General features: G+C 36.4%; 2 protein-coding genes, 1 non-coding gene and 1 pseudogene across 4 annotated transcripts; all 4 read right to left on the bottom strand.

Annotated features, from left to right (window-relative positions):
* Positions 1–10,972: 10,972 nt before the first annotated feature.
* LOC121248523 lies at positions 10,973–12,882 on the bottom strand. The gene has a single exon (XM_041147007.1). It carries the CDS (start codon positions 12,617–12,619, stop codon positions 11,255–11,257), a length of 1,365 nt encoding a protein of 454 aa, XP_041002941.1. The 5' UTR covers positions 12,620–12,882; the 3' UTR covers positions 10,973–11,254.
* A 3,543-nt stretch (positions 12,883–16,425) lies between these two features.
* On the bottom strand, positions 16,426–16,510 carry TRNAM-CAU. Its single transcript is given in 2 exon segments — positions 16,426–16,461; positions 16,473–16,510. It is a non-coding gene; the product is annotated as a tRNA-Met (tRNA).
* A 309-nt stretch (positions 16,511–16,819) lies between these two features.
* LOC121248521 (uncharacterized MFS-type transporter YwfA-like) lies at positions 16,820–21,844 on the bottom strand. Of its 2 annotated transcripts, none has more exons than XM_041147004.1 (3): positions 21,409–21,844; positions 19,163–19,911; positions 16,820–17,774 (listed from the first exon to the last, which is right to left on the bottom strand). In XM_041147004.1, the coding sequence occupies exons 1-3, from the start codon at positions 21,694–21,696 to the stop codon at positions 17,249–17,251; spliced, it is 1,563 nt and encodes a 520-aa protein (XP_041002938.1). In that variant the 5' UTR covers positions 21,697–21,844; the 3' UTR covers positions 16,820–17,248. The 2 variants fall into 2 exon arrangements, with proteins under 2 accessions (XP_041002938.1, XP_041002939.1); XM_041147005.1 differs by having other exon boundaries at positions 17,614–17,760.
* Positions 21,845–33,426: 11,582 nt separating this feature from the next.
* LOC121248522 lies at positions 33,427–36,783 on the bottom strand (annotated as a pseudogene).
* Between the last annotated feature and the right edge of the window lie 24,165 nt (positions 36,784–60,948).

Raw genomic sequence — 60,948 nt, 5'->3', positions numbered from 1 at the left:
TCTCTGAATTTATACATTCCAGAGTCTTTATCAGGTATCTTATAGTAGAATATTTGATACTCAAGTGTCTTCTCTTATGATTAAAGTATTTATTATTAAAAACACTTATCACTGCCTAATTTTCACAAAGAACATAAATAGCTGACATTGACTTTTTAACTAATGAAACTTCTGACAATAAATTTTTTAGCCACTCTACCTCATATCTGGTAGTATCCATGGCTATAAATTTAGACTCCATAGTAGACCGTGAATCGCAGTTTGCTTGGAAGATCTCTAAGCCATAGTTGTTCCATGACTCGTTTTCTTACAGTCTACTATGTCAGTTATCCAACTAGTATCACTATATGCTTCTAATACGACGAGATACCTATAATAATGGATACCATATGTCATGGTTCTCTCAAATATCTAAGAATTATATCCAATGCCTTCCAATGAGAATCATCAGTCCTACTAGTAAATCTGTTAAGTCTACTCACAGCATATGAAATATCAGGTCTAGTAAAATTAGTAATGCACAACAATGCGCCAAAAATCTGACAATATCTCAGTTCTAACACAGGATTTTCAAAATTCTTACTTAAATGTAAACAAATGATCAAGATGAGAACTAACAGGTTTTCTCAAATCTGTCAAACTTTTTAAGAATTTTTTCATTATAATGAGATTTATTTATGCTAATACTATCACGACGTATCATTACCTTAATACCAAGAATTACTTGCGCTTCTCCCATGTCTTTCATATCAAAATTCTTAGAAATTTTTTAACATTAAGAATAATTTCTATATTGGTACCAAAGATAAGAATATCATCAACATAAAGACATAACATTACTTACATATGCACCATCAACTACTTTAGTATATAAACACTTATCACATTCATTTATCTTAAAATCATAAAATAAAGTTATTCATCAGTTTTTTGTTGCCATTGTTTAGAGGCTTGTTTAAAAACGTAGAGAGATTTAATAAGTCTATAAACTTTTCTTTCTTGTCTTAAAATACTAAAATCTCTTGTTAATCCATGTATATCCACCCTTATAGATCACCATGAAGAAAGACGGTATTTATGTCTATTTGGTGCAGCTTAAGTTTATATATTCTAACTAGAGCAATTAGAACATGAATTGTGGTTATTCCATTAACAGAATAATACGTATTAAAATAATCGATACCATCTCTTTGTTAAAACACTCTACAATCAGCCTAGTTTTAAATTTATCAATATTACCATCATATCTCAATTTCTTTTTAAAGATCTATTTACATCCAATGGAGTTGCATCAAGGAGGAGGATCACATAAGTTCCAGGTGCCATTAGTTTTAAGAGATTCCATACCATTATTTACAACTTCTTTCCAAAAAGAAGAATCAATAGAAAACATGACATTCTTGAAAGTCAAAGGGTCCTCATCTACAAAATAAGTATAAAAATCATGTCTAAAATCTTTTCCCTTTCTCACTCGTTTTCCTCTTCCAAGTTCATTTGCTAATCCATATGAACTCTCAGGTTAGATAAAATTATAGGTTGATTACTGTTGGAAGGGAAATTAAAAGTAGATATTTCTACTTTAGTTTTGAAAGGAATAGATCTACATTACATTAGACTTCCGATTTGATAATTAAAAACCTATATGCAAGACTATGTTTAGCATACCCAATGAATAATGCATCTATTGTGTTGGAACTTAATTTTATTTTCATAACTTTGGAAAAATTAACCTTGCCAAGACAACCACAAACTCTAAGGAAATTAATGTTGAGAATTCTATCATTCAAGAATTCATACGGTGTCTTGTCAGATCATATGAATAGTACTCTATTCAAGATAAAATAAGATACAAGTATTGCTTCCTCCCATCATTGCTCGGGTAAGCTGAAACTAGAGAGTATGCATTTAATCATCTACCAAGATTCTATTTTTTAATTTCAGTAACACCATTAGATTGAGGATAATATGGAGGGATTTCCTTGTGTATAATATCATTCTCCTCACAATATTGAACCAATTGATTAGAGGAGTATTCAACTATTCTATAAGACCTGATAATCTTAATATTTCTCTCTAGACTCTAGTTGATTTTCGACTTCAGTTTTATAGATAAAAACTTATTAATAGACTTTTTTGTTTTCAAGAAGTAAACATAACACTTGGATTGGTCATCTATAAAAGTAATTAAGTTATTGATTACCACATTTCGAAACACCATTTAAATAGCAACCATTAGTATAAATTTGTTCAAGTAGTGGCAAATTTCTTTCAACAGGTTTAAAGGGTTTTCTAGGTTGTTTTGACTGAACACATATTAAACATTTTTCATCTAAATCAACAAGAACTTTAGGAATAATTTATAAATCTATCAGTTTTTGACATTATGATAATTAACATGATCTAATCTAGTATGTCATCCTAAAGAGGGACAAGTAGAAAATGAAAATCTATTCTTAGAATCATATTTGTCTACTATAATGTTTCGAACATTTATGACAAACAAACAATCACTCACATATCTTTTTCCCTCAAATGACGTATATTTAGTTACAATAACTTCCTTGGATTGAAATAACAACATCTAGTCTACCCCACTCAATAAAAATCTACCAATCGTCGCTTCTAGCACATAAAACACTTCTTCTAGAGGAAGGGTGCTTCCAGACGTTAGTTTGAGTTCAACTTTTTCTACTCCAAGTATTTGTGCAGATGTGGAATTACCCATCTTCACTTTCATGCCGCTTGTATTCTGATATGTTGAAAAAATATTGTGGTTAGAAGTGACATGTACGTTGGCTCATATGTCTACTTTTCAATCATAAGTACTACAAGCCAAATAAATTAGGAAACTTATGGTTATATACCATTCATTAGTTCCGACGAAGTCGGTCCTGAAAAGCACCATATAAGCCTGTGGGTTAAGCAATCTTGGGTTGTTCGTTGCCTTGGTTTTTCCTCTTCTTGTAGCGACAGTTTTTAGCCAAGTGACCTAATTTGTGACAACTAAAATAAATGAGTCTTTTATCATCTTTGTTGATATATGACTTTGGTTCTAAATTATGCCTATAACTAGTTTTACTCTTGTTGAATTTGGGTCTGTGGTGTAATGGATTTCCATGCATTCTTTGTCCTTTTACAATATTGGCCTTTGATTAGAACATAGAAATCGAAGGTGGGATATAATCATTTTTCAAGTGTTGATCTTGGATCTTAATGACAGAGATTAAGGTTTTCATGTTCATGTATTCAGTCTTATCTTTAAGAGATATGCCAAAATCTTTCCATAAAAGAGTCGAATTGTTTATTGTACAAGCAACTTGGAGATGCTTGATAATACATAACTCGTTGGCTCAATTCATGGTAAATAACTCATGGGTTTGCTGTACCACGAATTTGGAATCATCAATTTTAAAACCAAGAAATTGGCTTGTGATGTACTTATCCATTCCGGCATATTGTACACAATATTTTTTATCAAGAGCATTCTAGATCTCTTTGGCATATTTAAGGTGTAGGTAAAGATTAAAAAGTGCATAACTTAAATTATTTAAAATCATATATCTACACAAATTATCATTTTCTATGTAGGTTTGGAATTCAACAGTACGTGCATATTCATGTTAATGATCAGAACGATGATTATTTTCAATAACAAAATATAATCTAAACATTATAAGAAATATTTTCATCTTTTTGAACCAATGCTTAAAATTGACTTCTCCAACTTTCTCGGGTGTAATAGGTATAACACCCAAACCCAACACCAACACCAACACCAAACCCTGGCCCAAGCCAGTGAACTATTAATTTATTGAGGTTAATATTTTTATGGGAAGCCCATTTGGATTTTAACGAATAATTTTGAATAGGCTATAGACTCCAAAAAATTTAGTTCGGCTCTTAAATAGACTAATTGTTTATTTAGAGCCCAAATCATGGACCAAATCCAAGACCCATGAAAATGCCAAGCCCATTTATTCGGCATCCAAACCTGTGTATAAAACCATACATGAACATTGCTCATCGTTTTTGCCACCATTACAAATTTAGGGTTTTCAGTTGATTCATAATAGTCCCACATCGCACGTCCTCCCACGAGTAGACCATGTTGTATTGTACTTAATGGAGTAGAGTCGGATTTGGGCTTTCAGATTTAGGCCATTTAAAAAAAAAAAAAAAATCTTTTGTGGGTTTTCAAATCTTAATTTTTCCAAAAAATTAAAAACTAAAACTAAATCAATCACTGTTAATTTACTTCTATACTAATATCTAACTTATTTTTATATTAGACTTATACTATAGTATCTAATTACATGTTATCATACTATAGTATTACATATTATTTTTAGTGTCTAATTACATGTTATTATATTATAGTATTACATGTTATTATATTATACTTGTGTCTAACTTATTTCTACACTAAACTTATTTATAGTGTCTAATTACATGTTACTATACTTTAGTAAATTAGTATTATTTGTTATTAACTTATTATACTAGACTTAATAGTTATTTTTATACTAGTGTCTAATTTATATCTATACAAGACTTATACTATAGTGTTTAATTACATGTTATTATACTAACAAATTAGTATATATGTTATTAACATATTAGACTAGACTTTTTTAAATACTAGTGTCTAACTTATTTCTATACACTATTGTGCATGGTAGTAATATTATACTGTTTACATCTACTAAACTATTATTAGTCTACTTATATTATAGTATAAGTATATTGTTTTGTAATAATTAGCTCATACTAGTATATTATTGAATTTAAATATATAAGTTCTGGTTATATAACTATATAACTATATAACTATACTATTATATATGATTTATATATATAGATAAATACATATTTTTATAATATATGTACAATATCGGAGTCAGATTCAGAGTCGGTGTCGGAGTCGAAGTCGGAGCATAAAGCTGGAGTTGGATTGGATCGGAGTCGATCCAGCAACACCTTTGACTCTGACTTCGAGCCGGAGTAGAGTCGAAGAAGAGGAGGATTCGGAATTCTTTTTTTGAATTTTTTATCAGGCCTACTTGTGATCAGAAAATTAGTATTATGTATATGAAATCGGGATCAAGTGACATGGTTGCTATTACTGAATTTAAGAACAATGCAAAGTTGTAGTTCCGCAAGCTTGGTCGTGTGAGTTAAGAAGGGATGATGGTACTCCTGTCAAAGGGGAAGCTGCCAAAATCTAACGAAGTTGATTTGCCGGAGCTACAGATTCAGCTCCTTACTAGTATGAGTTTGTAAGCCTGGATGAACTTCCTGATATTACAGTGAAAAGTAGAACTATGAGTGACAGTGAAAGTGAGTCTAGTGCACCCATTCCTATTGTTCCCCAGTCAGATCCAAATTCGTCTATACCTACAGTTGTTATTCATAGGTCGTCCAAGACTACAAGACTTCCATAACAGTTTTCACCCACCTTGAATTATATTCTATTGGCTAGTGGCAGTGAGCCGCAGAATTATAATGAAACCTTGAGAGATGAGAATTTGAGCAAATAGGAGTTATCAATGAAAGATGAGATAGACTATTAGTTAAGGAATCGAACTTCAAAGCTGACTAAACTTCCAAAAGAGAAGAAGGTTTTGCATAATAAGTGATTATATCAGTTAAAGATTGAGCATGATAGTAGCAAAAGATATAAAGTTAGACTTGTTATGAAAGGGTTTCGATAGAAGAAATGCATTGACTACTTTGAGGTTTTCTATCCAATTGTACAAATCACAATAATCAAGTTAGTACTGGGAATGATGGCTTCAGAAAATCTATATCTTGAACATTTAGATGTGAAAACAACATTTTTCCACTGTGGTTTTGAAGAATACATCTACATGCATTAGTCAGAGGGGTTCATAGTACAAGGAAAAGAGAATCTGGTTTACAAACTGAAGAAAAACTTGTGTGGCCTGAAACAAGCTCAAAGGTAGTGGTACAAAAAGTTTAGCAACTTCATGTGCAGTTCAGAGTACACCAGATGTCAGGCAGACCACTGTTATTATGTTAGGTATTTGGTAACTCCTATATCATTATATTGTTGTAGGTGGATGATATGTTTATTGCAGGTTTCAGTATTGAGGAGATAAACAATCTGAAGAAACGATTGTCAAAAAAGTTTGCAATGAAGGATTTGGGAGCTGCAAGGCCAACTTTCAAAAGCAGAGTAAGTTAAGAGAGTCATCACCTGATTCAATATGGACAAATCCAAACCAATGGGCACACCTTTGGGAAGTCATTTTAGACTTAACATGGATCAGTCACCGAAACCAGAGGAGGAGCATAATTTTATGAGTAAGGTACCCTATGTTGCAACTATTGATTCTCTAATGTATGCTACCGTCTATACAAGACCATATATTACCCATGTAGTAAGAGCTGTGAGTAGGTACATGAGTAATCCAGGAAAGCAACATTGAGAGGTAGTAAAGAGAATTATGAGGTACTTGAGGGATTTTTCAGATACTTGTCTTTGTTTTGTTGGAGCAAGTATGAGACTACAGCATTATATTAATGCTAATTTAGCTAGTGATACTGATAGTCGGTAGGGGTGTAACCGATCCGGTTTGATCCAATTTTAGACATTTTGAAGAACCAAACCGGTATATATCGATTTTAGAAATTTAAGAATCAATATTGGATCGATTAACTATCAAAATTGAAACTTTCGATTTTGGTCCCGTTTTTCTGGTTTTATGGATAAACAAAATCATATTCCAAAACTTTTTTTGCAAGAGATTGACCCATATCCCGCATTTTACAATTTTTGGCTGAAAGTTATAAAATTAGAATTTATATGTTAATATCAAAATTCAAATGTTATATTAAAAATATAAGATTAATTTATGTTAAATTATAAATCAAATGTTATATTAAAAGTTTTAAAATTAATTTTATGTTATATCAAATGTTATATTAATTTTATATTATAAGATTAATAGACATGAATAATAAAATTAAAATTTCATGTTATACTACTAGTGCATGGGACATCTTGAGAGTTCGGACTTCAAGAATACAATGGACAAATTGGCTTTGGCATAATACCTTACCTCATAATATTTCTGTCATTATTTGGAAAGCTTTTAATTTCTCATTAAGTGTTGATGACAAGTTGATTAAGGTGGAAAGTCCTATAGTTTCCAAGTGTGACCGTTGTGTGATTGGTTGCTATGGGGATCAAAATCATGTATTGGCTAGGGGGATTTTTCTCGAGAAATATGGAAAAAAACTGCTATGCTTGTCGGTATGCCATATTTTCCTCGGCAAAGTTGGCATGATACTATTGCTATGTGGTTCAGAAAGGCTTCTAGACGTTCCCAATTTGGACAAGTTTTGGGTTTAATGCCTATTATCATCATTTGAAGGTTATGGCTAAGAAGATGTAAATGCCGCATGGAGGGTCTTCAAGGATCTCTAAGTTCAGTTTGGTGAGATATTCTGTTTTGGATAGGGAGAGTAGGAGAAAAAATGAAAGTCGGTACCTCTCTATCTCATGATGAATAGATGATTTTGCAAAGTCTTCATATTCCAATAAAAAGACCTAAAATGAAATCTATGTGCGTTGTTAAATGGATTCGACCTCTGGGAGGTCGAGTGAACCTTAATGTGGATGGAAGTTCCTTAGGGAATCTGGGCCGTACAGGAGCTAGAGAGGTTATTAGAGATGATAAAGGAAATTTGATTAGAGGTTTTTCAAAACACTTAGGCCTGGGATCGAATAATTATGCTGAGGGGATGAGACTCCTTTTTGGTTTGTGACTTGTGAAGAATTTGGGTTTTATTCATGTTGACATTGAATTAGATTCTATTATTATTGTTTAGTGGGTTCAAAAATCACATTGTGAACTTTGGTACTTTGAAGATTTCTGTGATGAAGTTTTTGGTATTCTTGAAGGTTTGAATTACTCTATTTTCCACGTCTTTAGACAAGATAATGCTCCAGCTAATTTTTTGGCAAGGATAAGTGCTGAAGGTACTAGTGCGATATGAGATAATTTTTCTCATCTTCCTCATTTATTGAAATGAATGTTGAAGACAGATAAGTTGGGTCTTCCGTATGTAGATTTTGCTAAGTTGTTTCTTTGTTATATTGTTAAGCTTTATTTTTTTTGTAACACGGTATTCCTCTGGCTCAAATGAAGGTTTCTTAATAAAGATTGGAGGTTCCGCCCTCCTTCATTAAAAAAAAAAAAGCATATAATATATATAATATAATGTAAATAATTATATAAATAATATTTTTTATATAATATAAAAAATTAAAATTAAAAATATATATAGCGGTCTGATTCGGTTCAAACCAAACTTTTAAAATATGAAAACCGGTTACGAACCAAACTGAACACACCGGTTCAATACGGTTCAATCAGGTTTACCGATTTTTTACACGCCTCATAGTCGGAAAAATACCATAGGTTTTGTATACACTTTGAATGAAACTGTTGTGTCTTGGGGTTCAAGCTTGTGAAAGACTATTCCTCTGTCTACCACAAAAGTTGAGTATGTTGTTGTATCTGAAGCCTCAAAAGAGATGATTTAGTTATAGAGTTTCTTGAAGGAGTTGGGTAAGAAGAATGAGAAGGGTACTCTCTACAGTAATAGTTGGAGTGCCATATTACTTGTTAAGAAACCAATATCTCATTTCAGGACCAAACATATTAAGACAAGATATCTTTTTTTCATTCTCTTCTTAATGATGGCTATTGATAGATATGTGGAAGCAAGAACCCTAAAATATGTTGACTAAGGGTATAGATAAACTCAAGAGAAATAAAAGATGACTAATAGAAAATAAATGCAAGGAAAATATACTAAGGGATGTTTGGAAACAATTTTCATATCATTACATCTTATTTTATCGAGTTTTGCTATGTACAAGCAAGTTTGCGTACCAATTTGCGTACTAATGTTGTTACCTTCATATTCTAAATTTAAATTAGCATTGTTTTCAATAACATCTACTTTCTGACCAATCATATTGAATGAGTGCGCGTATTAGTGCACATAATTGCTTACAATTAGATTTTTCCTATTTTATCCCATCTCATCCTATCACATTTCTTTCTCAAATATCATTCAAATACAAACACTTTCAAACTGATCATCAACTTTTCCAAACTCTTATACAAAATATAATAAACAATTCAATTTTTTCAAATCTCAAAACAAAAAATATTAAAAAATTATATTCTAAAAGTATTTTAATCAATTTTAAACTTTCATATAATCTCATTTTATCTATCTGTGTAACCAAACGATGTCTCAAACTTAATCTCACTATTATTCACATTTATTACTATTCACAAAATTCGTATCTCATTTCATTCTCCATACATTCCCTAAGTGTAAAAACCAAAATGTTTATTCTTGATCTAAAAATAATATTTTTCATTATAAAATAAAATGATGAGTTTTAATAAATATTTTTAAGAGAACTAAATCCATCAAAGTAGATAGAGTTTTTAACATAAATAAAATATGAATCTTAGTAAATATTTAAGAGAGATAAAATCATTTAAATAAAATGAATTTGTAAAACTATATTATTTTTGGGTTCCAAAATTGAAGAGACTTGAAAATTAGGATTTGTTCAATAACATTAAGGTACGCTTGGATAATGAGGTGATTTCAGAAGATCTATGAATAATAATAAAAAAATAATGAAAAAATATTAAATAATAGTGAATAGTAGTGAAAAATAGATAAAAAGTAATGATAAAATATTGAGTAGTGGTAGAGTGATCTCCGATCCTAAACACAACCTTAATATACTCCATTCAAATTTTTTTTTGAGTTTTAAATATTCAAATAATTTTAAAATATTCGACTCGATTTAAGAATTATCTGTTAAATTAAAAATAAAAATTTAAAATTGAAGAATTTTAGAGGAGTCTCGTGATCAATCTTAAGAGGAAAATGAGCGGTGGGTTGTACCCACTTCTCAAAATGTGGAAGAATTTTCATGTATGATTTGAGCAAATCAATGGTTCGTTAACATTCCAATTTCCAGCTGCGACGGCCGTATACATCTTTTGCAAGGGACACTCGTGTTATTGTCCCTAACGGCCAACGCCTACAAGACGACGCACCCTTAATTAAAAACGACCCAAAAATAGCAGTAGAAACACATGTTCCTAAGTTCCCAACAGCCAACGCCTACAAGACGACGCATCCATAATTAAAACGACCCAAAAATAGCAGTAGAACCACAGACCCAATAGAAGAACAAGGCCTGGAGGTGGAATCGCTGATTTTCAAGATAATATTTTAATAAAAAATTCATCTCATCATTCTTACATTATATATCACACGTAACTTTTTATTTTTTATTTTTATTAAATATATAATATATGAATGATAAGTAGAAAAATTTAATTAGTTTAAAAAATTAAAATTAAATAAAAATTTAAAAATCTTAAAAAAATAAAAATAATAAAAAAAAATATAGTACATAGTAGGTAAAGATGTGATTAACAAATCTCTATTTTAAATATTAAGAAAGACGTGGAAGAGTTGGCGACGTAAGTACATGTCGCGTAGTCCTCACCTACTGTCGGTTGAATGCTCCAAATTTACAATCATAACCTCGGAAACACATCGTACATATTACACTCTCGCCCGCAAATCATGCTCCGATTACAACACAAGTCAGATCAGAACACCCAATTAGTTGGGATCATATTTTTAACTGAGTGCCAGACAAGTCGTACATATGCACGAAGAAAGTATAAACGTAGACAAATTTTATATAAAAGTAAATTTATATAATGACAAGATTTGTTATATTTATTTTATAATAATAATTAATTTATTTATATTAAGTTACGTCAGTTTATAAATTTATTTTTATATAATATAATTATATAAAATATTTATTTCTATAATCCCTTTTTATAGATATGTATATAGAAAAATGAAATATCCTCTTTGAAGGAGTGGCTCCTAGTTAATTGGCAGCTTGATTTAATATTATTGAGGCAATAATAATAATAATAATAATACTCAGAAAGTACATATAAACAAGTAGTTATCTTTGGGTACCTTCTCCAAGATATAACATGACCATGGTTGCTTGGCCCCATTAGTCTTATTAGTTGTGGTACTACTGGAGTTTCCCGTGGAAATTAAGGGAAACAATTCAAAATCTAAAAACTATAAATAAAAATTATTAATACATTGACTCATAGAATGGAAAATCAAATATAGAGGAGGAAGACTCGATCTAGCTCTTCTTTCCCTCCTCACCACCTTCCTCCATGTATGATTTCTTTCTTCTATCGGCATTAGCAAACAGACAAGTGACCAGGAAACACGTGGCGTATATCCCGTGAATCTTCCAGTTGGTCTGGGGCGGTTGGTGCAGCACCATTCTGTGAAACACAGCCATGTAGTAATGCAACCCAACTGCTAAGCCCACTAACGTCTGGGCCAGGCCCATTAACCTCGAGCCCAGCCCACACTCAGTCGAGAAGACGAGGATCAGGTACATCAAGAGCAACAACAGATAGAGCACGTATCCGAGCGTTTGCAGCACTTGTAGACAAATGTACGTGGAATGCGAAGTAGCGTAGAAGAACCTCAGTGGCTCGAGCCCCGTGACCAGGGAGGAGAGGCAAAGAATGGTGAAGTAGATGGAGAGGTATACTTGGACGAAGATCAAGAGCTTTTGGAGAGAGAAATAAGCTTTAATCCTATTGAAAACGAGAGAGACTAAGACCAAAGGGACGAATATGAAAGCACAAGAAACCAAGGCGGCAATGGAGGGTGCATATTTGTTGCCGACAAGGGGTTTGAACCCCTTCGTGATTTCTTTGTTGGCTTTCGTGAGGTAAAGTTTGGAGGTGGTTGAGAATTTCTCAAGGTCCGGAATCAAAGTCTGCTGGAACTTGGTGGGTAAATCTGTTAAATCTGTGAATCCCGAAACCAGATCATCTTGATCATCTTCGTTATCAATCCAGCTGGGTTGTGTTTGTTTCTTTGTCTTTTGTTGGTCGGCTTTTTTATCTGCTTTCTGGTCCTTGTTTGGTTTTTCAGATTCATGCTCATTGAGGTTCTTCTCTTGATAGGTTTGGATGTCTTTGGTGGAGGTGAGTTTGGTTGTTTTGTCCTTGGGTATGCTTATTTTGAGTAGATCAGAGGATTTCTTCATGGAAGATGGAGTGGGTAATTTGGTAGAGTTTGTGGCTTTCGATGTGGAATTTAGCTTTTTGATCTTGGAGGTGGAATTGTGCTTCTTGAGCTCTATCTCAGAGAGAACAATGGATGCTGCTTTAGTAGAATTTGTACTTTTGGTAAGCTTGGTTTGGGTTTTGCTGGACAAGCCGAGTTTGTCGAGTTTGGTTTGGTTTTTCGAGGACAGGCCAGGCTTTATGAGCTTGGTCTGGTTCTTGGTGGATAGACTGGTGGTTTTCTTTTTCGGCTGGTCATCTTCTTCTTCTTCTATTTCCAACATTCTTCTTCTACCAAGCAACCTTTTGCTCTGGAGCTGAGATTCTGAGCAGGCACAAAAGAGAACAGAAGTAAAGAGGAACAACACAAGATAAAGCAGAAGTACCTTTCTGAGACTGAGATAAGGAAGGCGAGCCATTTCTGAAATCGAGGTATATTGCCTTGAAGTTAAATAAGGGGGATTCAAAGATCAGACAGACTTTGGATTTGATCCAGAGTTATACAGGAGAGAGAGAGAGAGAGAGAGAGCAGGAGAGAGATAACAAGAGGAGTGGGTCTGTAACTGGTGCATTTATAGAAGACAAAAGAACTTAAAGCAATGAGGTAGGAGAAGAATTGAATGCGAAAATACTAGAACTGCTGAAAGAATGAGGGATGAGTCGCATGCATGGTGCAAGTAGGCACTGTAAAATTCCCTTATACCTACGCGCTTTTACCGGCCCGGCCCGCTGTTGCTGCTGTTTCTGTCGAATCGATGTGTTAATCTGTGTTTAGTATTAAATACTTCACGTTCAAACAGTGGCTTCGGAGGTAATAAATTACAGTCAAATTATTCCATCGAAAACAAAAAAGGTCGCATTCTATCGTTATTGGGGTAGGCATGAAACCATTTGAAGTTTTGCAAATTATCTTCTTTTCCTCGTGGTATTACAAATTCAAAATGTAGGAAAAAGTTGGGTCGATATGGAAAAAATTAATTTGACTCTTTGAGGTTAAGGCCGTTTTATTTTGATAGAAAGCTCATCTTTTTTCATCTCATATCATCATTACAATTTTTAGACATTTACACATAAAATATAATAAATAATTCTACTTTTTTAAATTTTAAAATAATAATAATATTAAAAATAATATTTTATTCAGTTCATCTCATCTCATTATCCAAACCAGCCATAATATTATTATATAATATAGACGTGGGATTGGTAGGCAGGGTTACAATTCATTTTATTGTTTGATACCTTATTTATGACTTGACTTAGAATTTTAATTGCAATTGGCATGCTTAATTAATCAAATTATGATCTTTTGGCTACACATCACCTACTACCTATTAATTTTTGGGATCACATTCTGCAATTAGCCAATCAATTCATGGACGTTTGCATGACCCGTGAATCAAACAGAGAACGATATTCTAAATCTAAAAACATGGTGGAATATTCTATCAACCAACGTTTGGTAAATTCGACAACAACAACAACAAAAAAACAAGTTGTGTACCCTTTGGAAAAGGAAGATGAAAAAAAAGCAACAAAAAGAAAAGAAAAGGGTACACTAGGATAACAAAACAGCCACTAGCTAATAGATTGAAGGAATTTACCCTTAACTTTTGTATAAAATCACTTGTATATATGCTTGTATTCACAAAAGATCATGAATGGCTTCAATCATAGATTACAACAATATTAATGTGATGTCTTCCCATAGTTTACAATGTAATGAGTTCAATAAGCTGGTTTATCATCAACTGCATTAGTTTTAATCAAATTATACCAAATATTCTCTAAACAAAGAAAGCTCAAAGTCATAGGGTCGTAGACTTATCTCTAAAGCATGGAACCGAAGACTTTGAGAAATGTCTGCGTACTCAAAGAACCAAGCAAAGCAAAGAAATGCACTAATAAATTAGAAAAGGAGTGGAAACCAGCAGTTTAGGCCATCGCATTGCAATTTAAAATGTCATTTGACTTAAATCCATGTCACAATATATATATTAATATGATCGATCATACCCTTATTTCCAAGCCAAGACCTCAATAAATACGTACAAACTAATTAAGGGGGTATGTGCCGTTTGACTCGATCGGTTTCTGACTCACCGGTCGTCTTAAATATTCCAAGCCATCGATCAGCTTCATGATCGTGATCTGGCAAACATGACATGCTGTGAGCCTGTGCGGGAGACCTAGAGTTGAAATACTTGACTTTTGGTGCATCCACAACTTGCTCAATTTATGAAATTTTGCTATGAAAAAATAATTAATATAACAGCACTACAACTCTGTTTGCATGGTAGACCCCAACCCTAGTACATGCTGCCCACGTTGCAGAAGACTTGGGGACCCACCAGGTGTGGGGGATCCAAGGCTGTAGGGCCCTCCATAACATTGTGTCAACAATCCACGTCATGGTTTCTGGCTTGATCTGCTGGAAGAGTTACATCCACCGCCACAATATTCTTACTGTGGAGCACGCCGGTTTGGAAATTTATGCCCGGCCAAGGCTTGTTAGAATCTGAATTCTTTGTAAGTATGCAGACAAATACTCTCTATATATAATTGCCTTTTGGTTTGTCTGACTCTTAACTCATAGATCATCTTGTAATTCCGAGCCAGCCGGTAAAAAGGTTCCCCCACTGCAATCATTAAGATTTAAGAGACTTTTGGATTTTAACCAAACCAATGTTTTGTCGATTGTGTTCCCATTGGATGTGATTTTGATCTGTTCCGAGTACCGAGCGTAGACCAACAATGTGGTAGGACTAGTACTATTGCCCACCATCTTGGGTTGTGTAATTATTATATAAGGTTGAGAAGATACCATTATAATTCAAAGTGTCAATCATGAGCCTAATAATACACTATACAATATTGTCGTTGTTGTATCCAAAAAACGGTGATTGAATGATATCTTTCTCAACTTGTTAGTGCATTCCATATATATATGATTCAGTGGGTGAAAAGTAGGCTAGAAATTAAGAGGTATCTCTTGAAAGGTGAGTAGTATACTATACATGTGACTTCACACCCTAGATGGCAAATTACAAAGCATTAATGAATCACTAAGAGATTAGACTACTTTTGGTTGTAAGACTTAGCTGAGCCCAGTCTAATTTTAAACTGAGTCTAACATTTAAACACTTAACTCTCAAATTACTAAACTCATTTTAAATTAAAACCTCCTTATATGTGGGACGCACAACTTTTTTCAACTTAACACATCTTTTTTAAATTCTCATAAAATGTACTAAACTCATCTTAACATCCAAACACACTTTAAACTTAGTTTAAATGGGCCCCACATAACTCTTACTATTTAACTCAATATCCAAATGCAACCTATGACTTTATTGATTGTTAATACCACTGATCTACAGTCGATGAATGAAAAGGATATGAAACAACTTAATTTGAATACCAACTTTTATATATTAGGATTGGGACAATTGATATTCTGTCTCCCACTATAGTGTTAAGATCTTGATTTTTTTAGACTAAATATGGGTTAAGGAAATAGAGTCACCTCATATTTGTCATTAACGGCATAAATCAGTCATTATCTATGTCATCAGCCCAAGAAATCCATCTTTTCTCATTGCGCTTCCACTCCCAATTAACTCTATCCCAATTCAAAACCACTACTTCATATATATCAGGCCTTGCAAACTGAAGTGCGTGAAGATTTTTTGCTTTGTAGCTAGGGCACCTGTCGGGGAAGCACAAGAAGCGATATGTAAAACCATCAATCTAATTTGGGCACTTCTAGCCAGCTACAAGTACTATGAGATGCTTGTTATAAACAACACACTGAAAGTCAAACCTAAATAAGAGATATAAAAATGGTCTTGAACATTTTTAGGGGGCATTGAGGCTATATAAATATTTGCATATATTGAATAATGCATCATCGGTCAATTAGAATAATATAGAACAAATCAAAGGCCGCGTCTCTATCCCTCACATGTCAAGTTGTGTAAGAATGTATTAAGCAACAATTTTAATATTATTCTTTAAAATCCATATAAGAACAACTATATATCTCGTATTTTAAGCAAAAATAAGTCACGAATGAATTGAGCAGACACAGCAGCACCCGACTAGATTCCAAAGCGTGGGAATTACCACACAAATGAGGAAAGTTCCTGGCACAACTTGCTGTCTCTTTAGACACAGCTGGCATTTTAATTTTTTTTTTTTTTGTTGAACAAAAGAGGAAAAAAGATGGGGTGAGAGAGGCTCGAACTCTCGACCTCAGGATCACTCAGAAGCTATGAGACCTACGCGCTAGCCAACTGCGCCACCACCCCATCGGTGCTTTAAAGCCTGTCCTATGACAACTTCACCACTATTCTCGAGAAACATAATGGCAATCCTTTTCACAACTCAAAGTTCCATATTTGAACCCTTCTTTGTTAACTTATTGTTTTTGGGAAATGGCTGGATGGTTTTTTGTGGAATAGCATGCGGAGAAAGGGTACTTGAACGCAATAGAACAAGTGTATATATGGAGCTAGCTTTTCAACTACACACGAGAGAATTTGAATGGGATTTCATTTAATTCTATATTGCCTCCGACTCGTTCAAAATTACTATTAAAAAGCTGAGATCGCACCAAGTTAGAAGAGTAAAAACTTCACATCTTATGTCACAAGAGTAAAAACGACTACAATCTGCGCCAGACCTTGCGATTCAAAATGTGTTCTGAATCTGTATAAAGATAATTTCCTCGTCATTAACTACAATGACATGGATGAGTATTACAAAACAAAAAAAAAAAAAGAAGAAGAAGAAGACGACGACTACAGTATAGTCATGAGATTGAGATCATAAAGTTAAACCAATGATATATTTGCCACTGTACTTACTGTTTCTTAAATACCCAGTGATCTCCCAAATTAACCCACGAGTGACTATGACATGCAAATGTCTCTTGCTTGTGAACTTGAACGGATCTCCATCAACTGAGAACCTGAGAACCGTAATGGACGTAGTGTATTGGTGAAGCTTCTTCATCATTTGAATCAGCTTCTGATTGAACTGATTTATTATTCTCCCATTTTTGAGAATGTTAGTTGATGTGAAAGCAAATACTTCTCATCATTATCATCCAAATCAAGACCTTCATCTCCTCTGAAATCTGTGTTGATGTCACTTCTTTCCTTGTTCAGCTCTTTTGTTTCTGAAACATGAATTTCAGAGTACTCTTCTCTTGAAGGGGGATTTTCTTCCTCTACTTGTTGCATTTCCGACTCTATTAACTCCTGCATTCTTGCCCGTTCCCTGTCTCTTGGGTATGTGCAATAAAGGAAGGAGTAGATGAAGCAACATATCGCCATTGGTACACCAATTGCTGTATAGAGTGCTTTGGCAAGTGACATGGCATTCTCTCTATCTGTTTCTATCTCTACAGCATCTGATAATCCTTTTGGAGCTGGTTTATAACCATAAACGTGCTGAGCCAAAATCCCAACTATGGGGGGAGCAAATGAAGCTAATATGGTCTCAAAAGATCGATCCAAAGCATAGATGCTCGTTCGAGACTTCTCAGGTACTATTTCTGCAAATATGGGACTGTTGCACCGTTTACATATCAAAGCAAACTAGAAAACTAGAGGCATACATATTGTAATTTACTCGGTTACATTTTTAATTTCACAAGTCTGGCCTGGCATCATCAACACGACATTGAGGATTTTGGTATAGCAGCAGCACCCATGTGTGCAAAGGAATCACTATTTGAGTCTTCCCTAGGAAGTGTTAAGTTTAGCCTGATTCCACCCATAACTTGGGGAAACTTTGGCCATGGAAAGAAGTGCAATGAAGAGTATGTTTTACCTCTTCACATCATGCCTATTACAAGTTTTCATCTATATAGGAGTGTCATTTTTGGTGAAAAGATGTCATGTGTAGGGAAAAGAAGTAGAAAAATCTAGTTGAGGAATAGATTGGTTGCTTATTTTATGACTAATATGCACTCAATTCCCCCCCCCCCCCCCCCCCCCCCCCCAAAAAAAAAGGCCTGCACATGTGCAAATGAGTTCGTTGAAACATGTATATAGATGCATAACTTAGAAATGTAGCAAATAGAGTCAACTAGAACTCTCCAGTTTAATTACTACTAACACAACCAATAGACTAAGGCTCCTGTGCTAAACTGCCCTACAGTATCTCTCGAGCTCTAACATGCTACCTACGGCATGTGTGCTTAAGAGTCTCAAAGTGGAAACCCCATTCAGGTCTACCTTTGGCTGCCTCCTTAGGTTAGATGGTTCTGCATATCATTCTTTGAATCCTTTTGTAAAGCTACCTTGCCTACAATGATCTATTAATTTTTCAGACAGCACAAATACTTCACAATCAAATATTGTGCAAATTACAGGTATGGCAGTGAACAGTCTGCCAATGAACCAAAAGAGTTGAGAAAATTTGCTAATGGTAATTCAGAGAAAAAATTCTTTTCTCAACAAATCATCTCAAATCCCCAAGTGTTCATAAGAGCAAGACTGACATATGCTGCTCCAGACTGATTACATTGTACTTTTGACAAAAAGGGTCATTTTAGATATAACCTGTCACTCAGTGTCTCCAAGACGCAGCAGTACAGCAGCCAGCTCCACAACAAATCCGATAGAGCAACTGATTCCACTTTTCAATTCAATTGTACCATAGTAATGTTCAACCATCTATCTTAGGGGACACTAATCTTAAATCATTCGATGTATTAATTTTAAAAATTTCCTAGGATGGCTATATGAATTCTAGATGCATGCAATGCATATTTCATGTGCATTATTGTGCTTGTGACAATAGATTAAGCAATGGGTTTTGTTGCTCCTCCAATTACTACCATCCCTTTCAAAAAAAAAATTACTACCACCCAATCCTAAAAAAAAAAATGTAAATACCTTGTTAGTTATTGAACATGAGGAAAGAGGATCTAATGGGTCTAGAATACGTACTTGTTAGTTGCAGGAGCATTCCAGGATATGCTCAATCCCATAATGAACAAGACCAGCCCGTGCATGAATGCTGTGGATGGACCATCAGGCAATGCCAGCAGCAATATGGCCGCCAAAGGAATGGCAGAACCTGAGCTTATCTGTGAAAGGATTATTCTCCCTGAATTGGGAAAGCGTTTTGCAAGCAAGTCTCCCATTTTCCCTCCAAACAGACCTCCAAGTGAACCGGCAATTATAAAGAGCGTCCAAAGGAATGCTGTTGTTTTATGGGAGAAGCCTGTAAGCTCTAACCACATAGTGGCAAAAGACAAGGCTGACCAGGGGAATGATCCAGAGACACCTTGAGCCACAATTATCTGGAAAGATGGGATTTTCATCACAGACTTTGCTTCTTTAATTAGGTCTTTAATTTCTGACCAAAAAGGCTTACGTTGAGTTCGATCTTGAGCTCTATTAGTGTCAGAAAAGTTTGGGTCCTTGGCAAAAAGGTGGACCAAAATTCCTACTACGACACTTATTAGTCCAACCAGATGGAAAGAAATTCTCCAACCAGGGATGCCCATGAATGATGTCGATGCTAACAATACAGAACACAACCCACCAATTATGGAGCCAAAGTTTCCTGTTAATTGTAGCCATCCAAAAGCAGTACCACGGTTGCTATCCTCAGTTGAGTCAGCAACAAGGGACTGAATAGCAGGCGTCACTATGGCAAGTCCAATCCCATTTAAACCTCTTGAAACTGCCACCTATATGACCAAAACAGACAACTAATGTTAAGTTATTTATCTAGCATGTCAATGATGACAGAGGTTCTTCTGTCAGCATTTTCTTTTCAGGAACTGCAAATGCTTCAAACAGAATAAACAGGAAGACTTTATTACCCGCCATCCAGGTTATAAGTTCAAGCTCCTTCATCACATACTGAAATTCTTTCATTAGGCTTGATATTTGAAGTTTCTTACATTCATATGTAATTCATGATAAAATGTTACTTCATTAATAAGATACGAGCACATATGGCACTTGATATGTGTAATTCTCATATATCATAATGTTTCGTTCTTGTTTCCTAATTTCTAACTGTTCTTTCAGGAATATGTCATATAGTTTAGCCCTTTTGGTGTGTGTGTGTGTCTAAAACTATATATATCCTTATAGGATTAAGTAAAATTCAGCATCAAAACATCACAACATTTGACATGCAGCAATGTAATTCGAGACTTAAACCAGCTAAATGGTTTCATCTCAAAAATCTTGAAAGGCATTGGGACAACTCTCATTCAGTTCATTCATTGTTAATGGTACTTTTTTTCCTCAGGGAAACGTAAAATCAGAGGAGAAACTGTTATGAGTGAGCAAATTCAGATAATTTCTTTGCTTTGATGATAAAAAACTATAGCTCTGAAAATAACAATACTCTTTGCTGAACATGTAATGCTATATTTTAGGAAATAACATAAATGCTTTTGTCTTCACGTCACCATTTGGGAGATTTTGCTGGAGATAACTTTACACTAAAGCTCTTGCACTAAAATGCTAAGAAAACAGACAAATTCTCTCTCTCTCTCTCTCTCTCTCTCTCTCTCTCTCTCTCTGCCTTCTGTAAGCTTTCGTCCATAAAAAGTATTAAATGATCAACTTTTGGTTTGGGATGTTAGTTGGGGTATCCCACCCCTGCTATTGTACCTTTTCATTTACATTAATCTAATTTTCCTATACAAAAACAATAATTCATCGTGTTATCAAAAGAGATGATGTCAAACAGGTAGTGTTTTTAAGTTTGAATCAGACTCTACTCTACCTTCGACGTAAAAATAAAGAACTCAGTTGTAAAAAATTCTTGAGCTAAAATTGATAAGAGATTACACAGATTGAGAATTAGCCCAATTTAGAAAACTCTTATTTAAAGTAAAATGTATAAGTTCTCTTCTCAGAATGTAAAATGTATTGCACATCGTAGGAATCATTCAAAGTCTAAAAACTAACTACCCGATCTTACCATTAAACCAAGCCCATTTCATGGGAGGCTATAGATCCGGCCACAGTAACATGAACACAATCCGATATATATAACCAAAACCTAACCCAATAAAATCATCTGGACTATGTTCATATATACATATATATATATACGCGATCTGTTTTCTACGTCAACCATATCCACCATATTACAACACCACATTTTACACACACATACTCACAAATATATACACCAAAAAATTTTCAAAGAGAGAGAGGGAGACCTGGAAGAAGGTGGAGGAGATGGCAACGAGAAAGGTGGCGGCGGCCCAGAGAAAAGCGCCGAGAGCAATGACGTGGGCACGGTTGTAATGCATACCAAGGTAAGCGGCGAGTGGGTAACAAGAGCACTGAACTATGGATCGAAACAGAGTGAGGGAACCCAGCCCAGTAGGGTCGGTGTGAAGAGCGGCCCCGACCTCCTTGTACACCCCGGGCAGCAGTGACTCGTCGGCCCTCTCCATAATACTCGCCAGATTCACCAGCACCAGCGTCAGAGACTCGGATTTCATTTTCCAACCCTCTTCCTCAGTTTTCGAGCACAAGAGTCCCTGTTTCTGACCGTGAAACAGAGCTGTTTACCAATTAGACTCTCTTCCTCCGTTTTAGGGAGAGAGAGAGTTGGTTACAGTTGACTCTTGACTTGAACGGAGAGGGTGGCGTGTAGTGTAATAAAGAAGGTAATTTTCTGCGTATCATTTTTTTTTTAAAAAAAAAATAGTTACCATATTTATATGGAATTAATAATAATTTCAGTTATTGATATAGCAAGATCTTAGCCATTAACTGAAAAATAAGTGATGGATTTAAAAAAAAAAACTTGAACAATTGAGCATTATGGCATGGGATGTATACGAGTGCCTTACGATTAATTTTCCTTTTAATGACAGTTTCATGAGATATATAAGTCTAATTTAAAGGATAAATAATAGGAGTCTCTGCAATTTTATTTCTAATTTTAACCATTTTTTTAGATAAAAAGAGTATAAAAATCCCGGAATTAGCCTTTTCTTTTGTTTGGAAAATTGGTTGCGCGATCCGAGCTTGTATATTCGTTCCTTCTCTCTCACTCGTATTACTTTCCATAGGATTGATAGGGACTCTGAGCCTCGTTGGATTATGTATTTTAGATGAGATGAGATGAAATGAATATTTTGTTAAAAGTTAAATAAATTATTGTTATAATATTATTTTTATATCGAGATTTGAAAAAAAATGAAATTATTTACTATATTTTGTGAAAAATTTAAAAAATTTATAATATTTATATAGGATGAGATAATTTAATTTTATATAATCAAAACAATACTAAACCCTAAATTTAAGATGTATGCTCCTATTGCACTGAGCACCAAAACTGATATGGCATGTAATTGGCATCAATGTTTTAGGCCTCGTTTGTTTTCTGGAAACATCTCATCTTATCTCATTTCATCATTACAACTTTTCTAAATCCCCACACAAAATAAAATAAACAATTCAACTTTTTCAAATCCCAAAACAAAAATAATATTAAAAAATATATTCTAACAATATTTTATTCAACTTTTTAACTTTAATCTCATCTCATCTCATCTCATCTCTGAAAACAAACAAACCCTTAGTGTTTGACATACGTGTCCTTTTCTTCGAACACGGCACGTTGTCGTTTCTACGTCTCCAAAAAAGAGGGAATGTCTTCTTTTTTAAAAAAAAAAAAATTATATATATATATATATATATATATATACCCTTTGTTTTTATTTTTTATTTTTTTTAGAAGTCTCCTCACGATGGCCATTCTTTTAGGTCATCACCTCCAGAATTTCCATCTTTAAATCGTTATTTTTATTCCAATATTATTGCTGTTGGAAAAAACTACATTGAACGGTCTTGTTAAGGTTGTCATATATGTCTTTTGGTGGATGAGTTCGTGCGACTTTCGTGGGGTTTGTCCAACTAGACTCGTTCTATCCCCGCTGCTTCAACCATGAAAGGGACCACAAAAATCTATGACTCGCACACCACCATCGATATTTATGATGCAAATATAATAATATATTCGGGGATAGGAATGTGGAAAGTCTGATCGGTATTCTGTATTATGGGGGCCCGATTCTATTTTTGTCGTCAGTACTTAAACACCTATAGACTCGAATACCCATTTCAATATACCTCCTGAACCATCGATCTAGTTCATACAAGAATTATAAACACTTATATTGAGCAAGTCAGACAGACAACGTAGAGAGTCCAATTTTATTTTTCCTTTCTAGAGAGTGAATCTCTGACCTCCAAATAAAGATGAAATGTCGTTTGGAGACTTACCGATGGTCAGAGAACACCACGCGCCCTACCGGAGGATTCCTAGGCCATCGATCTGTCAGACTACCGAATACTACATCAAACGGAGCAGCACGTCACCTACACGCGTGGGTCATAATACGCGCGTGGCTGCCACTCACCACCATGAGGAATCATCTTCTGCCACCACGTGTGGTGTCTCTGGGTCCAACGACTGGTACCTTCAAGATCGACTGTCTGACCTCTTCCTAGAGTGACACATGCTACTGCAGCCTCTGTTTGCAGTGTATTTTTGATTTTTACAATGTTTTTTAACTGTTTGTAATTTTGTTTCTGTGTTTGTGTTAGCAAATAAAATAAATAAGTTATTGGACTTTTGTCCATAGCAGGGAACCCCCTCCTCTTTTGGAGGATGGGGTGGTTGTTTCCTTCTCCTCAGGAGGATGGAGGTTGGATACCCTTTCCTCCTAGGAGGTGGGGAGATGGTTATCTTTGTTTTTTATAGAGAATGATACTCTCTGCTAAGAGTTTCTAGAAGTTAAGACAATGCTCTTTGCCAAGATGTGTGTGGCGTGTAATCTGAGTTTTTTTTCAGAATTGACCAGTCATGGCTGTAACTTCATTCATTAATGAAATGAAGTTTATTTCCCATAAAAAAAAAAAAAAAAAAAAAAAGTAGACAAACAACGTGGATGTATTTCATTGTTCTTTGTAAATTACTAGAGACTCATACAATCTCCGTTAGGTGCGCCGTGGAAACCGCAGGAGACAAAAGGGGGGGATTAGGGTTAGGTCTGAAGGAGGATTAGGGTTACATTAGTTATATATGTATGTGGGTCCTTTTTTTTATTGTTAAGGGTATTTGTGTCTTTCTATTATGGGTTTGTTATTGCATACGTAGTGGTTTGGGCTCCTTAGGGGTTGATAGGGTCCAAGTAGTTATTTCATTTTCATTAACTCATGGCCCACGTCTGGTCATGGGTCCATTTCAGTTATTAGTTTGTATTTTCATTTAATTACCAAACATCTATGACTGAAGATCATCTATGTATTACATTCACTATATGTGTTGGAGGGATTGGCTCCTCTAAAGGCCAAATTAATTACATTTCTTCCAAATCTTAACTCTAACAGTGGTATCTAGAGCCCCGTTCTGGCACCATGGCAGAGGGAACACGCCACTCTCAATTGAATGAAGCAGTTGCTGCTTTGAAGGTCGAATCCGCGTAGGTGAGGGAGGAGCAAGACAGGCAGATGCTATTGTTGGAGGGCATCTTGCAGCAGCTCAATAGCTTAGCATCTAGCTATGATCACTTGGTGGCTAATGTTGTAAAACAAAACTCAGAAGGGAGTTCATCAGGTAATCCTCTTAAAGTTAATGGTAACCCTCTATTTGAGGGTGGTGGGGGAATCCAAGCGAGAACCCTTCGTTTGAACTTTCCTAAATGTAATAGATCCGATCCTATTGAATGGATCCTTAAGGCCGAGCAGTTTTTCTCTTACAGCAACACTCCAAATGATCAAAAGATTCAAATTGGTTTTTTTTCATATGGAGGGTAAGGCCTTAACTTGGTATTGCTAGCTTGTGGAGTTGAGTTCAGTGAACATATGGGAAGAACTTGTAGGTGCACTTAAAACTAGATTTGGTCCTACGACTTATAAGGACCCAATAGAAGTTTTTACGAAACTCTGCCAAACCAATTCTATTGAGGAGTACCAAAGTCAGTTTGAGATTCTATCTAACAAAATTAAGGGTATTAAAGAAGAATTTAGGGCGAGTACTTTTATAAGTGGGTTAAGAGATGATTTGAAAATTCCAGTTGATATGTTTAAACCAACTACTTTATCAGCTGCTTTTGGATTAGCAAGGTTATAAGAGGAGAAAGTAGAAGTGGGGATAAGAAGTCACGGCTACCAACCCAAATACTAGAATCCACAACTTATAAACCAAAGTCAACAACCCAAGCTACCTGCATCCCCACCCATTCTTAGATTGCTTGCACCCGCACCTAAACCAGAATTTAAAAACCAAAATACCAGCTTTAGACCACCATTTAACCCAGCCCAAAAACCAACCATACCTATTAAAAGAATTTCACCAGTCTAAATGCAAGAAAGGAGGGAAAAATGATTATGTTACTTATATGATGAAAAGTTTCACTTTGGACAAAAATGTAGTCGGCCTAGAATCTTTTTATTAGAAGGAATGGGAGAAGAAGAGAAGTTGGTAGAAGTGGCAAGGGTAGTTTGGTTATTATACAACTTGAGAAAGGAAAGGAAGAGGAAGTTGCTGAACTGCAAAGCATTTCTTTACATGCTATAGCAGGCATGGTGGCTCCTAAGACTATGAGAGTAATAGGAGGAATGGGGTGTCAAAAAGTGTTGGTTTTAATAGACACAAAGAGTACACAGTTTCATTGACCCAAATGTAGCAAGAAAAGCGAGACTGCCAGTTGAGGGAAGTGCACTGTCAGTTCAGGTAGCCAATGGGGCAAGCCTTCCTTACCGAGGTTTATGTAGGGTTGTACCACTCTAATTATAGGACCTGATAAGTGTGATTTTTATGTATTTTTATTACTCATTTATTTATGAAAAGTGTCAGTTTTCTTTAAATAATATTGATGTTATTTTATTTCTACATATTTTTCTTTATTTTGAAGGAATGAGAAGATTTATTGCAAAATGAGAGCATTTTGATATAAAAGATGAAACCAATGATCCAAACCAAAGAAAGGCAACGAGATCCAAAGAGAGCCGAGGAGATTTAGGCGAGGAATCTTGTATAGCGGGAAGCAAAGAGAAGTCGTTCCTCTCGGTAGGTGAGGAGACCCAATGATGATCAGAATTGGCGACAAGAGTTAGGTGAGGAGCGAGATATTTTACCTCTCGGTAGGCGAGAAGACCTGGCGACAATGCTCTGTGCTGTTAGATTGGGCGACCAGTCTAACGATCAATCTAAAAGACCAACCTAAACGAAATCGTGGACAACATATAGCAAAGGCGAGCAACTTTACCGCTCAGAACGTAAACACACACACATGACACCCAGCAAAGTTGGTGGAAGAAATAATTGACGGTGAAAAAAAAGCACATGCATGCTCAGATGCCTTGGGACTTGATGGACTTGACATGCTGGAACGCCTTGGGACTTGGTGGACTTGACATGCTGGGACACCTTGGGACTTGGTGGAACTTTTTGAAGAACTTTTTGAAGCCTATATAAAGGCTTGTAACCAGGAGCCAAAAAAGGGAACGAAGTTGAGAAAGTCGAGAGTTTAAGTTCAGAGTTTGAGTCTAGGCCCGTTTGCTTTCAGGGATGAAACTAAAAACTCTAAAAACTTTTTTAGGTTTTGTACGGTTAGACTATCTCTAAAAACAAACACTCATTTTCAATCTCATCTTATCTTATCTCATTTCATTTCTCATTAATTTATTACTACTTATAAAATGTACTATACCTAAAAGAGCTGGTCTGCCCCGTTCTTATTTTGTATGGTTAGGAAAAAAAATGGATCTGACCCTTAGTACTTGTTGTTGTTGTGTTGTACGATTAGAATACAACAACACCCAGGAAAATGCCGGAAAAAAGTCAAGCCATTTGTTATTACTGTTCATGCACATGTTTCAACATTTTGGCAATATTTTATTATAAAAAATTAATATAATTATAAGTGGGTCCCACTAGTATTAAAAAAAATAATTATCATCCATACATCACACACTTATTTTTATTTTTTTCTCTTTTTTCTTAACGAGTGTATGGTATAGTAAAAACGAGTAACAAAAATCATTACAAAATATTAGGAATGACTCTATAGAATATTTGATAAAAGGAATATATTTTAGGAATAATTATGTGTAATATTTTTTAAATGAGGTTGTGTTTTTCTTTCTTACAAATATTTCTAATGATTCAGTAAAATATTTGATAAAAAGGAAAAATAATTACACATAATTGGTTAATAAAGGATGCAGGAAAAAAAAAAAAAAAAGAGCAAAATGCAACGTAGCCTAGGAAAAACGCCTAAATGTTAGGAAAAAATATTTGTACTGTTCATGCACAGGCTTCATCTCATTTCAGCACATATGTAACATAATATTGTTGATATAAATGGTTGTGGATTCCACAACCATAAATACTTCACCAAAAAGTCAAATTAATAATCTCATCTCTATAAACAAACACATTATCTTATCTCATCTTATCTTATCTTTACTCAACATATCTCAATACCATTCACACATATCTAAAAGAATCTTATCTCATCTCATCTCATCTCTGAAAACAAACGAGGCCTAAGTTTATAGTCTGAGTTTTAGAGTTTTTATCTTTTAAGTTTGGTTGTTCTATTGTTTTTTCTTTCAGTTTTATTATGAACTAATTTTATTTTCTAGAGCTTTGATGTAGTCTAGCGTTGAACACACAATTTACATTCTAAGTAATTTTATCTTCAATATTTCCATGATTGAATGTTTATTCCTTGTTCTTAATGCTTGCAATTTTCTAGTTAACTATTGCTCGATCTATTGAATTACAATGAGACCAAGAGCTGATTTGTGATTAGAGCTCTAGGATTAAAAAATCATTAGTAGAGCGAAAGTAGAAATACTTTACCGCGATTAATGTGATTTTCAAGAAAAATCCAAAGAATTTAATGAGTTTCCAATTAACTAAATTCACATAGAGATATGAAGTTATTAATTGGAGATATTTTTAGTATTGCTCGAGAGAAAATATTGAATAGTTAAGAAATTTTTATCATCAATGTGGGATAATTGAAATTCTATAATAAGGAATAATAAATTGTGTGGGATTAGCTAGGTGAAATCAAACGCTCTAGATCGGTTCTTATTATCTTTTAAAAATTCAAAATTTAATGCTCTTTTATTTAGTTTAAGTTAGATCATCTATTCTCCAAATTTTGGTTTTTCAAATAGTAATTAATTTAGTCAAATAGCATAATTAATCCATGTGACTTCGATATCCGTTTTCTTGAAAATATTTTACTACTTGCTACGATTCTGCACTTACAGATAATTACCAAAAGAAGTAATAGGACCTATATACTAAGCCTAATTTGTATTTACTGACTTTGGGGGATTGTGAAGTTGTGCTAGGTATGGATTGGTTGAGACTCCTAGGCACTGTTTTATGAAACTTCACAGATCTAGTCATGAAATTTCATTTTCAAGGAATTGCTTAACTCTATGTGGACTACAGAGGCCTGAAAGGGAAGTTGAAGAGGCTGAGTATATTAAGGATATGGTCAAGGGTACGGAAAAGGTATTTGATTGCATTTAATAGATGACGTTTATGATGGCAAGGAAACTGAGATATCAAAAGAAGTGCATGTGGTGTTAACAGAGTTCAGAAAGGTATTTGATGAGCCTAGTGATCTGCCTCCACCTCGAAGTCATGACCATAAAATTCAACTCATTGATGGTGCACAACCACTTGTGTTAGACCCTACAGGTATCCTTGAACCCAAAATCAATTTGAAAACCCACCCAATAAAACCAAAATCAAGCCAATGAAAAATTTAGACCCGTTAAGGAACTCGTTTCAAGAACCCAGATTATATGAAAATCTAGACCCGTTGAAGAACCTGTCTTAAGAACCTAAATTATAAGGAAAAACGCCACAAAAGTTGTGATTTGTCTTTGATAAGTTCAAAAGTTCATTCAAGAACAAGAGGAGATAAACTCAACTCACAATGAATAAATTCATCAAATTTCATAAACTAATTAAAATTGGGCTACAAAGAGTATTTAAACCAAAACCTAATTAAAACCCTAACCAAAATAAAACCATTTCTTTCAAAAATACCCCTGAATGAATAGTGTCATGGCTACAGTAATTTCTTGAAACCCTAGTTCATCAAAATAAAATATATGTGTGTCAAGCATTCCCAAGCCCGATTATTCTAGACTAATTCCTATAACTAATAAAATAAACCACTTTAATGAAATAAACAAGTCCAATACCTTCAATCACATAAACATAATAATAGGCCATAATTTATGTTGTACTCTTTCATAGCTTGTATCACGTAGATGATCACTGGATCTCTTTCTTTCAAGCCCATATTGAATATTTAGCTCTTGCTAGACTCGTTCCAAGTGGATTGCACCAATTCTTGCATTGCTTCCTTGTATTGCTTAGCTCTCGATCTTGTGATTGCCACATCTGAAACTTGCAAATGATCTTTCAGACTTGGTCCACTTTGGTGTCCATCATTCCCCCTTTCCTCAAAAGAATTTGACCTCGAATCTCCATCTACATCAAAGGGAAAATGATAAAAAAAACATTGAAAGTAGCAAAAATATAATACTTACCTGGAAGACCCACTTGATATGAATTTTTATTAATTTTTTCAAGAATTTGGAAAAGTCCATCTAAGTTACTCTTGTCATCAACAAGCAAAAGTATCAAAACTAAAGGAGAAAGTGGATTAAAACCATAAACAACTTCAAAAGAAGAATAAGAAATAGTAGTATGTATGATCCTATTATATGCAAACTCTCGGCCTCACAAGTATTTTTCAACTCATTCTCTTTTTTCAATTTCACTTAATCTTCATACACTTGTCTTCGAGTCAATGGTATAAGAGTAATGGTCTTATTGTCTTTTACTAAAGTATACATATTCTTGAACCCGTCATGAATCACTTTCCTATCATACTGTCACAACCTTCCCAACAAAATATGGTCATCATGCATAGGCATTAAATCACAAAGTACTTCATCCATATTTCCCAATTGTAAAATAAACTAACTTTTGCCTATTTACTCTAACCTCCCACAATCATTCAACCATTGCAACTTGTATGGCCTAGAGTGTTTCAAAATATGCAAATTCAAATTCTCAATTAAACTAATGCTATCAACATTAGTACAACTCCCCCCATCAATGATCATACTACATACCTTGTTGTTGATGTGACATCTAATATAAAAAATGTTCTCTCTGCTGCTCCGTATCATCCACCTTGATTTATGTATTGAGAGCACGTCTGGCAACAAGAGATTCACCTATCACGGGATACTCTACTTCATCATCATCACTAGTATCAACCAACCCGGGCATCTCCTCACAATCACCCTCACTCTCAATTATCACATTTCCATTGTCACGCATAATCATCACCTGCATATTTGGACATTAAGATGCAAAGTGCCATGAACCCAAACACTTAAAACATTTAATATCTCTATTTTGTGAAGGTTGAGATTCTACCTTGGGTATGTTGTCGTCCCATCATCTTTCCCCTTAGGTGGTTCAGTCTTCCCTTTTGTTATAGGTTGATCATTTTTGTCTCACTTTGGTTTCCAATAAGTGCTAGAAACTGAAGTATACCTTGTTGTACCCATTCTCTTTAATTGCCTCTCCATTTTCATAGCCATGTGCACCATGTCCTCTACCTCCACATAATGTTGCAATTCAACTACATTGACTATCTCCCTATTCAATCCACTCAAAAATCTAGCTTTCGTGGCCTCCCAATCATCCACTACATTAGCCCGAATCATAGCTACCTTCATCTCCTTATGGTAATCCTCTACACCCCTACACTCCTGTATAAGATTTTGTAGTTTTTTGTAGAGGTCTCTATAGTGGTGGTTTGGTACAAATCTACACCTCATGATAGCTTTCAACTTTCTCCATGTTTCTACAGGCTTCTCAAGATTCCTTCTCCTATTGGTCACTAATTAATCCCACCAAATAATCGAATAATCAGTGAACTCAATTACTGCCAACTTCACCTTCTTCTCCTTAGAGTAATTATGACAATCAACAACAACTCTATTCTTTTCTCCCACTCTAAATAAACTTCAAGGTTAGTTCTACCTTAGAAGGATGGTATTTTCATTTTGATGCTCCCAAGGTTCCTATCTACTCCATATTAACCCCTTGGATTTCCCCTAAGTCCCATTTCACGCCTAACTCCTTTATGTCTACCAAATCCAACTTCAGATGTTAGGTATTTCTCATCCTCACCATACTCTCCATTCTCATATCCATTCTCAACACTAGGCTCACGTCGCCTCCTATCTCTTACATCTTGCAGATTTATAATCACTGCTTCTTGATGATCCATCCTATCTATCCTATCTCTTACAAAGGATGAGTTATATGTCATCCCCTTTAATGATGAGTCACTCCTATGAGGTATCCTAATGTGTTGCACAAAAAGAATGTTAGTAGAAAGCCTCACAAACTCTCATACGTATTTACACTCGAATAATGGTATTTCACTCGTGTTTCACTCTTTATTAACTTTTTTCTGATAATAATCTCACACTCTGGCCTTTTGTCTCAATAGTTTTCCTTCTCAAGTTCTTTAAGAACTAGTGGAACTAAATTAAGACAATACAACCTTGTATTATTCCAACCAACAATAGGTTCAAAAAATAAGAACAAGAAATAAGGAATGAATAAAATGACACGAGACTCAAGGAATTTATATGAGGGAAAGAGTAATTATAAAACAAGATACCAACTATAAAGATGTATTCAACCATTTTGATGATAAAGCTCAATCAACAAATATTTTTCTTTCTCTTTGTTGTAACTATGTAGCAACCTTTGAATATGCTACATTTTCTTTTCTTTTATTTCTTTTATTTTTTTAATCACAAAAAATAATATTCAATTGTGAAATCAAGCAATTGAATTAAAACACACAAGAATTGACAATGAAGTAGAAGAGAATCAATGGACCGGCACTCAAAACAATTAACAAACTTAGAGATGCAAGAAGCCCTAGAAATTTGAAACTCTAGATGATGTAAATTTTAGCCAAACCAAAAACCCTAAGAATTTCGGTAGCCTACTTTTTGTTTGTTTCTTTTCCTTTTTTTTTTTTAAATTTTTTGCAAACCTAGAATAATGAAGTCCTAGAATTAAATTTAAAGATGCAAGAATTAAAAGATAGAATCAAACATAATTGTAAACCTTGCTCTAAATATCAAATTATATGAACCCGTGGGAATGAAATCTCTTAAACCTACAATCAATTTGAAAACTCGCCTAGGAAAGTCAAAATCAAGCCAATGAAAAATTTAGACCCGTTGAGGAACTCATTCCAAGAACCTAAATTATATGAAAATCTAGATCCGTTGAAAAACCAATCTCAAGAATCTAAATTATGAGAAAGAACGCTACAAAAGTTGTGATTTATCATTGATAAGTTCAATAGTTCATTCAAGAACAAGAACAAGAACAGATAAACTCAACTCATAATGAATAAATTCATCAAATTTTATAAACTAATTAAAATGAGACTATAAAGAGCATTTAAACCAAAATCTAATTAAAACTCTAGCCAAAATAAAGTCATTTCTTCCAAAAATACCCCTGAATGAATAGTATCGTGGCTACAGTAACTTCTTGAAACTCTAGTTCATCAAAATAAAATATATGTGGGCCAAACATTCTCAAACTCGATTATTCCTGACTAATTCCTATAACTAATAAAATAAGCCTCTTTAATGAAATAAACAAATTCAATGCCTTCAATCACATAAATATAATAATAGGCACTAATTTATGTTGCACTTTTCCATTGCTTGTATCATAGGGATGATCATTGAATCTCCTTCTCTCAAGCCTATCTTGAATATTCGGCTTTTGCTAGACTAGTTCCAAGTGGATTGCACCAATTATTGCATTACTTTCTCACACTTCTTAGCTCTCGATCTTGTGATTGCCCCATTTGAAACTTGCAAAAGATTTTTAAGAGTTGGTCCATCTTGGTGTCCATCATTCTTCTCTAAAGTTACAAATTCAATCAAGATGATTCTAATTACAACTTGCCCAAACTTCTGGAAAAGAAGACAGTGAAGTATATGTTTTTTAAGCTGAAGATTACAACTATATTATTTTTTGTCCATTCAAGACCAAAAGACTGTCATTGAGAATATATTAAGTTGGGTTTGACAAAACTGACAAATTTTCATTAAGCACCCAAAAGAATGTCTAAATAAATGGTCACTAAGAAAATGTTTAATTGATGTTTCTAACAGAAGGGGCTTATCCAAACTAGTAATCCATAAAAATCAATTTCCCTCTAGTCCTTAAGACTGAACAATGGTGCATCAAGCTCTGGTGACATCTTGTCATTCTCTGAAGGGCATATCTGGATTAATTGGTGATATAACCAGTTGTAGTAACACTTACTACATGGAGCAACTTTGTGAACCGTAATATTATAAGCTTCCCTCTTCCAAATTATCACCTATGACATTGTTATTGAGCTATGACTACATCCCATGCCCCATGCACGTCTCTTGTGCTAATGTATATTTTTTGTGATGTTATATCAGGAAAAAAGTTTTTCTTGTTCTTCCTTTTCTTCCCAATGGTCCCAGACACTGAAAAATAAAATGCATTTTCTTTTTCTTTTTTTTTTTATCTGAGATAAGGAAAGGAAGACACAATTGATCAATTATGCATACTTTTTAGTTGCCGCAACTTCCCAGGATGTAAAAAATCCCATAATGAACAAGACAAGCCCATGTATGAATGCAGAGGATGGATCATCAGGCAATACTAGCAGCAAAACTGCAGCTAAGGGAACAGTCGAAGCTGAGCTTTTTTGTGACGGGATAATTCTTCCAGAATTGGGCAAGCGTTTAGCAAGGATATCCCCCATCCTTTTACCAAACAGACCTCCAAAAGAAGCACCAACTACTAGAATGGCCCAAAGGAATGCTGTCTTTTCATGGGTGAAACCTATAAGCTCTAGCCACATAAGGGCAAATGACAAAGCTGATCTAGGGAATGATCCAGAGACGCCTTAAGCCACAATTATCTAAAAGAAGGTATTCTAATTACTGACTTTGCTTCATGAACTAGCTCATTAACATCTGACTAAAAATGCTTATGAATCACTCGACCATTAGCCCCACCATCACTCTTCGAAAAGTGCAGATCATTTGCAAAGATACGGTGGAATATACCAACTATAACACTTACAATTCCCACTATAAGGAAAGAATCTAAGCCTGTGAATGATGTTGAGGCTAGTAGTACGGAAAAGAACCCACCAATTTTGGAGCCAAGCTTTCCTATTACGTATATCCGTCCAAAAGCCGTACCACGATTGTTAACGTCAGTTGAGTCAACGATAAGGGACTGAATAGCAAGTATGACAATGGCAAGCCCAACGCCATTTAAACCTCGTGACATCGCTACCTAATTAGAAAAATGATCCCACTCTGAAAAGTTATGCAGCTGAATGAACATTGTCAATTTTGATACCAAATCAAGGAATGCAATAAAAGGAAATTTATTTTCACCCCTCTAAATCTATTTACATCCTTTGCTCTGGGCTTTGTTTCAATTGGCCGGTATTTCCTTTCTCTTTACACATCCACACGTCCTCTCCCATAATTCTTCTTAAAATAATTAAATATTAATTGGCACCCTATGATCCATGCTTTTATCAATGAGTTAATCTTAACACCGGTCGAACTGTTTTTCCCCCATCAACAGTCCTCCAATGGGTGACTTCCATGTAGAAAACTCACCAGCACTACCATGTGCCCCAACCCCATGGTATTACACACGATTTCCCTCTCTCCATTCTCTCCCCACGGACTCAACCCAACATTGGTTCCATTCTCTCCCACGGAACTGTCTTCGCCACGACGACCGCCCTCACTGCCGCGACAACAGCCCCTCTCTCTGTCGTCACACTAGGAACACATCATTTCTCTCTCGTCACACGAGGAACGCCCCTTCTCTCCATTCTCTTATACAAAACGGTCTCCACCACGACAATCGCCCCTCTCTCCGTCTTCAGACGAGGAACTCGAGCCCCCTCTCTCCATTTTCACCCACGGAACCCAGACGATGACCCTCTCCATTTTATGGTTTTTTCATGTACGACCATTGGTCATGTTCTTCAGGTTTAACAACCATTTATTTTGGCTCATATTTTCTTTTCTAGCCCTTGACTTGTATTTTGGAAATCAAATATTGATGTTGTTTTTTTCTTGCTGGAGTTCTAATTGGTTTGTGTTGGCTTCAGTTTGTTTGGTTGCTGAGGAAATGTTGGAAGCAATAAGGGCGCCACTGAAATGTGCGTGATTCTGATTTTTCTGTTCTTTTCTTCCTAAGTTTTCTTGGCAACCAAGCAGAGATGCGTTTCACTGTGATTGTGGGTTGATTTTTGGGAGAGGAGATGGAGATGATCGACGAAGATGGAGAGATTGGCGACAGAGATGGGCGACGGCCGGGATGATGGGTGGCGAAGATGCTTAGTGACAGCGGTAAGAGTAGGTGAAAGGACTGAGAACATGGAATGTGAAAGGTCTGGGATCATTCCGATAAATAATCTGGTGTAATGCACTCTATTGACTTAATGTGAAATAAGTGATGTGTCGAAATTTAATTGAGAGCTGTTTATGGGTCAATAGCAAACTGACCGCTCCAAAGCGGTTCCCTTTATCAATCCGTTATATGTGCTACCAGTTAACTGCCTTTATTTTGAATTCTTGATAAGCATCAATAAGTACCAATATCTAATTAAACATCCCCATGCCATTCTGCCCATTTCCTGAACCAGTTGATATTGTAGATAGGTATAGATCAAAAGATCAATAATGTAAAACATGAGCAGAGGAGTTCCATAGAGATACCTGGAAGAAGGTGGAAGAGATGGCAAAGAGGAACGTGGTGGTGGCCCAGAGAAAGCGTCGAGGGCAATGACGTGGGCATAGTTGTAGCATAGAGCCAGGTAAACTGCCATTGGGTAACAAGAAGTCTGCACTATGGATCGATACAAAGTTAGTGTGCCCAAACCAATAGGGTCTGTGTGCAAAGCAGCTCCTAACTCTTTATACACCGTCGGCACCAACTTCTCACCAGCACTCTCCATGATACTCGCTAGATTTGCCAAAATCAATGTCATACTCTTCGGCTTCATCTTGACGTTCAAGACCCCATGCTTTGCTTCAATCAAAGTCCTCTGCTTTTCTGCTTTACTTTGTGGATAACAGTTGTGAACTTGGGCTAGTCAACTCTAGTGTAAACAAATTGACTGGAAATATCAAGGTATGAACCCTTCTCTCCCCTTCCGTGTTTGTAGAGGGGATTGAATCCAAAGGTCAAAGGTTGCTGCAAGTTGCATGAAATTTTGTCTGAAAGTTATCTCTGGTGTATGAATGGAGGTTTTTTCGCCTCTTTTGGATCTGGTATCTCTCTCATATTTAACCCAATGTACAATTTTACAACTACAAGCACGTTTTGAATTTGAAACATAGGCATTATTGTGAGGTTTACGGATTCGGAGTGGTGCTTGCAGACAACATATCTCTTTTAGGGCTCATTTTGTATCAATCAATATGAGTAGAGTTTATCTTCCTTTCAAAAAACAAAGATGAGCAAAGTATGTCACTTTACCAAAAATGATTTTCAATTTTACAAAACTAACATTCATTAAATATAAGTGATAAATGACCAATAGCCCCATTTCTTTTACCTTGTTTGCGATTAGATTATTGTGCAATTGTTTTGAAGGATTAGAGTTTTGGCAATGGCCTAGCCATATACTAATGCAAATCCAAACTTTAGCTAGATGTGAGAAAAAACCTCCACATTGGACTAGCCAATGGTCCAAAGCTCAACACTTGAGCTACAGTAATTCTTGGGTGCTCTTCAAACTTGGCGTGTTACTATTCACGCTAGATAAGTGTATTTTATTATTTCATCTACCTCTCGTTCTCTCTTTCTCTCATTCTTTTCTCTTTCTTCATCTCCAAAGTTGCCCATTTTCCTCGTTCCTTCCTTTCTTCATCCCAAAAGCTCCCCAACGCAATATACCTCACAAGCTTTTCTTCAACCTGCAAGCCCCATTCTCTCCATCGATCGTCCACATTGCCGTCGTCTTCCAACCCAAATGATAATCTCTCTTCCTCGCTCTTTTCTCCCTCTTCTCTGTGTAGGCTTTCATCTCCCTCTTCTCTTTCTATTTTCTCCTATTTTCTCTTCATCGAGTAATTGAATCACCGTGCGTTTTACTTTGCAATGACCATTGACATGTTGAACCCCTTTCCTTGCCAGTGAATAGTCATCCAAAAGGTTGCGCGATTTCCTCCACAAATCTGTCACAAGAAAATCGAGATTTGAGTAACTGGTTTGCTACATATAATTTTGAATATGAAATTAGCTAAACTTTCGTTTACAAATCTGCGGTTTTGTCAAAAATCTGGTATTGCATATTTGGGTATTACTTTGAGTATGTTTCTGTTCATGCATATTTGGGTATTGCGAAGGTTGAATGTATATTATCTTTTGTACTAGAAACTGAACTGAAACTTTTAATTTTATGGAATGTGTTGGTATCTTGTGGACTGTGTTAGTACTTTTATGGATTATGATGATATTTATCTAGACTGTTTTGGTAATTTGTGGACTGTGTTAGTATTTTTATGGATTATGTTGGTATTTATAATTTATATGGACTGTTTTGGTAATTTGAGGACTATTCTTGCGCTTTTATGTACAAAAGCATGAATAAAATGGGCATGGAACTAATATTGAATTATAGGGAAATTAACTTGTCCTCCCAAAAAGAAGAAAGATTGGAAAAAACACAAACTTTCCTCTTCAAATATTGAATGTAAACTTACAACCTTTGCTCTATATGTATGAAGAGAATGGGTAATTCTCTCCAACTTTGAGATAGCACCAGTTCTTGCACCTTATTTTTCACTGTGCACCTTGGCTATTATTTCTCTTGTTCTTTCTGGTTTAAGCAATTCAAGGCCTTGTTGCCTTAAGCACAATCAATGGAGCTTACCCAAGATATTAGGACTTTGTTGATTTCAGTTCTTCATTTTTGAATTGTAGATCATTGTCCATGTTGAATTGCTATAATCCACTCACCTTAATCTATATCTAAGAAGCTATGTGAATATTTATATGCCTTCATTGTCCATGTTGAATTGCTATATGGTTTCAACAATTGTTATATAAAATTTTCTTTTGTCAAATATTATTAAATTATATGAAGTGTATTTGTAAAATATAAAAAAAGTCAAATATGATTAAAATATATAATATTATACTATTGTTTTGACTTTAAGATGGCTAGTCTAATGTGGACTCACCTAGCCAAAAGTTGAGATTCTAGCCAAACTTTAGATTTGGCAATGACTTGGCCATCAATGCTCTTACCACTCCATGCTATCAACAATTTAGAACTAACTGCCTTCGCCACAAGTTTTGTCTATCCTATATAACAAAAGACACGTGTCACTCTCTACAATCGTCACATGTTTAATAAGTCATTTTCTTACTTAAAAAACTCAAATAATAATAAAATATAAATTAATGATAATTTTAAATTAAAAACACAAAAAGAAATAAAAAATAAAAATGTTCGGCCGAGGAAAAGGACTCCCCTTCCAAACCATTCCGGGTACCTAAATTCGACCATCCTATGGTGGTCCAAGGGTTGGCCACCACGTGGGTGGTGAGGAAGGGGCCACCACTTCGTGACCCTTTTTCAACACTAGTGGTTGTCGAACCATGTGTGTTCAACTCGAGGGTGGGCAACTATGTCGTGTCAATTGAACCTGAGTGAGATAGGGTTTATTTTCCACCTTGGGCTCGTAGGGTTCATTCCCCTTGGGGCCCAAGCCGGCAATAGGTAGCCCCAGCACAGAAGTTATTAAGGAAGAAAAAAGGCAAGGCGACGTTTGACATGACAAAGGAGAACCATGCCACTAGTGCAATGCTTAGTACCCCCTTGCACGATCTACTAGTAGTGAGCAGGGACCACCACGACTAGGTATATAGGCACGCCCGGGCTCAAGTAAAGCGATCTTAAGCTTTGATCTTTGCACATACTCTCTTGAATAGCTTCTCCTAGCGCACTCTTCACAAAAAGATTATTTTAACTTAAGCATTGGAGGTATCCCACACCACCTCAAGCCCACACTACCTCAAGCCTTCATCTTAGTAGATCTTGAAGGTCATCAAGAGAAACTGTTGAGTTGCCTAGGAAATGAAACACCACATCAATAGTGCCCCGAATGTCGTCCTATGGAGAGAATAATTGGATTTGCTGGAAGAGAGAAGGCAAGAAGCCAAGGTGCAGACGGCGAGCAACAAAAGGAAAGCTGAGCGGTACTTCAACAAGAGGGTCAAGCCTAGATCCTTCAAGGAAGTTGACTTGGTGTTGAAGCAAACTGGAGTCACGACGCAAAAAAAAAGGGAAGCTGGGACCCCAATGGGAAGGATAGTTCGTAGTAAAGGCCAACAATTGACCAAGGTCGTACCACCTAAAGCACAACAAAGGGAAGGGAATTATGGAAATGAGTATGCATTTCTTTTGAGTTATCTCCCCTGAGCAAACGAAACACCAAGTCGAGTCCCTTGACTCGTCACAAAGTTTGGGCCGAGCACAAGTCCCTTAACTTGCCTAGACAACCAGTTAGAAACAAGTCTCTTGACATGTCGACCTTCGTTCCATCAAGTTGAGTCCCTTGACTCGCTACGAAGTTTAGGCTAGGCACAAGTCCCTAGACTTACCCAAACGGCTAGTCAGACACGAGTCTCGTGACCTGCCAACCTTCGGGCAACCAAGACTAGTCCCTCGACTCACAAATCACATGACTTCCTGGCCCTTGTGTTCATAAAGCCAAGCTTCATGGCCCGCTAGATCTCGTGTTAACGTTAACGCCCACAAGGAACCAAACCAACAATCAAATTCAGAGCAAAGACAAATGCACAAAAGAAAAGAGCGAGAAAGCTGGAAAGTGGGTGAATTTCATATTGCTTGCAAAGGAATAATGTACAAAAGAATCACAACAATCCTTAAAAAAAGGATGGGAGGCTTACAAGGGGTCCCTAAAGCTAAGGCCAGAGAGGAGGATCGGGGAAAGCGCCTGAGAGGACACCTCGTCCCAGTTGACGAAGGTTAGAGACATCTAGGACTTAGCCTAGGGCTATAGGTATAAGAAAAGGCTTGAGAGATTATCTGCTGCAGAACCCGGGGGCCGACTTCAGAGCCTTTAACTTGGCCTCTCTCGAACTGACACTCACGTCAGCTATTTGCATTATGCTGCTCGACCAATCTTGCCTCGTCCATGCGAAGGGTGTTGAGTGATCCCCTGGATTCCTCCAACTCCCTTTCACGTTTATCCAATAGATTCTGAAACCAATCACTCTCCTCTTCCAAGAGCTTGGCCTCTAGGCGGGAATTACCCACCTCGTCCTACGACTTGGCCAAATCGTCTATGAGGAAGGCCTCATCCTAGCGAAGCTTCGCCAACTAACACTTCTGACACTTTCGACCAGCCTACAACTCAACTATATTCTCCACCACAATGTCTTTCTCAGGAGACGCCTCATTTGTCTCCTATTTCACCTAACCGACTTCCAAGCAGACAAGGAGGACGAGAGACCTAAGCGCTCGGATCTTTTCCTCAAGCCCCCTATTTCCTCCAAGATCAGGGAGGCCAACTGATCAGCCCCCTAGGAAACACACAATTTTAAGAACAAAGCAAAAAGAAACCAATCAGGAAAGGTCAGAAAGTCCCATGCAAATACTTATGAAAATAGTCCCCTCAAATTTTTGGCCTCACGTCCAAAGGCCTAACCTCACGCAGCTTAAACCTGGGGGCACCGACTGGCCGACCCCACCCAATTGTCAGGAAGGATTAGGGACTCGCGGGGTGGATGCCTGGGTAGGGCTGGCACCACTAGAACCTCCCACATCGGCAAGCCCTCCCCCAAAGCAGGCATAGGCTCCAACTCCTCTTCGGATGCCCTCAGGGGGACGTCCCTAGCCGCTGCCTCCCCGCCCCCGAGTTCATTGCTCCCCGGTTGATGTCCTCGACCTCGATGGTTGTTTTCTCCACAAAGGGATGTTCGGATGACCCGTCAACCCCCTCGCCCTCGAATTGCAAGTTCTGATCACCATAAGATCCCCGCAAGCCAAAGGATCCTTGCGCCATCTCCTGCTCGGGCACGATGGCCTCCCCCTCCTCCTGAGTGAGGGGGCCTTGAGTGTGGGCTCTGAGGCAATCTCAAGCTTGGAGGTCTTGCTAAAGGGCGGGGAAGGTATGAAGACCCTGTCGTTGCTGAGTTCGACCACAAGTGGATGGCCCGGGTTGTCGTCTTCATTATGGCCGAGACTCACACCCACCATCGTGGAAGCTGTGACAAGGCGTTAACCATAAACTGGGTGGGAACCAGCAAAGATGGCTCGATGACATCTTCAAAAGGCACCACCTATGCAAGAGCCCCTCTCAGGGCAGGTTTAAGAAAGGCCTTGCAGATGGCCATCCGAAGGCCAACCTCGTCATCGTCCAGTTCATCCTCAAGAATAGCTAATGGGTAGGAACTTTGACTCTTGCTTGAGCCACCGATACATGAATGGTCGGCTAGGTGAGACTAGGAGGAGCCACATCATAGCCAGAGGACGAGCCCGCCACAGTTCTAATACTTGACGCCTTTGGGCATGGGACTGGGATCTCATGCCGGAAATCCTCATTCTCTGTCCTCGAAGACGCCTTCGACAGTATCATGGTCGACACGTGGTCTCCTTCCCCTGCCACCCACAGCAGGATGACTATGAGGCCTCTTATGGCCCCGGGAAATGGGAGGGTCTCTCAGGAAGCACCAACCCAAGACATAGGAACAGTCCGGGGCAGAATGGTGGCAATGGATGTTCACGTCAATCATCACAGTGTCTGATATAGAGTCATCGGGATGGGCTTTGACCCAGGACAGGACGGCCTCCAACTTGACATTTTCCCTCTCATACAAAGCGATGGACATTGTCTTGTCATCCGAAACTCCCTCCCAGATGGCCCGAATTGGGAATTCCTGGTGAACAACTTCCCCCTTGGGATACTCCCAGCTCGAGCTCGACACGAAGAAAAAGCGCTAGGTCTAGTCCTTGATGTGGGAATAACGTCTCCCCATGCCATCGATCCGCTTTCTGCCAAGCGCCTTAAAGCTGCACAAGTTACCTTAAAGGTGCGATACCTTGTAAACAGAGAGGAACTCCCTAGCAGTAAGGTCGGGGTATTCCTCAATCCTAGTGAATAGCACCATGCCATAAATCATGCAGCTTGAGACCAAAAGCCTCCAAGCATTTGGGTGAAGTTGGGCGGGAGCCAAATGAAGGTAGTCCAAAACATCATGAATGGGGCGACAGAACGGTAGTGGTAGCCAGTTTGCGAACATTATGGGAGAAAAGGGCCACCTTCTTTGCCAAACAATCGTCGTTGATGGTTGTAGCACGGCAGCTTTGGACTTCCAAAACTACCGAAACGAGAATGCCAAACGTCCTCCTTAACGCACAAAGGTTAACGGGAGAGTCCATCGACTCCAAGTTCTGACCCTTAAAGAACAACGGCTTCTGTCCAGCGGCAGGTTTCGCCACACCTTTAGGGTCACCAAAGGTCTGCTCAGAACACATGAAGTGGTCCTTTTTGGGGCGAGGGACGTTCTTGGGAGCCGTCTGAGGTGAGCGAAAGGTGGAAGCTAGAAACAGTTAACAACGAGGAAGGAAGGCACTTGAAGAATAAGGCAATGAGAGTAAGAGCACACAAGGAAGGGGCACACAGAGAAGAAATAGTGGGGAAGTGACAATGATGAGGGAATTGGGTTTAAATAGAGCCATGTATCGGTTGCACTTCCCAACGCAGGAAGTGACAGGCGTTGTAAAAGGGGAAACATCAGGAGCAAATTTTGAGATCCTCACTGTGCGTAATGATGGGGAAAGTAAACCATCGCGCACTCCCTAGGCACGTAAGAGAAAGAATCATCCGCGTGGAGGACACAGACCAATCTGTAATCGGGTGGAAGACAAACCCCTTCCTCATGCGTGGCAGCGATAACTGAAGCCAGCAATATGAGTATAACCCGTTGTAACAGTTAAGCGACACATGTCGACCATGACAAATGAATTTTGAATTCTCACCACATGTGTGCAGTGAGAATTCACAGGGTACTAAGAGGGGGTTTATTTCCCACATTGGGCCACATAGGGTTCATTCCCCTTGGGGCCCAAGCCGGCAATGGGTAGCCCCAGCACAGAAGTTGCAAAGTAAGGAGGGCCAGACCAGGTCCAAAAAGGCCCATCAGACATGGTGACTACTCACGTCACCTGCTCACACCACAGCCCACACCACGAGACAACGGGCACAAAGCATTAAATGGCCAGAGGAGCCAGCACGTAACGTCATAACCAAACGTCCACTCACTCCTGTAACCGTGAGAGTGTGCGCACCTGCACCTCACTTGCCACAAGAGACAAATAAGGAAAGAATGAGCGACCCACGTACAATACAACAAGATGATGACTGACATGACAAAGGAAAACTCTGACAGTAGTGCAGCGCTCAATAAGCCCTTGCATGATCTGCTAACAGTAAGTGGGGACCACCACAACCAGGTATATAGGCACGCCCGGGCTTAAGTAAAGGGATCTTAAGCTTTGATCTTTGCACGTACTCACTCTCTTGAATACTTTCTCCCAGCGCACTCCTCACAAAAATATTATTCTAACTTACGCATCGGAGGTATCCCACAACACCCGAGCCTTCATCTTTGTGGATCTTGCAGGTTATCGAAAGGAACTACTGAGTTGCCTAGGATAGGAAACACGACATCAACATTGGGCAACCGAACTCATCTGGTCTACAACCACTGGCGACCCCTTCTTTGCCACCCTTGTATTGGCGAACCACCATGGGGTGGCTTGCAAGGGGAGTCCCTCCCCTCCGCACAACATATTTCTTTTTTTTTTTTAATTTTAACTTATTGTTTGGTTGAATTTTTTTTAGTAAGAAAAAAGACTGTAACATGTGGGACTTGAAAGAGTAGCATGTGTTTTCCGTTAAATAGTATAGACAAAATATGTGACAAAGAGGTTAATGTTGCACGGCTGTTCATCCTCAAAAAAATCACACACGAGTTTATTGACAAACCGGGTAAATCATTTATCTTTAAGGCCTCATTTGGTTACACATATGAGATGAAAAATTTGTGAATACTAGTGAGATAATTTGTGAATAGTAGTGACATGATTTAAGTTAAGTTGTTTAATAGGATTTTGGAAAATGAAAGAGAAAGAGATGAATAAAAAAAATTATAAAGTTAAAAGAGGATTAGAATATAATTTTTTAATATAATTTTGTTTTAAAATTTGAAAAAGTTGAATTATTTTTTATATCTTATTTAGAAGTTTGAGAAAATTATAGTTATTAAGTAATGATTAGATGAAACAGTTGAAAATTTAAAATTGAAATACGTTTCTATTTATGGTGTTTGAATATTGAGATGAGATGAGATAGTTTGTGAAATCAATCAAGACCTAAATATAAAGTTGTAATAAAGATATAACTGAATCGTTTTTCGACGTTTTATAGGAAGCATGAAACTGGATGCCCTTCTCAAACCCATTTCAAGTTTGAGAGGGTGGCCACTGGCGACCCATGTGTAGCTTTGGGCTTTGATTGTCATACATTTTAGACCCAAAAAGTTGAAAAGATTGACATTTCATGCCCGCGTTTTTCCATTTACATGTTTGTTACTAAAACGTAACACTTTCAGAAGAAGTCTTCACATTAGTTACATGGCTAGTGTGCTAATAAACAAACTCAGCAAATAGATCGAACTTTTCTTTATGATGTCCTTAGCCATAAGTTTATGAGTTTCCAATCATCTCAGGAAAAAAGAAAAAAAAAAAAAAACAGTAAACTATGCTGTCCGACGTCTGTGACTCTGTATATTCAGCTTCAATTCCGTTTGTGACTGAAAAACGATAAATAAATAAATACCGTGTTGTGCCTATCCAACTGGGTTTAAGTCAAGGTGACAATCAAAATTGATGTTGAAAAGGCCCATTCTTGTAGTGACATCCAAAATACAAGCTCAGCCTTTTTTGTTCATATGCCCAGTCCTTATCATAGAGGGGAGCACTACTTTCCCAATGCATGGACAATTGTTCTGCCCTAAACCCATCTCATTTGGGCCTCAACTATTTCATTATTCAAGGGGGACCCTTATTTTGTGGTTTGCTCCCTACATTCAAAGTCCTCTATTCTCATCCATTATTGGAAGACAAGCATTTATCTTAACTTCTTGAGCGGTGCTACAGTCACCGAATTTGGGTTCCGAATAAGTCACCGAATTGTGTATTTTAATTTTTTCTTTTTCTTTTCTTTTTTCATGTATTTTTTTAATCATCATAAATATTTTTTTTAAATAAATTTATAACATCATTAAAAAATACATTCTTAATTACTAAATATAAAAAAAATAATAAAAAAATTGATTCGAGACACTATTTAAATTTCGAATTCGAGAGCCAAACCATTTCTGTAACTTCTTTAGCGGCATCCAAAAGCTTCCTCACTGCCACTGCTATCCTTCATTAAATCCCAAAAGGCATGATCTTTGTAAAAGAAAAAAAAAAAAACATTAATAAATAAAGAGTTGGGCTGTAACAATGGGATGAATATTTTCTTCTCTCCACTTAATATAAACCATCTTTTGCATTTTTACAACTTAATATTTCGAAAGGGAACAAAAAGAAGACAAAATTGCGTTTATGGTCAGATTTAAATAGTGAATTAAGATGGAATAAAAATTAAATAAAATATTATTAAAATATTATTTTTTAATATTATTATTATTTTAAATTTTAAAAATTAAATTATTTATTATATTTTATGTAGTAATTTAAAAAATTTATAATAATTAAATGAAATGAATCGAAATCAACTCTAAATCTAAACAAGATCATATCTTCAACTCTAATTCAACATATTTGTCACACACTTTTTAGGCTTCATTTGTTTTCAAGAAACATCTCATTTCATCTCACTTCATCATTACAACTTTTTTAAATTCTCACACAAAATAAAATAAACAATTCAACTTTTTCAAATTTCAAAACAAAAATAATATTTAAAAATATATTCTAACAATATTTTATTCAATTTTTTAACTTTAATCTCATCTCATCTCATCTCTGAAAACAAATTTTTCACTTCTAAAAAAATCTGACTTATCATGGATTTGTAACTCATTTGTTGTCTCTGTTTTTGCTTTTATTTATTTATTTTTTTTAGTAATATTATTTTGCCTCCTAATTTATATTAGTTACTTTATTTTTTTGATGTGACACGATAATGTGATATCTTATAGTTTATTAAAACAATAAAAAAATATATATTTAAAATAAAATGGCTTCCGAATATATAAAAAAATGAAAATGAAAATTCTAAATTTTTTCTTCTCTTTAATATTTATATTTTTAATTTTTTTAATAAGTCACCTATACCTCCAACTAGATAAAATGAATATTAGATAAAATGAATAATAATAAGTAGAGTAATATTATTTTTATTATTTTAATATTTGGAACAGATAATTATCATGCACTAACGAAAAAAAGCCAAGTGGCAACCGCAAGTTCGAAATCCAAATGCGAAAGGCAGAACTCGGAATCGGGTGGGAACGATTACACGAAGGTGGAATCAAAGGAAGGGGTCGCCATCATAGCAATGTCAGTGAGTAGAGCCTAGCGGAGGAGGAGGGGGAGCATAGGTCATCACCATCCGTACATATGAGGAGGAGAAGGAGCAGAGCAGCTTTGGTACTATCCAATAAAGTGCTGTGGGTCCCAACTTGACATGGACACCTTATCAATCATCATGACACGTTAACCTCCCTACTCCTATGTCGGGCCCACCCCTATCATCATACCTCCACGTGTACTTTCCCGCCTTGGTTTTGCTTATTGTCTAGCTTGTACTAATAAGCCTGATGTGGAGCTGACGTAAGGATTTCTCTTTTCTTTTCTTTTTCATAAACGGAGAAAAAAAATATAAAAATGAAGAACAACTGTTCAATTATTTAATAGGAATTTATGAGATATATTGCTTTGTTGTACTCATGATTGCTCCCGTTGTGATTATTTCGTAGGTCAGGCTAAACTTTCATGTGGTGATGCCATGTGTATGTGATAATAGTTTGACAACATTTATCTCTAAAAAAAATTCAAAAGAGTAATGTTATTAAGCATTAATTTATACCATTTAATATGCACTTTGACATGTTACTGTTAAAGTGTTATATGATTTATTAGAAATTTTTTAAGCTAACAACATTCAATCTTAGGTCAGGCGAGTTAACCTCGTCATGCTCTGTTTAATTAAAGAGTTTTTATACTCAATAATCTTATACCACGTATCTATTGAACAAAAATAAAAAATAAAAATAGGTATATACTCTATAGTAAATTTTTTATTAATTAAATCCTACAATGGCATATGGATGGATGAAAGTAATCATAGCTTGGAGTGTACATGTAAAAAAATTTTTAATTAAATCTTATTTCGTTTGATTTTACAGATGAGATGAGTTGAAATTAAAATTAGAATTTAAATAAAATATTATTTTTATTTTAGAATTTAAAAAAATTGAATTATTTATTTTATTTTATATAAAAATTTAAAAAAATTATAATAACAAAATAATATAAAATGAGATAAATTAAGAAGAATTATCAAAACAAATGATACAGTGTAAGTTGCTAACCTAATGCGATGCCACTCCATTCTGGAGATTTTCAAACCAAAATACTTTACTTTTTGGCGTTTACCATGCTGACTAAAGTGGCTTTTTCATCAAAGTATTACGATAAAAAAAAAGTGTACGAGATTTGAAACCTTGCAATTAAAATATGAAAAATTATAACGGGGTAAATAATAAGATTTCTCTTGTTACGAGGGAATATTTTGTCACCAAGTCAATGACCTCGATCTAAGGAACACATATTGGCACATTGCCCGAAAGTTGCAATAAAAGTCAACCATTACTCTCTTTTTTTCTTCCTCGCTTCAGGCCAAAATGTAAAGGCAGCCGAACTTGGAGTCCAAACTCGAAAGTCCATAAGCTAATGCATTTTTCCTTTAAATAAATAAATAAACACCCTTGTCACTTGTGGCATTTACAGCCTACAGCCCATGAACATACATTACCCCACACAAGCACTCGTATTGCTATCCAGACTCTCCACTTCCGACCACTAACAAAGGAGGAGCCCTTTTTTTGTAAAGGGTGTTTTTTTTTAAGCAATTTTATTAATAATAATAAGAATGGTTACAAAAAGAGTGAGTTTTTACCCTTTTTTTTATTTATTTATTGCAGTGTTTTTTTTTTTTTTTATATATAAGGGATTTATATGAGACTTATGTAACTGAAGTTTGCATACATCATTTCTAATTAGTGAAACAAAAAGTCACGTGATCACCTTCATGTGCAGATTCCCACGAGAAATCCTTCCTTCCTTCAATCTGGTTTAGGTCTACTTTTCGTTGAATTTCATAGTAATATCTGCAACTAATTAAGGTAGGGCTACAAAATCTTGCATAAACAATAGAACTCGTTGTACTGAGCATGCATGTCTAAATTGATTCTTGGAATGAAATCTCGAGCGCGAATCCCTCTATTAGATTTATCTATAACATCATTTTTAAGCAAGTGCATATTGCTTGACGATCTTCTTGATTCAACTAAAAAGAAAATTGCCGTCCTGATCAGGGCAAATTAGAGAGGATTATTGGCCCCCACGAGTCTGAAAATTCCTGTTGCTTTAGATTAAACACTTTTGATAATTGGAGGATATTATATTTATATATATGGGAGCAATGAAAGTTAAGCAATGGCTTGAATGTTGGGTCCCATGACTGTGATCAATACATCGGATCTGTTACTGTTAGTCAGAAATGAATGGGGGGATCTGTCTCAGTACACGCATGACACGTCATTTACTATGCTAATAGGCTGAGGAGATATTTGTATGATCTGCGTGTATTGGGAACTGACTCACCGAAAGCGTTGCCGTTCCATCTAATCACGCTCTATTCAATGCCAGCGCTTCAAGACATCCATTCATCGATTATCATCTCTCTCTCCCTCTTTACTTTCCATCTTTTTACTTTTCAACGATTTAGAAAATGGAAAACCAACATAAAATAAAATGTAACTAAATAAAGTAAGGTATAACCATGAAGAAACAGGAGATTTAACGTCGTTTGACAAATTTTGTCTAACAAAACTGTTGGGAGTTCTGATGCAGCTAGCTAGTGAAAAGATAGATGCACTAACTACTGCTCTTCCAGATGATACAAAGTGATAAATAGTCTAAATATTTCTTGATTCAAATTTTAAACAGTGAGTGAAACAGTTAGTTTAGTGATTTTAAAAAGACAAATCATCTATTTAAAGAATTCAGGTGTACTAATAAAAGCTCTCGAATAATTTAACTTTAAAGAAATTTTTATTATTACTGATTTAAATATTAGAGACACCTCTCAATAACCCTCCAAGCCACCTTATTTTTTGATTACATGAGATCGAAAGTACGTAGTAGTAAAACACGTCCTTAATACTATTTATTAGAAACAAAATGCCATTTCTATTGCTTGATCTTATTTTTGGAGCACAATTTTCTTCCTTCCTACCCGTGCAGTGCTAGCACGACCAATATGTCGCGACTCTCAGTACGTTACTCTAGACCTTGTGTTGGTTATTACCCTCTTTTCCATGTTTTCATGCTCTTTCTTTCGTGGGCCTTGGTATTTGGTTCAACTACATTGTTGACCCAATTAGGCTTTATCTTCTAGCCCATTAGTAACCAAAAAAGAACTAGAACTTGTTTATATTTAATTGATATTGATTCATGATGATTTTATAGATTAGAAATGTTTTTAAATAATTATTTACAGAGGCAAAACCAGGCCTAAAAATATATGTTCTATGTAGAATAATACAAAGTAAATATATATTCCGGGAATATAGTGGGACCGGAGAGCGAGGTGGGGCCATTGCTGACTCAGTTGTCATGATTTCATCAATATGGGTTCAGGGAATTAGCATCATGAAGGGGGAGCAAACATGATGAGACAGAGGACGGTTGCACTTGGCAAAGGGCCCCACACTCAACACCCGCCCCCACCCGTTGTCTCTTGTTAATGTTGTTTGCACATTGACATAGGGCTTCCCTACACTACTCTACTGTGAGTTCTTGCTGGGAGACAAATCCAGCCACTCGCGCACACGAAAACTCACTACGTTGTACGAGCTTTCCTGTACATGCTATTTAAATTGTATTATATTAGGCCATAAAAACCGACTCCGGCCTCTCGTCATTAGGTCTTCCTTCATGTGGGATTCTTTATGCTGCTGACAAAAACAACAAAGTATTGCTATATATAAAAATCTCCATATATAGATATTCACTTGATTAAAGTGTCATTATTTAGCTTTTCAGATTTCGATAGTGCTAAAGGGACGCAAGCTCGTAACAATCTCAGGCCGGCCAGTTTAGGCAACCAGAAGTACTCCTAGTAATTTCAGAGTGTTTGAAAATCTATGCCTGTTTGCAGGCCAGATAGATCCTCAGAACTTGTGCATTTTTTTGCTTCGTTGGAATTTGTTGGGTGTGGAGGCAATTGCAATGGACATCATAATTTGGATCACTGGCTCTACAGTGTTTGAGAATTTGTGGCAGACAATGTACGATTCATGAAAATAACCTCTGACCCACTGATAATAATAATAATAATAATAATAATAATAATAATAATAATAATAATAATAATATATAGGAATTTGCAAATTCAGTTACGGAACGATCGAGTTCCATAATTTTTGTTGATAATACAGTACTGTAAGTTCATGATCAGTTTTCTCTACCATTTTTTTTCCCCGTATTTTCTTCGATAATTTTTTTGAGCGATTGGACTTGACATTGGCTGTCTAAAAGTCAGTACTTCAACGTTCTTTTCATTGTCAATGTAGACAGATCAGAGAGATACTCGACATCAGTAGTGCAGGTATGGCCCCCTGCACTGAAACATGTCTTCCGTATCGATCCCATCCAAAATTTATAATTTCATTACATAATTAATATTATCAACATCATCAGGGACTGATATATATACCTAGCTACGTACTACTCTCTTTCTCAATAATTCAAAATGTATGTCAGTTGCGCAGCTTCATAGCATGCATACATGCATATATATATTTTAGTTTTTTTTTTTTGAAAGCATATATATTTTTTAGTTGGACCGTAAATCAAAAATATAATATATAATGCCTATCGGGATAAAATTTTTCAAAGTTTTTCTTTTGCAGTACACAAATCTTAGAATAGGACAAAGATCAACAGTGTAAGTTTTTCTTAATTTATTGATCAATTATTATATATATCGCAAAGGTTAGAGAATCATGATATATATATATATAAGTTTAATATCATGTATAAATTTTGGGAAGTTTAAATATTATATATAATAAAAAAAAATTCTATTAATCATTCTCACACTACACATAATTTTTTAATTTTTAATTTTTTTCTCTTATCAAATGTGTATTATATAGATGATGAATAGAAGAACTTAATTAATTTAAGAATAATACACTACAAGAAAAATAGACTTTTGTGATCATTTAATTACAGTGAAAAGATCAATTGTGACAAAAACAGACTCATTTTGACTGTAAATAGTCATTCGCTGTAATTAACTAACCACAAATAAACAGTTTTCTTATAGTGATAAAAAATAAATGCGTATATGCAGATGATGAGTAGCAAAACTCATATACCAATACTACTCTGGGCGAGAACGTACGGACTCCACTTACCACAGAAACGGTTGCCATGTTACGCGCGTTGACGTTGCATCAATAAACTATAAATTATGTTATTGCTTTCATTGTCACAAAACACATCGTACCAGAGTTAGTACTGATGAAATTCTATTTTATATATGATCATCTGTTGATCCGACTAATGAATAAATATCGTCACAACTATAATTTGGCAGAGTGAATAACAACTAAGTATGAGAGTACTCTTTTTCGACACGTGTTATTGTTGAGTCTCCTCTCTTTTTCTCTCTAGAAACTGAGGTGGTGGAAAACAGTTATAACTAACTGGGAGGAAGGTTTGTGTGAGGCAGCCATGGAAGAGTCCTCGGAAGGAGGTATGGAGAATCTGGAAGCACAATGGGAGAAGTTTAGGCTCTCGGAGGAGGAGAGGCTTGTTGTTGATGTTGGAGAAGAAACAGAGGGGGATGTACGGGAGTGTGGGGAACGAAGTATTGTAGGAAAGATATGTATGGAACGAACAATCGGAAGGGAGATTTTAGCTGTCACGATGGGGAAGATTTGGAGGATTAGCAAGCCTGCCGAATTTCGTGAGGTAGGCGATAATAAATTTGTGATTACCTTCCAATCTCTGAATGATAAACGGCGAGTGCTAGATGGTAGACCGTGGTTGTTTGACAACCATCTGTTTGCACTTAAGGCATTTGAGGTTTATTCCCAGCCAAATGAGTGGAAGTTTGACAGTGAGTGGTTTTGGATTCAGATCCATAATCTGCCAATGTTCTGCATGACGAAAGAGAAGGGAAGAGTGATTGGTGAGTCACTTGGAAATTTGATAGATGTGGATGTGCCAAGTGATGGAATAGGTTGGGGGGAATTCCTTCGGGTAAGGGTGGAGATACCTCTGAAAAGGGCTGTGGTTAGAGGAAGGTGGATTAAAGTAAATGGGGCAAATGTATGGGCGAATCTTAAATATGAAAAGCTGCCTATGCTATGCTTTCGGTGTGGTTGGTTAGTCCATGGAGAGAAGGGTTGTGTGAGGGAGGGGGAGAGTAAGGGGGCTGGGAATATAGCTCAGGAGCAGTTTGGATCATGGCTAAGAGCAGGGAGGGGCTTAAAGAGAAGGAATTATATGGGAGGGGGTATAGGGAAAAATGGGGGTTGGAATAATAATATGAATTCAGAAAGATCTTTTAGGGGTGGGGAAAGTGAAAATGATATAAATGTTGGGGGAGGGGGGGGATCAGCCTCTATGGAAGGAGATGAAGAGGATGGGGTGTCAAAGGAGATGAGGGTCAAGGTGTGGAAGGAGGGTAGAACATATGGGGAGTGTATGGAGAGATACGAGGGGAAGAAAGAGACGATGGAAGGTGAGGTATCCATAACTGAGGTGAATAGGGGGGAGGATTGGCAGAAATAGAAGAGGAGGAAAGAGAAGGGGTGGCTGGTGAAGGTCTTAGTCTTTTTATGGAGGGGAGTGTAAATGAAAAAATGAGTGGGGTTAAAAAGACTTGGAAGAGGAGAGCAAGAGAAAGGGGGAAAAAAGAAAATGGAGGACTCGGGTTGGTAGGGAAAAGGTTATTGATTAGGGATGAGGATGAGGTGGGAGATGATGAGGATCATAAAAAAAAATCAAGAGTGGATACAAATGAAGTTACTAGTTCACTTTCTAGGGCAGGAGCTGCTTGGCAGCCCTGCCAAGATCAATGAGGGCTCTAAGTTGGAACTGTCGAGGGCTTGGCAACCCTCAGACAGTTCAGGTCCTTTGTAATCTTACAAAGGAAAAGCTGCCAGACTTTGTTTTTATTATGGAAACAAAGTTGAGATCTAATAAAGTTGAATTAATTCAAAGGAAATTGAGTTTTGATGGCTGTATGATGGTGGAACCGAGAGGGTTGAGGGGTGGGTTGTTAATGCTTTGGAAGAATATAGAGGATGTGGAATTGATGAATTTCTCTCAATGGCACATTAGCCATTGGGTGAAGTTGAAGGGGGAAAGAAAGAGGTTGCTGACAGGATTTTATGGGCATCCAGAAACTGCCAAAAGAAAGGGATCATGGGAATTGTTGCAAATGCTAAAACCTTCATCTGAGGTGGGTTGGTGTGTGATTGGTGATTTTAATGAGTTGTGTTCTCAAGATGAAAAATGGGGGGGTAATGAGAGGAGAGAAAGTCAGATGGAGGAATTTAGAAATGCCTTATCTCTTGGTGGGTTGAGTGATCTTGGATGGAGGGGTAACAAGTATACGTGGAGCAATGGCCACTCAGATGGGTCTTTTGTAAAAGAGAGGCTTGATCGTGCTGTTGCTAATCAAGAATGGAGAAGGGGTTACAGCAGGGTGGAGGTGGAAATTCTGGTTGCATGGAGCTCTGACCACCTTCCTATTCTACTTTCTTGTTATAATGACAGCAACTTGAAAGGAAGATTTGAGAGACCCTTTCGTTATGAAATGACCTGGGATCAGGAAAAGGAATGTGGAGAGACTGTGAAAGAGGTTTGGAATAGGGAAAAAAGGATGAGAGGTAGGCTCTTAAATGTTCAGAGGTATCTAAAGTCTTGCAGTCAGGCTCTCAGAGAATGGTATATGAGTAAGAATTCAAAGAGAGGGAGTGAGATCAAGATCTTTTCTGAAAAACTAAAAGAATTAAAAGAAGATGAAGGGCCTTCGAATGTAGATGAAATAAGACAGGTGAATGGGAAGTTGGAGGAGTTGTTGGAACAGGAGAATTGTTGGTGGAGGCAAAGAGCTAAGGCCCATTGGCTGCAACTTGGGGATCGTAATACTAAGTTTTTTCATGCATGTGCTAGCCAAAGAAAAAAAAAGAATTATATTGTTGAAATAGCTGATGTTCATGGGTTTACTGTGAGGAGGCAGGAAGCTATTGAAAAGGCTTTTGGAGAGTATTTTACAGGAGTGTACTCGTCTAATAATCCCTCTGAAGCTGATATTGAATGTTGCATTTCAGATATTGAGCCTAAAATCTCTAGTGAACAAAGAATGGGGCTTGAAGGAACCTTTAGAAGAGAGGAGGTAGAAATGGCACTGAAACAAATGTCTCCTTGGAAATCCCCTGGACCAGATGGTTTTGGGGCGGGGTTCTATCAGAGGCATTGGGAGTCAATTGGTTCTGATGTTAGTGAGGCAGTGTTGGAGTTTCTAAATGGGGGTAACATGGGGGCAGATTTAAACCACACACTCATAGCATTGATCCCAAAGGTCAAGATGCCGAGGACTGTGATGGAATTCAGACCAATCAGCCTTTGTAACGTCCTATACAAGCTGATTTCCAAGGTCCTTGCAAATAGAGTGAAAAAGGTATTACCTGCTGTTATTTCATTAACACAAAGTGCATTCATTTCTGATAGGCTTATTTATGATAATATTATGGTTGCATTTGAATTACTTCACTCAATGCAAACCAAGCATAAAGGAAAGTCTGGTAGTATGGCTGTGAAGATTGATATGTCTAAAGCCTATGATAGAGTTGAATGGCCATTCTTAAGAGCTATGCTATTCAAATTGGGCTTTGGGGAGAAAATTACTAGACTGATTATGTTGTGTCCAAACTGTTAGTTTTTCAGTGTTGGTTAATGGAAAACCAGGGAAGAAAATCATTCCTTCGAGGGGGTTAAGGCAGGGAGATCCCTTATCTCCATATATGTTCTTGATATGTGCAGAAGGATTAAGTCACTTATTTGAGAAAGCTGAAAGGGATGGGGTGATTAAGGGAGTGGCTGCAACTAGAGGGGGTTTAAGGGTAAATCATTTGCTGTTTGCAGATGATTGTGTGATCTTTGGGAAGGCTGCAGTAGAGGAATGGAGGAACATGTATTCTATTCTTGAATGTTATGAAAAGGCCTCGGGGCAAAAGTTAAATAAGGAAAAAACCTCTATCTTTTTCAGTAAAAACACGAAGGAATGTATTAAAAAGGAGATATTCAATGAAGCTGGTTCCAATGTTTGTGACAGTTATGAAAAATACATTGGTTTGCCAGCTGTGGTGGGAAGATCCAAGTATAATGCTTTGAGGGGCCTTAAAGAAAGGGTGTGGAATAGGATTCAAAATTGGAAAAATGCTTTTCTTTCAAAAGCTGGAAAGGAAGTTCTTATTAAGGCAGTGTTGCAAGCCATCCCCACATATACTATGTGTGTATTCAAGTTACCAAAGAGGCTGTGTGAGGAAATTAAACAGCTTTTTGCTAAATTCTGGTGGTCTCAACATAAAAAAGAGGATGGAATCCATTGGTGGAAGTGGAGTAGATTGGGGCAGGGTAAAATGTATGGTGGGTTGGGTTTTAGATTACTTGAGGATTTTAACTTGGTTATGCTTGCCAAACAAGGGTGGCGGATGCTCAAATTTCCAAATTCTCTAGTGGCTAGAATCTTTAAAGATAAATATTTTAGAGACTCTTCATTCCTTGAAGCCCCTTTGGGTAAATGTCCATCTTTCATTTGGAGGAGTGTGTGGGCTACTATGGGAGTTATTAAGAGAGGTATGAGATGAAGGGTAGGTAATGGTGAATCCATTCATATATGGGGACATAAATGGTTGCCTAAACCTGTGACTGGATGTGTTCAATCTCAAGTAAAGATGCTAAATGCTAATGCTCGAGTGAGTGAGTTGATTAATGACTCAGTTAAAGGATGGAAGATGGAGTTGGTGAGACAGATTTTTGATGAAGATGAAGCTGAAATGATATTGTCTTTGCCTGTTAGCCCTTTGGGTGCAAAGGATAGACTAATTTGGGACCAATCTAGAAATGGCAAGTATTCTGTCAGAAGTGCCTACCATATGCTGCAGCAAGTCAGAAGGATGGGGGATGGGGAAAACTCTGAGGGAGACAGAGAGGAAGCTATATGGAAGCAGATATGGAGATTGAATGTCCCAGGGACTGTGAAACACTTTTTGTGGAAACTTGCTCACAATATTCTGCCTACAAAGCATAATTTATGGCAGAAAAAAATAGTGACAGATGGCTTGTGCCCAATATGCTTAAGTGATGAAGAATCTGCTATGCATGCTATTTGGTGGTGTCCAGCAGCCACAGATGTGTGGGCAGAGAAGGGAAGCCCAGTGCAAAAATGGAGAGTGGGTGAGGATAGTTTTTTCCAGTTATGGAAGGAACTGTACAGCAAACTCACGATGGAAAACATAGAGAAGCTGGTAATAATAATGAGAAATATATGGCATAGAAGAAATAAAGTGGTCTTTGAGAAAAAATTTGCAAGTCCAGCAAGGGTGATTCAGTGGTCAGTAGAAGGATATGAGGAATTCAATCGGGCAAGAAGGAAGAAAGAGAAGGAAATAAATCTAAATGCAGCAGATGGTGGTATTAACTATGATAGAGGATGGAAGAAACCTGGGGATATGATATTAAAGGCTAATTTTGATGCTGCTGTTAATGCGCCTTCAAAAAAGATGGGTATTGGAGTGATAATAAGGGATGGAAGAGGTGAGGTGTTTGCTGCAGCATCAATTAGAAGAGAAGCTATCTTAGGTGCTTTTGGGGCTGAGTGTTCTGCCATGTGGGAAGCTATGGTTCTATGTGAAGAGTTGGGAGTGAGAAAGGTTATAATTGAAGGGGATGCAAAGAGTGTGATTGATGCTGTGAAGATGGGAGAGAGGAATGACTCAAGTCTGGGTCAGCTGGTGGAAGACCTGCAACAGAAACTGAGGCACTATCCAGAGTGGAAAATTGGTTTTACTCACAGAGAGGGAAACGAGGTGGCTCATCAACTTGCAAAAGGGGCTATATAGGGGGTGAGTGATTTGTATTGGATTGAGGAGGGCCCTGAGTATATTACGAATCAATTAAGGATAGACAAAATGTATTGTAATACAGTTACAATTTGAATTGAATACAAGGAGGTTTATTTTCAAAAAAAAAAAAAAAAGTATGAGAGTACTGATCCATGCATGAATTACATGCAGTCGAGATCAAAAGTTGAAAGGAAGATGATGATGATGAAGCTGATCTCTTATGGGCTGCTTGCTGCTTCGAATGGAGTGTTGCAGCTGAACACTAAGCCCATAATGCTAGCTCCTGATGATGATCAAACCTGGTTAATTTGCCACGTGGAGAGGAGGTACATATTAATCCTTACTTGATTATAATTTGTTTTATTTCTTGTCATCTTGGTTAAGTTTAAGTTTTTTACCATAGCTGCAAATTTAGAGAGATAAAATTATACTTTAACCATCAAATTACCATCCATTTTGCATTACGATTTTCAAAATTGTCACTAATTAACCTCTTAATTTACAACAACATTAGTAGTATAATTACAAATTCTGATCCTTAAAATTGTATCATGATATCTCTAAAGTTTTTTCATCTAGACAAGCTTATGTCTTAATAAAACTGCAAATTTGACACGAGTGATTATATATATAAAAGAATAGATTGCAAAATCCAATTCAGATTCTTATTTTTTGTTTTTCGAGTAGTCATAGATATATATATAAAATGGGTCATATAATATTTATTGAATATTTTATAATGTATTTACTCGATAGTTATAAATATTGGGAAACAAATTTTACATCTCTATCTTTCTCGCTCCAAATTATGCTAAAACAATTGTTACATGCTTGGATGAACGTACGTATTGATTAACTATAAATGACTAGTAATGTTATATATAATTGTGGAGTGTGCACGTCGTATAATTATTTTAAAAAAGAATATGACTCACTGATAAAATATTAATTTTTATTTATATAAATTTTATATTTATTCATTTTTATAAAATAATTACACAACGCTAATAAAATCGGCTGAAATTATCATTTCACACATATATATATATATATATATATATATATATATATATATATAACCTAGACAAAAAACAGCTAAATGAAAAGATGGGCGGGCTCACTGGTACCTTTCATTCACTGATTCCTAAAGGGTACGTAGATGCACATCAAGGATTGGATATGCCAATTATAGCCTTTGACTCAGACAGCACCGGCCCTAATTTTTCAACGAGGCCTTAGGGTTCAACCCTCCACCCTCTTATCTAGGGAGAGAAAAAAAAAAAAAAAAATTAACGATGATTAGATCAGATGACTCATGATATCCGGTGGGAAATGTGCAATTGCTAAAACCAAAGTTGTGTATGGATTAAGGTGATGTAGTGAAGAAGATAGCAAGACGACCTTCCCTGCATCACTATTATTAATGTGCTTGTGATGGATAGGGTTAGGTCTTCCACTGGGCTACTGTACTGCGTATAAGGGAGACATGCACTGTCCTTACCCTTATCTCACTGATCATCATCTTAACAACTAGGAAAAGAAAAGTCTCAGTACTTTTGAAGATTAAAAAGAACAAAAATACATTGCCATCCTACCCACTATATTATATGATTTTAGAAGTAGACAATACGCTTAGACTATATTTAAGGTCGTCTTTTTTCCTTTCACTTTCACACAAGGCCGTGCTGCTGAGGATATCTTCCAACACTGATCCAAATATTGGTATATATACCTAATAGTAATAATAATAATAATACCAAATTAGCATTGACTATTGACTAACAAGTTAACAAGAATAATTCTCTGCAAAATTAAAGCTAGGGTTCTGGAAGTCCCGTGACCACGGCAGAAATAATATATATAGCACCACGACTTTGACTCAAGTCTGCAAAGACTGATCATGATCGTCACTAATTCCCTCAGCTAGCTTGCAGTCGGTCTATTTTCATCATGGTTCCCGTAAACCACGTCAATCATAAAAATATAAAGAACTCAAGCCTTGATTTCTTTCTTTATTGTTTGTTTTATTATTTGTTTTTTCTGACCAATCTTAATTCGATCGTTATGTTTCGATTGCTGTTGGGCCATCCCAGTTCAATTTATTATAAAAGGAGGGGCCATTAGACAAAAAGATGATGCATGTGGAGTTCTTTTGTTTGAATAGTAGAAGTGACACAAATATATATATATATAGAAAATGAAAAGTCTTATCCCACTGCCGAGAAAAAAAGAAAAAAGGAAGAAGAAAATTCTTACCTCCCTAAAATGGTACAATTAAAAATAGTGTAGGCCAAAAGCATGTGATTAAGTTCTTTATAGAAAGGGTCAATCAATTGATGCCTGCCCCCATTAAACAAATCTTAATTAGATTTAGGCGACATTAAATGTCATGTGCCGGAGAATATAGTATTCTTATTCCATAAACACAAAAGTTTGTCTTCTTCTGGCATGGAGCACTTGAATATATGCCTTTTTCTTTTTGTTTTTCAAGTGAGGAACGGTGCCAGCCTTTTTGATGGGGATGCCAAAAGCTCTGCATCTTTTTGAGTTTAGGCTCAAATTTGTAGGGCAAATTTATGGAGAGAGAGAGATGCATGCCTCCGGCAAATTTGCTTACTGTTTCACCCTTTGACATAACTTGTGGGCTGTGAGATATGGGGATATGACCGAGTGAGAGAGAAATGCCATCATTGCTAAAGAGCAAAAGGCTTATTCACTGGCATGGGCCACCATGATGCTAAAAGAAGTGTCACCGGTCACAACACTCTGATCTCTCTGTCTTAAAAGGCCTAACCTGGCCCTTAAATCTCCCAAAATCTCATGCCTAATCATTTCAATTTTATGTGTGTGTATATATATATATTTGAAAAGAAAGGTTGCATCTCCAAAAAGAAGTGAGAATATTAGTGCTGCTTTGTAAAAGTCACCCAAAATCCTATGGTCTGTACCCCTCATGCATTTTGCAAAAGATTCAAATTAACAATTTTGAAAGGGCACTGTTTCCATGATTCTATATATCCCGGCCCCTAGCTCCAGCTCCCCATCATTCTAGGTTTTAAACCAG

Source organism: Juglans microcarpa x Juglans regia, chromosome 2D (assembly GCF_004785595.1).
Source record: "Juglans microcarpa x Juglans regia isolate MS1-56 chromosome 2D, Jm3101_v1.0, whole genome shotgun sequence".
Lineage (NCBI taxonomy): Eukaryota > Viridiplantae > Streptophyta > Magnoliopsida > Fagales > Juglandaceae > Juglans > Juglans microcarpa x Juglans regia.
Note: the sequence above shows the minus strand (reverse complement) of the source record. Positions and strands in the feature narration are given on the sequence as shown.

Coding starts and splice junctions, on each gene's coding strand:
- LOC121248521 (XM_041147004.1), bottom strand. CDS start 21,696: ATGAAATCCGAGTCTCTGACGCTGGTGCTGGTGAATCTGGCGAGTATT. Junction 19,912..21,408: donor TCTCCTCCACCTTCTTCCAG/GTCTCCCTCTCT, acceptor TTGGTCATATAG/GTGGCAGTTTCAAGAGGTTT. Junction 17,775..19,162: donor AATGCTCCTGCAACTAACAA/GTACGTATTCTA, acceptor ACGGTGCAACAG/TCCCATATTTGCAGAAATAG.
- LOC121248523 (XM_041147007.1), bottom strand. CDS start 12,619: ATGGCTCGCCTTCCTTATCTCAGTCTCAGAAAGGTACTTCTGCTTTAT.